Raw genomic sequence first — 72089 nt, forward strand, 5'->3', positions numbered from 1 at the left:
AACCTGTGGCCTGCTTAATAATGTGGAATTTCCTTCTTAAAGGAACAGTGTCATCCCAAATTATTTTTTTATATGTTAAAGATGTTAGTGCTTTATTAAAAACGTTTATATTCATTTGTGTGTTTGTGTTTTACTTTTTCTTATTTTTACACTTTTTCTTCCCTATGGGGGCTGCCATTTTTTGTTCCATTTCTGTCTGTGTCGATTAACGACACATACAGACATGGAATACGGCAGCCACAGTCCCATAGGGACTGCGAACGGCTCCCGTCCCATTGACTTCAGTGTACGGCGTCTGTGTGGGAACTGCGCATGCGCCGCTCCCACACAGTCCAATTCGAAATTGGCGCCGTCCGGCGCCATTTTCCTGTGGACCGGAAGTCGCGGCCGGACAGTAATATTACTACTTCCGGTCGCGGCTTCCGGATTTGTGCACTTGGACCAGCGGCAGCAAACGGAGCGGACGGGCCGGAGGGAGCCGCGGCGGCAGGAGCAGGTAAGAGATTTCAATGTATGTTCGTGTTTGTGTGTGTTTACTACTGTATGTAAACCTACTACACTGTGTGTTAGCTCAAAAAATGGCGACACACAGTGTAGGAGGTTACACCGTTCAAACCCCTCGTTTATCCCGGCACTAGCCAGGATAAAGGAGGGGGGGATGCTGAGAGCTCACTAGAGTGAGGGCTTTTAACCCAATGTTGCAATGCTGCAATTTTGGGAATAGCTCCATCTAGTGACCAAAAATGGGTAGTATTATAAATTTTGAATTAATTTATAATATTTGCTGACTCGTGAAAAAAATAAAAAAAATTTGAACAATGTTTAATCACCCACACACTAAATGTTTAATTTAAAAAAAACAAACATGTTTTTCTGGCAACACATTGCCTTTAAGTAATTTTCCTTTGATTGGGCACACCTGGCAAACTAATTATCACAGGTGTCTGAGATTAATTACAATGATCCAAAGAGCCCTAAGACACAATACCATCCATGAGTTTAATTGAAAAACTAATAATTAAATGTTTATGACACTTAAATCCAATGTGCATAATAATTTGGAACGCGGTGTACAAGCACAAAGACAAATTCACATACATACCCATATATACACATTGCAGATAATGTAGTAGATGTTACCTGTAGTCCTATGAAATACCACAGATATAACTCTCTGAGTACAGATAATGTAGTAGATGTTACATGCAGTCCTATGTAACATCAGCGATAACACACAGTGATAACTCTCTGAGTACAGATAATGTAGTAGATGTTACCTGCAGTCCTATGTAGCGCCACAGATAATACACAGTGATAACTCTTTGAGTACAGATAATGCAGTAGATTTTACCTGCAGTCCTATGTAACACTACAGATAAAACACAGTGATAACTCTCTGAGTACAGATAATGTAGTAGATGTTACCTGCAGTCCTATGTAACATAACAGATAACACAGTGATAACTTTCTGAGTACAGATAATGTAGTAGATGTTACCTGCAGTCCTATGTAGCACCACAGATAATACACAGTGATAACTCTCTGAGTACAGATAATGCAGTAGATGTTACCTGCAGTCCTATGTAACACTACAGATAACACAGTGATAACTCTCTGAGTACATATAATGTAGTAGATGTCACCTGTAGTCCTATGTAACACTACAGATAACACACAGTGATAACTCTCTGAGTACAGATAATGGATAACACACAGTGATAAAGGCCCTTTTACACTGGGTGATTATCGGGCAGATAAGCGTTCAAAGAATGCTCGTTCCCGATAATTGCCCTGTGTAAACAGGGCAGCGATCAGCAGATAAATGAGCAAATACTCGTTCATCTGCTGATCTTATCGTTTTAAAAAAATGAAATATTATCGTTGTCGGCAGCACATCTCCCTGTGTAAACAGGGAGACGCTCTGCCGACTTGATAATAAGGTATGGGGACAAGCGATCGGCGTAACGACCGCTTGTCCTCATACATAGCTCCGTGTGACAGGAGCAAATGAGTGCGATCAACGATGTATCGTTGATCGGCGCTCGCTGCACCGGCCGAATATCGGCAGGTGTAAAAGGCCCTTAAAGAGGCTCTGTCACCAGATTATCAAATCTCTATCTCCTATTGCATGTGATCGGCGCTGCAATGTAGATAACAGTAACATTTTTTTTTTTGCAAAACGATCATTTTTGGCCAAGTTATGAGCAATTTTATATTTATGCAAATGAGCCTTTCTAATGGACAACTGGTCGTGTTTTCTCTTATTTCCAACTGGGCGTGTTTTCTCTTATTTCCAACTGGGCGTGTATTGTGTTTGTAACATCTGGGCGTGTTTACTTGTTTTACTAGCTGGGCGTTGTGAATAGAAGTGTTTGTCAGCATCATGTCAGCATCATACACTTCTATTCACAACGCCCAGCTAGTAAAACAAGTAAACACGCCCAGATGTTACAAACACAATACACGCCCAGTTGGAAATAAGAGAAAACACGCCCAGTTGGAAATAAGAGAAAACATGCCCAGCTGTCCATTAGAAAGGCTCATTTGCATAAATATAAAATTGCTCATAACTTGGCCAAAAATGATCGTTTTAAAAAAAAAAATATTTTTTACTGTTATCTACATTGCAGCGCCGATCACATGAAATAGGAGATAGGGATTTGATAACCGGGTGACAGAGCTTCTTTAAAGAGGCTCTGTCACCAGATTTTGCAACCCCTATCTGCTATTGCAGCAGATAGGCGCTGCAATGTAGATTACAGTAACGTTTTTATTTTTAAAAAACGAGCATTTTTGGCCAAGTTATGACCATTTTTGTATTTATGCAAATGAGGCTTGCAAAAGTACAACTGGGCGTGTTTACAGTTACATACATAGTTACATAGTTACATAGTTTGTACGGTTGAAAAAAGACACATGTCCATCAAGTTCAACCAAGGGATGGGAAAGGGGAAGTGGGATGGGAAAGGGGAAGTAAAAAATTTCTACACATAGCAGTTAATATTTTTTTGTTCTAGGAAATTATCTAAGCCTTTTTTAAAGCCATCTACTGTCCCTGCTGCGACCAGCTCCTGCGGTAGGCTATTCCATAGATTCACAGTTCTCACAGTAAAGAAGGCTTGTCGCCTCTGCAGGTTGAACCTTTTTTTCTCCAGACGGAGGGAGTGCCCCCTTGTTTTTTGAGGGGGTTTTACATGGAACAGGATTTCACCATATTTTTTGTATGCGCCATTCATATATTTATATAAGTTAATCATGTCCCCCCTTAGTCGTCTTTTCTCAAGGCTAAATAGGTTTAGTTCTTTTAATCTTTCCTCATAACTTAGATTCTCCATGCCCCTTATTAGCTTCGTTGCTCTTCTTTGTATTTTTTCCAACTCCAGGGCATCCTTTCTATGAACTGGAGCCCAGAACTGGACTGCATATTCTAGATGAGGCCTCACTAATGCTTTGTAAAGTGGTAATATTACATCCCTGTCCCGCGAGTCCATGCCTCTTTTGATACACGACAAGATTTTGCTGGCCTTTGAAGCAGCTGATTGACACTGCATGCTGAAATTTAGTTTATGATTTACAAGTACACCCAGATCCTTCTCAACAATTGACTCCCCCAGTGTAGCTCCCCATAGGACATATGATGCTTGCAGGTTTTTCGTTCCCAGATGCATAACTTTACATTTATCTACATTAAACTTCATTTGCCAAGTGGACGCCCAAACACTTAGTTTGTTTAAATCTGCCTGCCTATTCACAAACATCTTCCATAGTCTGAACTATATTGCATAGCTTGGTGTCATCTGCAAAAATAGAAATAGTGCTATTAATCCCCTCCTCTATATCATTAACCCCTTCACGCTCCTTGACGTACTATTACGTCATGGCAGCTCTATCGTTCGCGCTCCATGCCGTAATAGTACGTCTTGCAGTTAGAACAGCGGTGCGCGCGCCCGGCGCGTTCATGCGCTGTGATAGCTGCTGTTTCTGACAGCAGGCTATCACGGCATAATGGGACGGGACCATTTACTATGGTCCCGCCTCGCCGATCGCCGCTATTGGCTAGTCAGTGAGTAACTAGCCAATAGCAGCGATCGGTCTCATTCAGCACAGCAGTGCTCGAGCCCGGCGTTCCTGAGCTGTGATAGCTGCTGTTTCTGACAGCATGCTATCACAGCATAATGGGCCGGGACCATTTACTATGGTCCCGCCTCGCCGATCGCCGCTATTGGCTAGTCAGTGAGTAACTAGCCAATAGCAGCGATCATTCTCGTCACTTCCTCTCTCTGACCTCACATCCTGCTGCAACCGCCCTGAACGCCCTGTTGGAGTTAGCGAGGCGTTGAGATCGGTTGTGAGCAGAGAGTCAGAGAGAAAAGAAGTGAAAAAAAGTGAAAAAAAGTTTCTAAAACAACGTTTTTTTTGCTTCCCACCACCCCATCCACTACCCACTCCTGTTCCCTTCCTCTTTGAGTTCTACCCACGTTTTTTGGTCAGTGATCTCCTATCACTGACCACTTTTCAGTCTTCAGGACCACATTTCTTGGTCCCTGGGGATTTTTTTTTCATTTTTTTCTATATAAAACATAAAACAAAAAAAAAAATATAAAAAGAAAAAAAAGAAACAAAAAAAAATAGTTAGTTTAGCCAATTTTGAAAATTTAACTGGTTAGTTTAGTATTAGCCCCTTCCCGCTCCTTGACGTACTATTACGTCATGGCAGCTCTATCGTTCGCGCTCCATGCCGTAATAGTACGTCTTGCAGTTAGAACAGCGGTGCGCGCGCCCGGCGCGTTCATGCGCTGTGATAGCTGCTGTTTCTGACAGCAGGCTATCACGGCATAATGGGACGGGACCATTTACTATGGTCCCGCCTCGCCGATCGCCGCTATTGGCTAGTCAGTGAGTAACTAGCCAATAGCAGCGATCGGTCTCATTCAGCACAGCAGTGCTCGAGCCCGGCGTTCCTGAGCTGTGATAGCTGCTGTTTCTGACAGCATGCTATCACAGCATAATGGGCCGGGACCATTTACTATGGTCCCGCCTCGCCGATCGCCGCTATTGGCTAGTCAGTGAGTAACTAGCCAATAGCAGCGATCATTCTCGTCACTTCCTCTCTCTGACCTCACATCCTGCTGCAACCGCCCTGAACGCCCTGTTGGAGTTAGCGAGGCGTTGAGATCGGTTGTGAGCAGAGAGTCAGAGAGAAAAGAAGTGAAAAAAAGTGAAAAAAAGTTTCTAAAACAACGTTTTTTTTGCTTCCCACCACCCCATCCACTACCCACTCCTGTTCCCTTCCTCTTTGAGTTCTACCCACGTTTTTTGGTCAGTGATCTCCTATCACTGACCACTTTTCAGTCTTCAGGACCACATTTCTTGGTCCCTGGGGATTTTTTTTTCATTTTTTTCTATATAAAACATAAAACAAAAAAAAAAATATAAAAAGAAAAAAAAGAAACAAAAAAAAATAGTTAGTTTAGCCAATTTTGAAAATTTAACTGGTTAGTTTAGTATTAGCCCCTTCCCGCTCCTTGACGTACTATTACGTCATGGCAGCTCTATCGTTCGCGCTCCATGCCGTAATAGTACGTCTTGCAGTTAGAACAGCGGTGCGCGCGCCCGGCGCGTTCATGCGCTGTGATAGCTGCTGTTTCTGACAGCAGGCTATCACGGCATAATGGGACGGGACCATTTACTATGGTCCCGCCTCGCCGATCGCCGCTATTGGCTAGTCAGTGAGTAACTAGCCAATAGCAGCGATCGGTCTCATTCAGCACAGCAGTGCTCGAGCCCGGCGTTCCTGAGCTGTGATAGCTGCTGTTTCTGACAGCATGCTATCACAGCATAATGGGCCGGGACCATTTACTATGGTCCCGCCTCGCCGATCGCCGCTATTGGCTAGTCAGTGAGTAACTAGCCAATAGCAGCGATCATTCTCGTCACTTCCTCTCTCTGACCTCACATCCTGCTGCAACCGCCCTGAACGCCCTGTTGGAGTTAGCGAGGCGTTGAGATCGGTTGTGAGCAGAGAGTCAGAGAGAAAAGAAGTGAAAAAAAGTGAAAAAAAGTTTCTAAAACAACGTTTTTTTTGCTTCCCACCACCCCATCCACTACCCACTCCTGTTCCCTTCCTCTTTGAGTTCTACCCACGTTTTTTGGTCAGTGATCTCCTATCACTGACCACTTTTCAGTCTTCAGGACCACATTTCTTGGTCCCTGGGGATTTTTTTTTCATTTTTTTCTATATAAAACATAAAACAAAAAAAAAAATATAAAAAGAAAAAAAAGAAACAAAAAAAAATAGTTAGTTTAGCCAATTTTGAAAATTTAACTGGTTAGTTTAGTATTAGGGTTAGTTAGTGTCAGGGAACCGTCAAAAAGCGTAGTTAGGTATAGTGTCAGGGAATTTAGCGTCAGGAATCGGTCACCGTAGATAGGCTTAGCGTTAGGGATCCATCACCGTAGTTAGGTTTAGCGTCAGGGAAGCTCGGAATAATTAGATAGGTTTAGTGTCAGGCACCCGTCACCGTAGTTAGGTTTAGTGTCAGGGAAGCTTGAAATAATCTAGATAGGTTTAGTGTCAGGGAATCGTCGCCGTAGTTAGGTTTAGCGTTAGGGAAGTCCACATAAAATTTAGTTAGGTTTAGTGTTAGGAACCCTCGCCCTAGTTAGCTTTAGTGTCAGGGAAGTCCACTTGCTCTCTAAAAACAAAACACACATTTGTGCTAGTTGTGCTATCCTATTGCTCCCAGTTAGGGATTTATTTTTTTGCAGTATATAAATTTTGTCTTCGCACAACAAGCATGTCCCAACGGACATTTACTGCTGAAGAGGCGTATGCATTTCTGGCCTCCGACACAGACTCGTCGGATGGCGATACACTATTTTATTTGTCTACCTCCTCATCCAGCGATGAAGAGGAGGGACCCCCTAGGAGACGCCCCAGGACCACCACCATAGTAGAAATCCCTGAGAGAAGTGACCCCACAACAAGTGATACCCCTGAGCGAAGTGACCCCATTTGGACGCCCACACCAGACCATTATGAACCCCAAATCCCTGAGTACACGGGCAGCCCAGGCATCAAATTTAACACGGCAGGGTTCAGTGAGATGGACTTTTTCAAGTTCTTCTTCACTGATAACTTTATAGAGCTAATGGTCACCCAGACTAATTTATATGCCCAACAGTATATCACCAAGAACCCCAACTCATTTTATGCCCAATCCCAGAGGTGGACTCCTGTAAACGCAGCAGAGTTGGGCAAGTTCTGGGGACTGCTCTTGAACATGGGGCTTCTAAAAAAGCCATCCATTAGGACCTACTGGAGCACGGACATCCTATACCACATCCCGATGTACCGTATGGCCATGTCCAGGATGCGTTATGAGGCAATACTTCGCTTCCTACATTATGCCGATAATGAGCAGTGCCCACCCCGAGATGACCCCAGTTTTGACCGTTTATATAAACTGAGACCCCTATTAGACCATTTCAGTGCCCGGTTTGCCCAAGCATACACCCCCGAGAAGTGTATTTCCATTGATGAGTCCCTGGTACATTTTAAAGGGAGGCTTCAATTCCGCCAATACCTGCCAAGTAAGAGGGCAAGGTATGGCGTGAAGTTGTATAAGCTGTGCGAGAGTGCATCAGGGTATACATATAAATTCAGGATATATGAAGGGAAGGACAGCAGTATTCAGCCCCCAGAATGCCCCCCCTTACTGGGAATTAACGCAAAAATTGTGTGGGATTTGGTGCACCCACTGCTGGACCAGGGTTACCACCTCTACCTGGATAATTTTTATACCAGCGTCCCGCTCTTCAAGTGCCTCGCTTCCAGAAGGACTGCGGCATGCGGCACTGCTAGAAAAAATCTTAGAGGCCTCCCTAAAACACTGCTTGGGCAAACACTCAGAAGGGGTGAGAGCAGGGCACATTCTAGTAGCAACATATTGTGTGTCAAGTACAAGGACAAGAGAGATGTCCTTGTATTGACAACAATACATGGCCACACCAGTACCCATGTACCTGTACGAGGTACCAGTACAGAGACCCCCAAACCAGATTGCATCCTGGACTACAATAGGTACATGGGAGGGGTGGACTTGTCAGATCAAGTCCTGAAGCCCTACAGCGCTACGCGGAAATCGAGGGTGTGGTATAAGAAGCTGGCCGTGCACATCATACAGATGGCATTGTACAATGCGTACGTGCTACGTCGATGTGCAGGCCAGAGGGGAACTTTCCTGGAATTTCAAGAGGTGGTTATAAAGAACCTAATTTTTGGCGACCAGGAAGGAGGGGCACCCAGTACTTCTGGAAGCGAGGCCACACGCATCGTACCAGGGCAACACTTTCCAGGAGAAGTTCCCCAAACTGGCAAGAAGGGAAAAAGTCAAAAGAGGTGCAAAGTGTGCTATAAGAGGGGGATAAGGAAGGACACAACATACCAATGCGACACGTGTCCCGAAAAACCAGGGCTCTGTATGAAAGATTGTTTTAAAATTTACCATACATCCCTTGATTTTTAATTTACCCTGATGCACTCCGCACAGCTTATCCCCCTCATCTTTCCCTTTTGAGCCCTGCCATGTGCCCAAGCAGCAAATAACAGCCACATGTAGGGTATTGCCGTACCCGGGAGAACCCACATTACAATTTATGGGGTGTATGTCTCCGGTGGCACATGCTGGGCACAATATATCGGACACTGAAATGGCATATATGTATAGGAAATTGCAAATCTCACTTTGCACCATCTACTGCGCATTACCTTTTACACAATAACTGTTGGGTCAAAATGCTCACTACACTCTAGATGAATGTCTTAAGGGGTGTAGTTTTTAAAATGGGTTCACTTCTCGGGGGTTTCAACTGTACTGGTACCTCAGGGGTTCTGCCTACATGACTTAGCACCAGAAAAGCTCCAGTAGGCTAAATGGTGGTCCTTCCCTTCTGAGCCCTGTCGTGTGCCCAGGCAGCTAATAACAGCCACATGTAGGGTATTGCCGTACCCGGGAGAACCCACATTACAATTTATGGGGTGTATGTCTCCAGTGGCACATGCTGGGCACAATATATCAGACACTGAAATGGCATATATGCATAGGAAATTGCAAATCTCACTTTGCACCATCTGCTGCGCATTACCTTTTACACAATAACTGTGGGGTCAAAATGCTCACTACACCACTAGATGAATGTCTTAAGGGGTGTAGTTTTTAAAATGGGGTCACTTCTCGGGGGTTTCAACTGTACTGGTACCTCAGGGGTTCTGCCTACATGACTTAGCACCAGAAAAGCTCCAGTAGGCTAAATGGTGGTCCTTCCCTTCTGAGCCCTGTCGTGTGCCCAGGCAGCTAATAACAGCCACATGTAGGGTATTGCCGTACCCGGGAGAACCCACATTACAATTTATGGGGTGTATGTCTCCAGTGGCACATGCTGGGCACAATATATCAGACACTGAAATGGCATATATGCATAGGAAATTGCAAATCTCACTTTGCACCATCTGCTGCGCATTACCTTTTACACAATAACTGTGGGGTCAAAATGCTCACTACACCACTAGATGAATGTCTTAAGGGGTGTAGTTTTTAAAATGGGGTCACTTCTCGGGGGTTTCAACTGTACTGGTACCTCAGGGGTTCTGCCTACATGACTTAGCACCAGAAAAGCTCCAGTAGGCTAAATGGTGGTCCTTCCCTTCTGAGCCCTGTCGTGTGCCCAGGCAGCTAATAACAGCCACATGTAGGGTATTGCCGTACCCGGGAGAACCCACATTACAATTTATGGGGTGTATGTCTCCAGTGGCACATGCTGGGCACAATATATCAGACACTGAAATGGCATATATGCATAGGAAATTGCAAATCTCACTTTGCACCATCTGCTGCGCATTACCTTTTACACAATAACTGTGGGGTCAAAATGCTCACTACACCACTAGATGAATGTCTTAAGGGGTGTAGTTTTTAAAATGGGGTCACTTCTCGGGGGTTTCAACTGTACTGGTACCTCAGGGGTTCTGCCTACATGACTTAGCACCAGAAAAGCTCCAGTAGGCTAAATGGTGGTCCTTCCCTTCTGAGCCCTGTCGTGTGCCCAGTCAGCTAATAACAGCCACATGTAGGGTATTGCCGTACCCGGGAGAACCCACATTACAATTTATGGGGTGTATGTCTCCAGTGGCACATGCTGGGCACAATATATCAGACACTGAAATGGCATATATGCATAGGAAATTGCAAATCTCACTTTGCACCATCTGCTGCGCATTACCTTTTACACAATAACTGTGGGGTCAAAATGCTCACTACACCACTAGATGAATGTCTTAAGGGGTGTAGTTTTTAAAATGGGGTCACTTCTCGGGGGTTTTAACTGTACTGGTACCTCAGGGGCTTCTGCCTACATGACTTAGCACAAGAAAAGCTCCAGTAGGCCAAATGGTGGTCCTTTCCTTCTGAGTCCTGCCATGGGCCCAAACATCAGTTTATCACCACAAATGGGGTATTGCCGCACTCAGGACAAATTGGGCAACAAAATGGGGTGTTTTATTCCTTGTGAAAATAAGAAATTTTGAACAAAAATTACATCTTAATGGAAAAAAATATCATTTTTTTAATTCACAGCCCAATTCAAATAGGTGCTGTGAAAAAACGGTGTGGTCAAAATGATAACAACAACCATAAATGAATTCCTTGAGGGGTCTAGTTTCCAAAATGGGGTCACTTCTGGTGGGTTTCCATTGCTTTCATACCTCTGGGGCTCTGCAAATGCGACATGGAACCCGAAAACCAATCCAGCAAAATCTGGACTCCAACAAACACATAGCGCTCCTTTCCTTCTGAGTCCTCCCATGGGCCCAAACGGCAGTTTATCACCACAAATGGGGTATTGCCGCACTAAGGACAAATTGGGCAACAAAATGGGGTGTTTTATTCCTTGTGAAAATAAGAAATTTTGAACAAAAATTACATCTTAATGGAAAAAATATCATTTTTTTAATTTCACAGCCCAATTCAAATAGGTGCTGTGAAAAAACGGTGTGGTCAAAATGATAACAACAACCATAAATGAATTCCTTGAGGGGTCTAGTTTCCAAAATGGGGTCACTTCTGGTGGGTTTCCATTGCTTTCATACCTCAACACCTCTTCAAACCTGGCATGCTGCCTAAAATATATTCTAATAAAAAAGAGGCCTCAAAATGCACTAGGTGCTCCTTTGTTTCTGAGGCTTGTGTTTTATTCCACGAGCGCACTAGAGCCACATGTGGGACATTTCTAAAAACTGCAGAATCTGGACAATACATATTTAGTAGTATTTCTCTGGTAAAATCTTCTGTGTTACAGAAAAAAATGGAATAATATTGAAATTCAGCAAGAAAAATGAAATTTGCAAATTTCACCTCCACATTGCTTTAATTCCTGTGAAATGCCTGAAGGGTTAAAAAACTTTCTAAATGCTGTTTTGAATACTTTGAGGGGTCTAGTTTTTAAAATGGGGTGTTTTATGGGGGTTTCTAATACATAGGCCCCTCAAAGCCACTTCAGAACTCAAGAGGTACCTTAAAAAAAAGGCTTTTGAAATTTTCTTAAAAATATGAGAAATTGCTGTTTATGTTCTAAGCCTTGTAACGTCCAAGAAAAATAAAAGAATGTTAAAAAAACGATGCCAATCTAAAGTAGACATATGGGAAATGTGAACTAGTAACTATTTTGGGTGGTATAACCGTCTGTTTTACAAGCAGATGCATTTAAATTCTGAAAAATGCAATTTTTTCAAAATTTTCTCTAAATTTTGCAATTTTTCACCAATAAACACTGAATATATCGACCAAATTTTACCACGAACATGAAGCCCAAAGTGTCACGAGAAAACAATCTCAGAATCGCTTGGATAGGTTTAAGCATTCCGACGTTATTACCACATAAAGTGAAATATGTCAGATTTGAAAAATGGGCTCTGAGCCTTAAGGCCCAAACTAGGCTGCGTCCTTAAGGGGTTAATAAATAAGTTGAATAATAGTGGTCCCAGCATTGAACCCTGGGGTACACCACTTATAACTGGGGACCATTCAGAGTAGGAATCATTGACCACAACTCTCTGGATACGGTCCTTGAGCCAATTCTCAATCCAATTACAAACTATACTTTCTAAACCTATAGTCCTTAATTTACCCATTAGATGTCTATGAGGGACAGTGTCAAATGCCTTTGCAAAGTCCAAAAACACTATATCCACAGCGGCCCCTCTGTCTAGGCTTCTGCTTACCTCTTCATAAAAACAAATCAGGTTGGTTTGACAGCTTCTGTCCTTTGTAAAACCATGCTGGCTGTCACTTATAATACTATTTATTGTCACATAATTCTGTATATAGTCCCTCAATAGCCCCTCAAACATTTTCCCCACAATTGATGTTAAGCTTACTGGTCTATAATTACCCGGCGAAGACCTAGAGCCCTTTTTGAAAATAAGCACCACATTTGCCCTGCGCCAGTCCCTTGGCACTATACCACTCATGAGAGACTCTCTAAATATTATGAAGAGGGGGACAGAAATAACTGAACTAAGCTCTTTAAGAACTCTAGGGTGTAACCCATCTGGTCCCGGGGCCTTGTGTACATTTATTTTATTTAATTTAGCTTGGACCATATCTACATTCATCCAATTCAGTATATCAACTGATATATTAACAGCACCGGCAGCGGCTACATCAGCTGCTCCTTCTTCTGTTGTATATACAGAGCGGAAGAACCCATTTAGTAACTCTGCCTTCTCTTGATCCCCTGTGACCAACTCCCCATTACCACTATCTAAGGGTCCTACATGTTCAGACCTGGGCTTTTTTGCATTTATATGCTTGAAGAATTTTTTAGGATTTGTTTTACTATCCTTGGCCACCTGCCTTTCATTTTGTATTTTTGCTGATTTTATTACATTTTTACAGATTTTATTAAGCTCTTTATATTTTACAAAGGCTGCAGATGTACCCTCAGATTTGTATTTTTTAAATGCCCTTTTTTTGTCATGTATTGCCCCTTTCACAGAAGGTGTAAGCCATGTGGGGTTTAATTTTAGTCGTTTATACTTGTTACCTGTAGGAATACATTTTGCACTATAATTACCCAAAGTAGATTTGAAAATCTCCCATTTATCATTTGTCCCATTATTTGACATTAGTTCTTCCCAGTCTATATCCTGAATTGCCGCCCTCATCCTGGGGAAATTGGCTTTCTTAAAATTAAATGTTTTTGCCCTCCCAGCCTGCGTTTGTTTTTTACAGTATATGTAAAATATAACTATATTATGATCACTGTTACCAAGGTTTTCACGAACATTGACATTCCCAACAAGCTCTGCATTATTAGAAATGACCAGATCCAACAGAGCTTCACCTCTAGTCGGGTCTTCCACAAATTGGCACATAAAATTTTCCTGCAACAGGTTGAGGAAATGTCTCCCCTTTGCAGTTGAAGCCGAACCATGACACCAATTAATATCCCGATAATTAAAATCTCCCATTATCACAACAGTACCCGCCTGTGCAGCCCGCTCCATTTGTTTATATATTTGACCTTCTATCTCTTCAGTTATATTGGGGGGTCTATAGATTACACCAAAAGTAATTTTTTCAGTGTTTACTTTCCTTTGTAATTCCACCCACAAGGTTTCAACCTCTTCACAGTCTTCACCCTCTAATGTCTCATTTACACTCACCTTCATATCGCTTCTCACATACAGACATACACCACCACCTTTCCTATTCGCCCTGTCTTTCCGAAAAAGTGTAAAACCCTGTAGATTTACAGCCCAGTCATGTGAAGAGTCCAGCCATGTTTCAGCAACACCAACTATATCTATATCTTCTTCCAGTATTAAGGCCTCCAGCTCCCCCATTTTGCTTGCTAGACTTCTTGCATTTGTGAACATACACTTTAACTTGCCTTTAAATGTTTCACTTTCACTATCAGAAATGTGATTATTTGACATTTGGGCCTTTTTATTTTCACTGCTGTTTTGTAACGAAAGGAGCTCCTTATCTTGTTGCCTAGTCCTCTCCCCACCGTCTGTTTCTCCCCCCACCAATATAGTCTGACCCCTCTCTAACCTAACTACCCCTTTATTTCCTACATTGGCCTCCCTCCTCAGCCCTAGTTTAAACACTCCGCCACCCCAGCTAGAATTCTCTCCCCCAGCACAGCGGACCCCCTTCCATTTAGGTGCAAATCATCTGCAGAATACAGTTTGTACCCCTATGAAAAGTCAGCCCAGTGCTCTAGGAACCCAAATCATTCTCCTCTACACCAAGACTTAAGCCATGCATTTAACTCCCTGAGCTCCCACTGTCTTTCCTGTGATGCGCATGGCACAGGCAGTATTCCTGAGAATACAACCTTGGAGGTCCTTCCCTTCAGCTTGTAGCCTAGTTCTTTAAAATTATTCTTAAGGCTCCTCCACCTACCATTTATTCTGTCGTTGGTACCGACATGGACCACAACAGCTGGATCATCACAAGCCCCTCCCAGCAATTTGTCCACCCGTTCCACCACATGCCGAACCCTGGCACCAGGGAGACAGCAAACCATTCGGTTGAGGCGGTCTTGGCGACAAATTATTCTATCCGTCTTCCTGATTATAGAATCCCCTACAACTATCAATTGTCTTGGCTTACCTGCATTACCATCCCGCTGACTACTAGCTGGGCTGTTCTCCCGGCTGTTAGGGAGATCAGTATCCACTAGGGCTGCCTTTTCTGAGACTGACACCCTCGCATCATCACCCAACCTGGCAATTTTGCTTGGAATGCCAGAAACCGGATCGGCCTTCCTTGTCTTTGACCCCTTTCTACTGCCCCTAACTACATTAACCCAGCTACTTACCTGATCCTGCTCACCCTCCAGTTCTAACCCACTAACTGCATGCTCCGTGAGCAGCAAGCTCAGCTCAAGATTGTCTATCCTCCTCAGTGTTGCATTCTGCTCCTCCAGATCTCTAATACGAGCTTCCAGGTGACCAACATGCTCACATCTGCCACAGGGATATTCACTCTGGAACTCCGGCTCCAGTCGTGTATACATATGGCAAACTGTGCACTGAAGAAAACCTCCAATCTTGCTATCCATTATCCAAGATACACCAAAACAGCGAACAATTGTCAAAGTAAAAGAAAAGAAGAGTACTTACTGGGGCTTCAACTCCGGTTTTAGAACTCCACTTAGTTCACAAGCCACTTAAACCACCAAGCTCAGAAAGAGCAAGCTCAAAATGAGGTCTGCTAACTAATTTATACCACCTGTGTCCAGTTAACCCCTTCCTCCTAGACAGCTGCTCAGCTGGAACGAATCTGCAAGGGAAAAAAAAAAATGATCAAATGTTTTTTTTTTTTTGTTTTTTTTTACAGTAAAAGTACAACTGGGCGTGTATTATGTGTGTTACATCTGGGCGTGTTTACTTCTTTTACTAGCTGGGCGTTAGGAATGGGAGTGTATGATGCAGCTTCTGGCTGTCTGCAGACACACAGCGTGTTCTCGAGAGATCACGCTGTGACGTCACTCACTTCCTGCCCCAGGTCCTGCATCGTGTCGGCCACATCGGCACCAGAGGCTACAGTTGATTCTGCAGCAGCATCAGCGTTTGCAGGTAAGTAGCTACATCGACTTACCTGCAAACGCCGATGCTGCTGCAGAATCAACTGTAGCCTCTGGTGCCGATGTGTCCTCGCTCGTCCGACACGATGCAGGACCTGGGGCAGGAAGTGACGTCACAGCGTGATCTCTCGAGAACACGCTGTGTGTCTGTGCACTGCCAGAAGCTGGGTGTTCTGAAGAGAAGTGGATGATACTTCTCGTCAGAACGCCCAGCTAGTAAAAGAAGTAAAAACGCCCCGATGTAACACACATAATACACGCCCAGTTGGACTTTTACTTTAAACACGCCCAGTTGGACTTTAGCAAGCCTCATTTACATAAATACAAAAATGGTCATAACTTGGCCAAAAATGCTCGTTTTTAAAAAATAAAAACATTACTGTAATCTACATTGCAGCGCCTATCTGCTGCAATAGCAGATAGGGGTTGCAAAATCTGGTGACAGAGCCTCTTTAAGGGCGGGTTCACACATGGCGGAATTTCACTTAAATTCCGCTGCGGACACTCCGCAGCGTTAATCCGCAGCGGAGCCGTTTCTCCATTGACTTTCACTTTAATTTAGCAGTGTTCGTTTACACGATGCGTACAATTCCGCTGCGGAGCATAGGCTGCGGAGCGGAATTTGGTGTCCGCAGCATGCTCTGTCTGTTGCGGAGCAGTGGCGGACTCATGGCGGAATTTCTCCATTGACTTCAATGGAGATTCAAAGTTCCGCAATGAAGTCCGCAGCTGTCATGCACATGTCATGTGTGCTGCGGATGCGTCTTGCTTTTTTAACTTGACATTTCTTCATTCTGGCTGGACCTATGTATTTCTAGGTCTACAGCCAGACTGAGGAAGTCAATGGGGCTCCCGTAATGACGGGAGCGTTGCTAGGAGACGTCAGTAAATAGTCACTGTCCAGGGTGCTGAAAGAGTTAAGCGATCGGCAGTAACTGTTTCTGCACCCGGGACAGTGACTACCGATCTCAATATACATGTATCTGTAAAAAAATATATAAGTTCATACTTACCGAGAACTCCCTGGGTCTGTCTCCAGTCCGGCCTCCCAGGATGACGATTCAGTGTAAGTGACGGCTGCAGCCAATCACAGGCCAAGCACAGGCTGCAGCGGTCACATGGACTGGCGCGTCATCCAGGGAGGTCGGGCTGGATGCCGAAAGAGGGACGCGTCACCAAGACAACGGCCGGTAAGTATGAAAGTCGTTTACTTTCACTAGGGAAAGTGCTGTCCCTTCTCTCTATCCTGCACTGATAGGGAGAAGGGAAGCACTTTTCCCGCAGTCCGCAGCAGCTAGTCCGCATCAATGTACTGCACATTTTGTGCAGATCCGCAGCAGAATCTGCAACGCAGATTCTGTGCGGCATGGATGCGGACAGTTGCGGAGGAATTCCGCCATGTGTGGTCATGCCCTTACTCTCTGAGTACAGATAATGTAGAAGTCACCTACAGTCCTATGTAGCGCCACAGATAACACACAGTAAAAACTCTCTGAGTATAGATAATGTGGTAGATGTTACCTGCAGTCCTATATAACACCACAGATAACACAGTGATAACTCTCTGAGTACAGATAATGTAGTTATGTTACCTGCAGTCCTATGTAACACCACAGATAACACACAGTGATAACTCTCTGAGTACAGATAATTTAGAGTGTGTGCTGCCCTAGGCACTTTTAGACATGTGCTAATTGTTGCATGTTTTACCTCCCCATTGAATTCAATAGGGAAAACCTGCAACAGAAAACCAGCGATTCCACAACATAAATTGACATGCTGCGGATTAAAAAAACGCACCGCAAGTCAATTTATGATTTTTTCAGTGGGTTATTTACGCAGTGTGTGGATGAGATTTGTTCAAATAGCATCCACTCTACTTCTACTGTATTATGCTGCGGATTTTTCGCTACGTGTGGACAAACCCTAAAAAAAATGCTCAGTGCTACGCCATTAACATTCCCTCCCCTGTCCCCCACATGAACACTGAGGCCCATTTCCCCTATTATTGATCAAGTCACAGTTTATTATTTTTTAGAATAAAAAAACAGTACAGCAGCAGTCCCCCTTTCCCGACTGGAGTCAAAATCACCCTGCCAGTTACCTCAGTACATCGTCCTACTTTTAAAAGTACGGACGGAGGTAACCTGGGACCATGTGATGTAAACTAATCAATCACAGCTTAGAGCTGTTACTACTTAGTTTACTTCCACACACCCAGGAAGGTAAGTATAATAATCGTTTTGCTTTTTTAGTTATTAGTGTTAATAATGTGTGTGTTTTTTGTGTGTTTTTTTACAGGTTCGGTTGTTGGACTACGTCGGATTCAAGGACTACTTTGATGACAGCGTTTTTGGAGCAGTTTTTCTATAGAGTCAATGAAAAACGTCTCAAAAAACATCTTAAGAAGTGACATGCACTACTTTTTTGCGGCCGTTTTTTTACGTAGCCGTTTTGAAAAACGGCCGCGTAAAAAACGCCCCGTCTGAACAGACCGCTGTATTTCCCAATTAAATCAATGGGCAGATTTTGGAGGCGTTATGCTTCTGATTTTTCAGCCGTTTTTCGGGACGTTTTACGGCCTGAAAAACGGCTGAAAACACTACGTGTGCACATACCCTTACACAAACCTAAAAACATAGGGGCATATTTATTAATACTGTCTTAAATTTAGACAGCTAAGTTCACACTAGCGTTGTCTCCCGTTTAGGTCTCTTCAGTCAAATCAAGAGATGACCGAAAATCCAAACAGAAAATATGGCTTCCTTTTGAAATACCATTTATGTCAATGGTAATTCTTTTGTTTCAGTTGGATTCTGTTTCCCTCCGTTCCACTAGGTTTCCGTTTTGTTCACAGAATCAAAAGCGCTGCAGACTGCACTTTTGCTTCCGAGAACAAAAACGGAACCCTAATGGAATGGAGGCAAACGGAATCCAACTGAAACAAAAGAATTGAAATCAATAGTAATTCAAACGGAAGCGATGCTTTCCGTTTGGATTTTCGGTCATCTCTTCCTCTAACGGAAGAGACCTAAATGGGAGACAACGCTAGTGTGAACTTAGCCTTAACACTAGACCAGGCAGTAGATGTGCCATATTTATCACAGTGGTGTGTGCTATATGATAAAATTGGCGCATCTTGCTAGATATTTTAGACTATTTTCTCTTCCTGCCTTCCTTCCTCCGCCTTTAGGGCATGTTCACACGTGGCGGAATTGCTGTCGAATTCTGCTGCGGACAGTCTGCACTGGAAATCCGCAGCAGACAGTCTGTCCATTGGTTTACACACCTTTTTAGTTATCTTCGTGCAGACGTTGCGGACAACTCCGCTGCGGACAACTCTACTGCGGACAACTACGCTGTGGACCATAGGCTGCGGTGCAGAATTTGGTGTCCGCAGCATACATTGGCTGTTGCGGACTTGATGCGTACTTGTGGCGGAATTTCTCCATTGACTTCAATAGAGTTGCAAAATTGCGCAATGAAATCCACAGATGTTATGTGTGTTGCGTTGCGGATTGCTTTCACGAACAGGATATTTCATCATTCTGGCTGGACCTATGTGTTTCGAGGTCTATAGACAGACTGAGATGGAATGTTTTAATAGAGAGCAGGATGTACTCTTCACCTGAATCCGCAACGACTAATCCGCAGCAATTTACTTCACATTTTAGGCAAAGGCGCAACGGAATCTGCAACGCAGAATATGTGTGGCATTGATGCGAACAGTGTCTGCAGAATTCTGCCACGTCTGAACATGCCCTAATGGTTGGCTTACTTTAAACCAATATTTTTTTACATATAACCTATATGACTGATTTGTACAATTCTTTGTCCTAAGTCAACGAGTTCTTGGACCACAAATGGATATCCTGCTCAAGCCTTATACAGAATGTGTTAGGCCAGGACAACACACAGACTTTTGATGCAGTTTTGATGCCGTTTTTGGCTCAGTTTTTTGAGCAAAACACAGGAGTGGACACCAAAGAATGGAGATGCATCAGTCCTGTCTATGCACCTTTACTTCCCTTTAGATCCACTTCTAACTGCATCAAAACTCTGTGTGTGATTTTACCCTTATATAGTAATTATTCCATAACTTTTTAAAACTACTAGATGTCACTTCACATTTGTATAGGTGTGGTAAATACTGCTTTAGATATAGTTTACTTCTTCATCCCAAGTATATGTTTCTATGGATAGCAAATCCTGTTACATGGAATGCTAATGGGACAAATCAATAGGATTGGTCCTATCATGTGAATATGCAGCCAACCAAAGACCTTTCCATATATACCAACCATTGGTCCATCTGTGACCTGATACTCCTCGGATAACGCCAGGGGATTGGGGATTTTCACGCTTTGTATGTTGGTGTAATTAACAGCCTCCCTCCCCCTCAAAGCACACACACTCTCCCGCATACACATTCACAGGTTTTATCTCATCACTTTCACTGATGGGCAGTCATGCACATCTTTACATAGTAACCAGTTCCAGAATATAAACAGTTAGTGACATACTGCATGATCGCTTAATTGTAATGGTATTAAACTTTAAATGGAAAAAGTGTATTATGGCACTTAATACATCATTTTATTCCTGGATACATAGCCCATAGCCCAGATTACAGAATCTGTGGTTCCCTAGCAGTAGTAGGCTAGGGTGTTGAAACTAAGCTTTGCTTCGCCAGGGGGAAATATTCAGTTCGCTGCCCTAGCCTTGTATCTAAATACCCTGGGCAATGCAGAATGGCTTGTCAGCGCCCTCACTGGCGCTCAGCACCTGGGCCACATGCCCCAACAGCACCCTCTATCGCTACGTAGCCTGAGCTTCCATAGTTCACATGGCTCCTGGTGAGCACAAAGGAACTGCAGAAATTGTTGTATCAACCAGACTTTAGTATTTGACATTTTAGCTTGCTAAAAAAACAATTCTGCCCCTTAAATTTGAACTAATGCTTGAAAATAGTCAGAACATTAATAAAACAACGTTTCCAAATAGATAAAAGGCCCTATTACACGGGCCAATGATTGGGCAAATGAGTGTTCATATGAACGGTTGTTCCCGATCATTGCCCTGTGTAAACAGTACAACGATCAACCGATGAACAAGCAAACCCTCGTTCATCGCCTGATCTGCTCTTTTATGCAGCATTAAAAATCATTGTTGTCGGCCTCGTATCTGACATGATGAAGCAATAATTTTTCTTTGTGAAAGGAGCAAATGAGTGCCAATGAACAAGCTGTCTCGTTGATCGGCGCCCCATTTCTGTCAATGTACTAGGACCCTTATTTGTAAATGGACAGTATGGTTGTGCAACGTTAACAAGAATATAGCAACTTCATCCTTCAAGTTCAATTTCATAATGTACTATCTTGTGTTTCTCAATTGGGAAGGTCAAAAGATAAAATTGTAACCAGCAATATTGTAATGACCTGTAAACTGGAAAATAGTTGATATGCATTTCAAGCTGAATAGATAGTGTGTTAAATATCTATTCAGCTTGAAATGAATATCAAATATTGATATTGATATATTGTCAAAAATTATACACTGTTCTTCTAATCAACCTCACAAAAAATAAATACTAGAAATGTAAGGCTATGTTCACACGGGGTATTTTGCCGAGTTTTTTGACGCGGAAACCGCGTCGCAAAACTCGGCAGAAACGGCCCGAGAACGCCTCCCATTGATTTCAATGGGAGGCGTCGGCGTCTTTTTCCCGCGAGCAGTAAAAAGAAGCGACATGCCCTATCTTCGGGCGCTTCCGCCTCCGACCTCCCATTGACTTCAATGGGAGGCAGGAGAAAGCGTATATCTCGCTGTTTTATGCCCGCGGCGCTCAATGGCCGCGGGCGAAAAACGGCGCGATAATTGCCGCGAAAATCGGCGTGCAGGGAGAGGAATATCTGCCTCAAAGTTCCAAACGGAATTTTGAGGCAGATATTCCTCCCCCAAAATACTCCGTGTGAACATAGCCAAATGGCTGGGTTCACACAGAGTTTTTTGCAGGAGGAAAATATGCCTCAAAATTCTGTTTGGAATTTTGAGGCAGATTTTGCTCTGCCTGCACGCTGATTTTCGCTGTGTTTTTCGCTGCGTTTTTTGCCCGCGACCATTGAGCGCCGCGAGCATAAAACGCCACAAAATAAGCTTTTTCTGCCTCCCGTTGATGTAAATGGGAGGTCAGAAGCGTAAACGCCCGAAGAGAGGGCATGGGAAAAAAACGCCTCCGCCTCCCATTGAAATCTATGGGAGGCATTTTCGGACGGTTTTTGGTGCACTTTGCGGCGAGGTTTCCGCGTCAAAAAACGTGCCCAAAAACTCAGTGTGAACTAGTCCTTAAAAACAGTCTAAGGTAATATAGTAAAAAGGACTGAAGACAAGATACAGTCACCTCGAGTTTGGATTTACTAACAAATGAATCTGACATTTCTATGAAGAAATTATCTTGGTAAAGTAAAGATTGGCTATGACTATAATGAAAATAGTCTACCACATCTACACAGTGTGGTAACATAATAATAATAATAATAATAATAATAATAATAATAATAATAATAATAATAATAATAATAATAATATTAATAATAATAATAATAATAAAGGGCTGTTCTAAAATACAGTCAGGATTGTATTTGTGTCCTTTGCATATAACTGAAAGACATATATACAAGAACTAGTCAGCAATTTTCCACCTACTTTATCCAAAAATAACTTTTTATCTTAATTCTGCCTGAGACATTCTATATGGGGTTCTTGGGACTTAAACATTGATGCCCTATCCCGGCCGGGGCACTCCTGCAAAACTAGTTCTACTCAAAACATTAAATATTTTTGTATTTAATAACTGTACTGAATGAACTTAGTAATGAAATAAAAAAAAAGAAAAGGGTAATTGCACCTTCTGATATGTCATTGAAACATGTGGATGATATCCATGACCCAATTGCTATAACAAACGGACCACAGCACTCAAACAAGTTTTATGCTCTTATTTCCTATCTGTATCAATCAGAGATTTCCATTAGGGAAGTTGAGGGGGCTACAGTCCCATTGTTTTGAATGAGATTGCAGTATCTCAGAATGAACCAACCAGAGACCCAAAGCGCAGCCTTTCATTCTAGGGTCCTTTTACACTGGCCAATTTAGGCTGTAATAGCGAGTGCCGATCAACGAGACAGTTTGTTGATTGCCACTTGTTTGTTCCTTTCACAAAGTGCTATGGTCAGTAATATTTGGGGACAAGCCATCATTACTACGATCACTCGTCCCCATGCATTTCTGTCATGTCAGCAGCACATCTTCCTGTTTATACAGGGAGATGTGCTGCTGACAACGATAAAATGTTCTGCTGCATAAACGATGCAATGCGATAATTGGCCCTTGTAAAAGGGCCTTAAGGTTCAGCAGTGGTTTGGACTCATAGATCCAGCGCTGCTAACTACCGAGCAGTCTCTAATCTTCCCTTCATCTCCAAACTCCTGGAACGCTTGGTCTACTCTCGCCTTATCCGCGATCTCTCTGCTAACTCCATTCTAGACCCCTTACAATCTGGTTTCCGCACTCTACAGATACTGCCCTTACTAAAGTCTCAATTGATCCCTTGGCAGCTAAATCGGAGGGTAAATCCTCTCTCCTGATTCTTCTGGATCTCTCTGCAGCCTTTGACACTGTAGACCACAAACTCCTACTTAACATGCTCCACTCTATTGGCCTCAAGGACGCGGCTCTCTCTTGATTTTCCTCCTATCTCTCTGACCGCTCGTTCAGCGTGTCATTTGCTGGTTCTACTTCTTCTCCTCTTCCCCTTGCTATCGGGGTTCCTCAGGGATCAGTCCTAGGTCCGCTCCTCTTTTCTCTCTACACAGCCCCTATTTGACAAACTATCAGCAGATTTGGCTTCCAGTACCATCTCTACGCTGATGACACCCAATTATATGCCTCTTCCCATGACATCATCCCTGCTCTAATACAAAACACCAGTGATTGTCTGTCCGCTGTCTATAACATCATGTCCTCTCTCTATCTGAAAACTGAATCTTTCTAAAACTGAGCTCCTTGTGTTCCCACCATCTACTAACCTCCCTAAACCTGATGTCTCCATCTCAGTGTGTGGCACTATCATAACTCCTAAGCAGCACGCCCGCTGTCTCTGGGTTATTTTTGACTCAGATCTTACTTTTACTCCTCACATTCAATCACTTTCACGCTCCTGTCATTTTCACCTCAAAAACATCTCCAGAATCCGCCATTTTCTTACTGAGGAACCAGCCAAAACTCTCATTGTTGCTCTGATTCACTCTCGTCTTGACTACTGTAACTCATTACTAGTCGGTCTTCCCCTCACCAAACTCTCCCCTCTCCAATCTATCCTCAATGCAGCAGCCAGGCTCATCTTTATGACCAACCGCTACACCAACGCCTCTACCCTGTGCCAGTCACTGCACTGGCTGCCCATCCCCTTCAGAGTAAAATTAAAACTTATTACTCTCACCCACAAAGCTCTCCACAGTGCTGCACCTCCTTACATCTCCTCCCTCATGTCTGTCCACCACCCTACTCGGGCTCTACGTTCTGCCAACGACCTTAGATTAAAATCCGCCATAATCCGAACCTCCCACTCCCGTCTCCAAGATTTTTCTAGTGCTGCACCCGTCCTCTGGAATGTACTACCGCAGACAATCAGATTAATTCCCAATATCCACAGTTTTAAACATGCCCTGAAAACACATCTATTTAGACAGGCCTATAACAATCCCTAATCTAACTCCTTTCCTTGGCCCCATTAGTCATTAGAATAAGATTCCCTCACACTCCTTGCACCCTAACGCACTTCATGTCCGTCATACACGGATACTGGCTGGTGTCCGGCTCATGCAACTTTGTGTACCACCCCATATGTATAAAAATTGCTGGACCATTATACTGAACAAACACTGTTACACTTTGTGTCTCCCTTATTTCCTCATAAATTGTAAGCTCTTGCGAGCAGGGTCCTCACTCCTCCTGTCTGAATTGTAAATTAACTTTGTGACTATGTAATTTCTGATATTGTCTGTTTATGTTCTCTCTAAATTGGAAAGATTTTTCCTGCCTGCAAAATACTCTGTGTGAACTAGGCCTTACGTCTTGTTACAGATAGATCAGAAGTCAGCACACAGCATAATGTTTTCCTACAGAGTCCTGTAAAACGTAAACTTCTTCTGTCACTTTCTTCTCAGCTGCACACAGGAAAGGTTAGAGATTTCACACAAGTGACAAAGGAACTGGTGGACTATGATTGCTTGGAACCGTCCAGGTCACACAAAGGGCAGGAACCTTGTTGCCTGTTTTTTGTCAACTACCTTGTCCCGTTCACTTGTGAAATATACAGTGGTTTTCGGAGGTGTAACATCATACCCCTTCATTTTGTCAAAGATAACATCCTAATTGAAAGCACAAAACACTGGTTTGTGTCAAAAACAATCATGACATATATATATGGCAAAAGCATGGAACACATCAATAGATAGCAGATGGACTAATGCAGTAGCTTTATTTAGTACATACATTGTACACCCACAAAGGAAAGATACGTTTATTACAACACAAATAATAGTGCAATACAAATTGTGCAAAGCTATAACTATATGCGGCTATATTAAATTAAATATAAAGTTCATTAATAAATATTTCATTAATAGACATAATTCTTCCATAGGAAGAGCAAATAATATATCCCTAAGTATAAAGGTCGCTATATAAAGTTGGGTTATGTGCCCTATCTCGCCATTTACAAGCTACTGTTATAGAGATAATGGTCATTAGACATTTTTATGCATTGGATAGCTCAGGATTAGAACCAAAGAAGCATTGCCAAGTTTTGCTCTGATAGAAGATTCTCTGGTGGATCTTAATGAGAATGGTGGAATGTAATCCAAGCCTAAGCAGATGATGAGTCTATATGTTCATATAAGTCAAATGTTTTTTGTTTGTTTTTTTGTTATCACTGGCAAAATCCAAAGTAGCTTCCAATTAACAGAGGGAATAAAATAAATGTCAATGGATGTAACATTGTTCCGCATGATTCTAGCCCGATGTCATCACTCATAGGGTCTGTGAAGAGAAAAATAAATAAATTCATTCATTAATTAATACAGACGCATCTACATATCGGGGGCTTCTTTTTATTTTATTTTTTTATTACAATCAATGAGATTTATTAACAGGTCAGTACTTACTTAATTTAAAAACAAAAACATAAAAAAACACTAAAACATATAGGGCGTTGATAAAGTAAGTCATATTGACTCCAGTTAGACATTGATTAAAGTTAGTCAATGGTCTATATGTATGAGGCTGTTTGTTTTTTGTTTTTTTAGCCATTTAATTTGCTCTTCACTTGAGAAAAGCGCTGCTGTAGATTTTCAGCTGCTATCGCCATCTCTCCTCAATAGGAGTTTCAGGCACATTTGGCGAAGCCAAAGACATATTTTTATTGGTGGGATTAAGGGTGGTTACTGTGGGCCAAACAAACTAATAATCTAATGTATATGACCTGCTTTAGTAACTGACTCAAGGCCCTTTTACACGGGTAAATTATCGGGCAAACGAGCATTTATATAAATGCTTGTTCTCGATCATTGCCCTGTGTAAACCGGGCAACGATCAGTCGACGAACGAGCAAGCACTCATTGATCGGTTGTTCGTATAGTTTATGCAGAATTAAATATTATCGATGATGACAGGGTGATGTGCTGACAAAATATTATGGAAATGTATGGGGACGATCAATCGTAGTAACAATCGTTCGTTCCCATACATAACCAAGCATTGCTCCTTGTGAAAGGAGCAAACGAGCGCTGATCAACAAGCTGTCTCAATTGGCGCTCGTTTTCACGGCCCATATCGGGCCATGTAAAAGGACCTTCAGTCACACCAAATCTCTTCTTTTGATACTGGGAAAAGATAACAAGTAGAAGAAACTAATGATGGACCAGTGGCGTAGCTATAGGGGTCGCAGCGGTCGCAGTTGCGACCGGGCCCGTAAGCCAGGGGGGCCCGCAGGGCCCCCTCGCCACACTAACGCTGACTGCAGGGCCGGGCTGCCTATCTGGCAAATGCCAGATGCCGGTGTATGTAGTGGGCTGCTGCTACCCGCCCACCTCTTTATCCGCAGCGGCGGGCCCTGCTCTGTAGTCTGACACATTTCCCCGCACTGAGCAGCGCACAGCCCACTTGCTGGACGCAGCCTGCTGCAGTCCAGCCAATTAGTGTGGGTCATACTGATTGGCTGGGCTGCACTAGTCTGTGTACTACAGCAGCCAGCATGTAGACTGTGCACTGCATAGGGGGGAATTGTCGTGGTCCTAGCAGCAGGAGGTGCCTCATGAGTCGTGGTGGACTTAACTTTTCAACCCCCCCTCCCCCGGCCCCATCATATTACATCTTGTACCTGCTCTGCATAAGTAGGTATGTCCATCCACCCGCCCACATTCATCCTCGGGGGACAGAGTGCCGGCTACATCACGGCTCACAGAGCTGAGCAGAGAAATAGTCAGACTCAAAGGTAAGAGCCAGGCAGCACTGCAGCAGCTTATGAGAAAAAAGTGTCCCCAGTACTTTGCAAAGAAACTGTCTGTTATGCCCTTCCCCTGCATGGGGAACTATAACTCCAAGCATGCCATGATACCTGTAGGTTTTCAGGACCTGTTGTGAGTTGTAGTTCTCCTCACCAATTGTATTCAACAAGTATTTTATTACTTTCTTAAAGAGGTATTCCTATTTACAGTATATGCCATAAGTACCACCTATGGGATCCTCACCCATCAGCAGACCCCTGTCCGCCAATTCCTGCCCTCTGTAATCTCCATATACTTCAGTGGAGATATGGCTGCACACAAGCGCAACCACCTCCCTATTGAAGTGTATGAAGAATTCTGCTGATAGGTGACGATCACATAGGTGAGACCAGCACTTTTTAGGCATTTATGGCATATATCCTATGCGTATTCCATAAATGCCCAAGATAAGAATACCCCTTTAACCCCTTAACGATGAACAATATCCGTCACAAGCAGGTGCTAGTTCCCGCATCGTGACTGATATATTAGTCTCTCGGATCTCGTGGGTACTGCCAGTGTACCTACAAGACTAGACACAGCCTGGCTCCTGCCGAAATTGTAGAGCACAATTCTGGCAGTTTAACCCCTTAAAGTGTGAAAAAAAATACACATAAAGTATCGCCATGATCATAACTCGAACAATAAAGTTAACACATTAATTAAACCGCCAGGTGAATGGCAGACAAAAACACTTAAAAAAAAAAACAACAGCAAAAATGCTTTTTCTTTTTATTTCCCCCCCAATAGAATAAAATAAAAGTTGATCAATAAGTTCCACATGCCGCAAAATAGTACCAATGCAAACTACACTTTGTCGTGCAAAAAAACAAGACCACATATGGCTATATAGGCGGAAAAATAAAAAAGGTTAGGGCTCTTGGAATGTGGCGATGCAAAAACAAAATTTAAAAAAAAAAAAAAAAAAAAGGTATTATTGTTGTGCAAACGTAGGGAAAATTAAGAAACTATACTTATTTGGTATTGCCGCTTTCGTACTGAAAAATCCGCAGGATAATACAGTAATAGCAGAGTGGATGAGATATAATCACATCTCCTCCACACGCACCGTAAATGACGAGCGGAAAATCTGCTCAGAAATTTACCTGCGGTACGATTTTTAATCCGCAACATGGCAATTGAATTATTTTTTTTTACGGGTTTTCTCCATTGAAATCAATGGGAATGTAAAACCCGCAACAAATAGCAGGTGTTTTTTTGTGGTGGAAAAGCAGCGATTCAACTCTGAAAAAACCCCAAAACGTACACTTATCCAGAATTCTGTGTTTCTTCATCCAGGCCGGCCTCCTGGGATATCCAATGTGACCGTTACAGCCAATCAGAGGCTGCATCGGTCATATGGGATAAAACGTCATTCCAGGTGACCAGCATGCAGGACAGCAGAGGGATGCGTCGCCATGGCTATGTAAAAGTATCACATTTTTATGTTTCATTTTCCGCAGCGGACTTTCCGGCTGAAAAAACTGCACCACAATTTGCTGCGGTTTTTCGTCCAGAATTCCCTGCGCCACAGCGTTTCCGCCCTGTGTGAACATAGCCTAACGCTGTAGAAGCACTGCGGGTAGCTACAGAATAGGAAGTGTGTGCGCAAAAACGAGTCATGACTGGAACTTGGAAGAAGTCGAGAAGAGAAGTCACATGTAAGTCATTGGATGTAACTGTACTATACTCACTATTCACTGTGTAGAACTGGTATTTGGCACTTATTGGGAGCTGCATTATTTAGGGGTATGGGGGGTGGGCGGTACAAAGTATATGTCTTTGTGCCCATGACCTTTTCTGACCGTTGCAATGCCTCTGGCTGCTAATGCTGCATCAATAGTTCACTTAAGAAACCCAGCGATGCAGCTGTAAGTTATAGGTGGGCCACAGACATCGGCCATAAAGTGAAGTTGCGGGGGGGGGGGGGGCCCAAGCTGGATTTTTGCACCAGGGCCCATGAGCCTTTAGCTACGCCCCTGTGATGGACATTACATTCAAAAGCTTCTTTCCCATATTCTAGATACAATAGTGTAGATACATTTACTTTACATACTTTATTGAAGCCCAAAGTTATGTTGCAAATATATATAAATGTAAGGCTTCGTTCACATATCCGTTAGGGCTCTATTCTGACGTTCCGTCTGAGCTTTCCGTCAGAATTGAGCCCTGACTGACACAAACGGAAACCATAGGTGACGGATCCGGTGCCAATGGTTTCCGTTTGTCTCCGTTGTGCAAGGGTTCCGTCGTTTTGACAGAAACAAAACCGTAGTTGGTTACGGTATTGATTCCATCAAAATGACGGAACCCTTGCATAACGGAGACAAACGGAAACCATTTGCACCGGATCCGTCACCATTGAAATTAATGGTGATGGGAACCTATGGTTTCCGTTTGTGTCAGTCAGAGCTACTTTCCGACAGAAAGCTCAGTCGGAACCGAGCCCTGACGCATATGTGAACGCAGCCTTAGAATGATGCAAATATAGGGTAATGAAAAATCCAGAATTATCTAAGCAAATTTGAAACAAGCAATGAGAATCTGTTACAAAGGCAGAACTCTTTACATACAAACATGTATGTAAAGGTTGGGGTTTGAATTCTGCCAAGAATGTTTCTGTAGGCCCCTTTTTTAATCCAAAACCATGAGTCGGTCATAAAGGTGAGACATCAAAAACTGGGTCAAATCAGGCCTTTACAGATATAGCAGTGTTTAACTTGATTTTTAACGCATTAAATACACAGTGGCAAGAAACAAGTTAGCAGAGTCAAAAAAAGGACTGCTACATCTGTAGTTCAGATTTGGGCAACAACACTGATTATCTAAAATTCGAACTCTGGTCAAAACCAGAAAATTATGATGTGACTACAATATCCCATTTTCTGTGGGGTACACTCACTGAGGTACAAGAGGATAATTCTCTTTCTACAAAATAGTGGCTTTGCATACTTAGAGCAACTCTCATCTCTCTTGAAATGTTTGTTTTAGTAAATACTTGTATTTCCTATGAAATAACAATGCTAAAACATCCTTCTTTTAAACTGTGCTTTGTGCCATTCCTCTGTTATTCCACCTGGAAATCTGTGAATAAATGACAACAGTGCATTAGCATTCCCCTTGTCATTCGTGTATATCCTTACATAGTGATTCCATCAGCACTGTTTGGACAATTTCAGAATGTGTAGGGACACAACCTATTGACAAGGAGAATAGTAACACCCAGTTGTCGAGCGAGGACACATCGGCACCAGGCGACAGAGGCTACAGTTGATTCTGCAGCAGCATCGGCGTTTGCAGGTAAGTCGATGTAGCCTCTGTCGCCTGGTGCCGATGTGTCCTCGCTCGTCCGACACGATGCAGAGCCTGGGGCAGGAAGTGACGTCACAGCGTGATCTCTCGAGAACACGCTGTGTGTCTGTGCACTGCCAGAAGCTGGGTGTTAACGAAGAGAAGTGGATGATGCTGATTCGTCAGCATCATACACTTCTATTCACAACGCCCAGCTAGTTAAACAAGTAAAAACGCCCAGATGTACACACACAATACACGCCCACTTGTATATAACTTTAAACACGCCCAGTTGTACTTAAGAAAGGCTCATTTGCATAAATATAAAAATAGTCATAACTTGGCCAAAAATGCTCGTTTTTGAAAAAAAAAAAACGTTACTGTAATCTACATTGCAGCGCCGATCTGCTGCAATACGAGATAGGGTTTGAAAATCTGGTGACAGAGCCTCTTTAAAAAAGGCTTAGATAATTTCCTAAAACAAAAAAATATTAGCTCCTATGTGTAGAAATTTTTTACTTCCCCTTTCCCATCCCACTTCCCCTTTCCCATCCCTTGGTTGAACTTGATGGACATGTGTCTTTTTTCAACCGTACAAACTATGTAACACTTTCCTTCCTATTCACCCTAATTCTGCCCTGCCGGAAATTCTAAATTTCCATCTGTGTCTTTTTTTCTCTCGATACAGGCTCATGCACGAGAGTTAGAATACACACAGTCCTGTGTCGATACCTCACTGACCTACATAACGACACAGGGCTGTTCTTTATTAATTATTCCGCCCCCTCTGTGTCTATTGGCCCTCCCCACTAGTTCTCCCTTCCCCTTTAGTTTATCCCGCCCACCTGCTTTATCTGAGGTGCGGTCACAGAATCCTGCGACCGCAACCTTAGATATCTAATGTGATCCCCATCATCCCTAAATATATGTACCCCCTCATAACTATATATAAAATAGTGCTGTTATTGAAGTACAAGCAAAGAATGAACGGGAATGAATGGACATTGCCTCCAGCCAGAAGGATGCTCCGGTGAAGGAACTGTGAGAGTCAGTGACGGCACAGCGTGATCTCGCGAGATCACGCTATGCTGTGACTAAGGCATCATTTACACGAGCGTAATATACGCGCGTGCGACGCGCGTGCTTTTCACGCGTGTCGTACGCACCTATATTAGTCTATGGGGCAGTGCAGACAGTGCGTAAATTTTGCGCAGCGCGAGTGCGTTGCGTAAAACTCACGACATGTCCTATCTTTGTGCGCTGTTCGCGCATCACGCACCCATTGAAGTCAATGGGTGCGTGAAAACCACGCATGCCGCACGGAAGCACTTCCGTGCGAACTGCGTGATTCGCACAACAGCTGTCAAACTCTGAATGTAAACAGAAAAGCACCACGTGATTTTCTGTTTATAAACATCCAAAGCGAGTGTCATAATGATGGCGGCTGCGAGAAAATCTCGCAGCCACGCAGCATACACTGATGACACACGGAGCTGTTAAGTGCCTTTTTCCGCACGCAAAACGCTGCGTTTTTTGGTGCGCAAAATGCACACGCTCATGTAAATAAGGCCTAAAGCTGGACATGAATAAAGAGAAGTATATGACGCTGATTGGTCAGCGTCATACACTTTTCTTTACAACGCCCACTTGGTTAAAGTAAAAAAAACGCCCAGTTGGGCTTTTACAAAAAATTGGCATAAATGTTAAAATGCTGAGAACTTTGTCACTAATAAACGTTTTAAAAAACAAACAAAAAAAAAACACAGTAGTTATCCACAACACAGCGTCTATTAGATTAGGTAGGAGATAGGGAAGTATGAAACTGGCGACAGATCCTCTTTAAGGATAACTGCAGTCTGAATGTTTGGGTTCATTATATCCAGTATTCTTTCAAATAACTCAATAATGCAATGTCTTAATATCTATGCTATTTTTTTTATAAATTAAATCCATCTCACCACAATTCGCTTGTAATCCTCCTGCCAAGCAGTAAAGTAATCCATATGCACAGCGACACAGCCTGCAGCCACGCAGCACCCAGTCTCCATGTTTGATATTGGCAGCGCAATTCCTAAATGCAATAAAATTATTTAGAGACAGTGACGTTAAAATCTTTTCCGAAGCATTTATCTCCAGATTTACACAAACTGTCCAGCTAAAGAATATCACATCATTCAAAATAACTGTAAAATCACTAACGCTGTGAGAAATATCCGTTACAGCTACAGTAGGTTGTGTAGTGTGAGCAGTGTCTCCAAGGAGTTGTAGTACTAATTTGCTGTTTCAGAATGGTAGTAAGATAGACCATGAATGACATGGGAGGAAAATAAAAAAATCATACTTCTCAACACTTCACTATGAGCAGAGGGAGAGAAAATAGAATTGTAACTGACCTCCAGAAAGGACTGAAATTAGCATAAAGCAAACAAAATCTATAAGTAAAATTATATGTATGTTTAGAAAAAATTTAAACTATGTCATTTATATATTTGAATGGGTATAAATAAACATAAAATGTACCGCCAAAAAAAATACCAGAAAATGTAAGTTCTTGAGTGTTTACCTACTGTAAATGATTGAAAATTTTATTCTGTGGCATGACAACTAATATAGTCCTGAATTTCAATTCTGCCTAGTTATACAATGACCCCCTCCCCATTTCCAGTATCACTTCGTAACTAGATAGATTTATAATCCAAGAGTCAGGGAATAATGTGTGACAATCTCTTAGGGCATGACCACACGTAGCGGAATTGCTCTGGAATTCCGCTGCGGACAGTCCGCTGCGGAAATCCGCAGCGTACACGTTTCTCCATTGCTTTTCACAGCTTTTTAGTGAGGTTCGTTTACACGTTGCGGAAAACTCCGCTGGGACCATAGGCTGCGGCGTGGAATTTGGTGTCCGCAGCATACAATGGTTGTTGCGGACGTGTAGCGGACTTGTTGCGGACTCATTGCGGAATTTCTCCATTGACTTCAATGGAGAGTCAAAATTCCGCAATGAAGTCCGCAGATGTTATGTGTGCTGCGTAGCGTATTTGTTTTACGAACATGACATTTATTCATTCTGGCTGGACCTATGTATTTCTAGGTCTACAGCCAGACTGAAGCCCCATGCACACTAACGTAAAAACGCCCGTAATCACGGGCCGTTATTTACGGCACGGGCAGGCCCATAGAAGTCAATGGGGCTCCCGTAATTACGGGTGACTACGTGTGTGCACCCGTAATTACGGGAGCGTTGCTAGGCAACGTCAGTAAATAGTCACTGTCCAGGGTGCTGAAAGAGTTAAGCGATTGGCAGTAACTGTTTCTGCACCCTGGACAGTGACTTCCGATCACAAGATACATCAACCTGTAAAAAAAATAGAAGTTCCTACTTACCGAGAAATCCCTGCTTCTTCCTCCAGTCCGGCCTCCCGGGATGACGTTTCAGTCCAAGTGACGGCTGCAGCCAATCACAGGCGAATCACAGGCTGCAGCGGTCACATGGACTGCCGCGTCATCCAGGGAGGTCGGGCTGGATGTCAAGAGAGGGACGCGTCACCAAGGCAACGACCGGGTAAGTATGAATTTCTTTTACTTTCACTAGGGAAAGTGCTATCCCTTCTCTCTATCCTGCACTGATAGAGAGAAGGGAAGTACTTTCACCTCAATACGCAACGGCTAGTCAGCATCAATTTAATGCCCATTTTAGGCAGAGCAGCAACAGAATCTGCAATGCAGATTATGTGCAGCATTGATGCGGACAGTGGCGGAAGAAATATGCCACGTCTTGTCATGCCCTAAAACCACAAAGAAGAACAACTCAAGAACTGATATTTATTGGTGATTTTTTTTTTTATTGATGAAAAACCTCCCAGTCCCGAGTATTACTTTTTTCGTTCATCATATTCACAGTATCTTCCGATAAAATGCTTTGGACAGGCACAAAAACTTCCTAAGACGCACGTTCCTCCATTCAAGCAGCAATTTTTGCTCAGTTTACTGCCTAAAGAGAGAAGGAAATTGTTAGGCAGACACACTTAGCATCTCTGCCCATAGATAAATCTTATGTTGTCTCTAGCCACCAAAGAATCTTTAAAGGTTTACTTTTATTGTCTTGTAAAGCTATAAAATTAGCTGCCTGTTAGAAGTGTTTGTTCAGTTAAGACAGTTTTGTTTATACAAGGATTAAAGGACAACTACTAAAGATTAGTACTTCTCATGTGGACACTCAAGGACTCCAGCCTGGGGGTATTACAGGGTCTTGTCCAATTATTTATGTTACGTACCGATTTATGAGTGGACGTGTGGAGCCATACGGCCTATAAAGGGAAGAGGATTTCATAGTGAAGTGAATCAGGGAAGGATCAATGTGCCTGACAACAGTGATTAGGACATAGAGTGCATTTGCCATACTGTACTTGCCTAAAACTAGAACCCACTAAAGACGGAAATATCTTATTTTCCTTTAAATCTGAATATTTTTTTTATTTGTATAGTGAAAAAATATTTCCATTACATTCACAACAGAGAACTTTAAAACTAACCATGGACATGCTGTGGAATATGTTGGCGGTATGTAGCAATGATAATAAATAGATATTACTGGCGGACCCTGCTGAGATCATTCATTCTCAGAATGAAGAAAAAAAAGATTTGTCCTGGATATTTCTAAATGGCTATCCTCTTTCTCTCCTTCATGGAAATAACATGTAGATTTTACGAGGCAGAATCGGACCTGATAACTGTTAGTGGAAGCATGGTTTAGATGATAGGTTTGCTTAACGGTATGTTTACACACATGTGCAGATTTGTTGCAGAAATTGATGTAAATGAAAATTTGTTCTATACATCTGTATGGGGTTGTTTCTGCATCATGGGCATGGATTTATGCAAACACCATTTAGATGTATGGAACTGTCAATTTCTAAACATATCAGTAGTGATTGGTGGGGGTCCGGGCGGTCAGACTCCTACTAAACACTACTGTAGTATGAAGGGGCTGCATACACTGTTATTTCCAAAATGTAGCTGTCCAATGAGATCTTTAGAGGCTTAGTGCTTAGCAAAGCACTGTAGTCTCTTCATTTTAGTGATCGTACAAGGTCTCAGCACCCGGACCCCTGCCGCTCACTACTTTTGACATGACTATAAAATGTCAGACGTAAGGTGAATTGACGTAGACCCTTTAAAGAGGCTCCGTCACCACATTATAAGTGCCCTATATTGTACATGATGTGATCGGCGCTGTAATGTAGATTACAGCAGTGGTTTTTTATTTAGAAAATTTTTTGACTAAGTTATGACTTATATTAGCTTTATGCTAATGAGTTTCTCAATGGACAACTGAGCGTGTTTTACTTTTTGGCCAAGTGGGCGTTGTTCAGAGGAGTGTATGACAGTGACCAATCAGTGACCAATCAGCGTCATACACTTCTCTCCATTCATTCACACAGCAGATAGCGATATAGCTATATCACTATGTGCAGCCACATAAACACACTATAACGTTACTGCAGTGTCCTGACAATGAACAGTGGCGTAACTACCGCTATAGCAGCCGTAGTGGCTGCTACGGGGCCCGCAGCATGAGGGGGCCCGTGCCACCCGCCGGCATGGCCCCCCCCCATGGCCTGAGGCTCCGCTAGCAGCCGCTACGGCTGCTACAGCGCGACGCCACTGAAGGGGTTGTTCCTACATGCACTGGATACATGTGGATAGGGGATGCATCCACTGGATAGGGGATACATGTGGGATCGCTGGGACGCCCAGCGATAAGGAGAACAGGGGACCGAAAGTCCCTCGAAGTTCTCAATGACAGACCTTGGACTTCCGGGGTCTGCCTGCAGCTCCATAGAAATGACTTGTGCATCGGTCGCGCTTGTGCGCATGCGTGACCAGCGCACCTTTCATTTTTATTGAACTGCGCAGACCATGGAAGTCCGAGGTTTGTCATGGAGAACTTCGGGGGACTTTCGGTCCCCCGTTCTCCTTATCGCTGGGCGTCCCAGCGATCACACATGTATCCCCTATCCTGTGCATAATAACATTACTACAATCCACATCTTAGAGTACGTCACACGTTGCGTATTTGCCTTGTATTTTCCAAGCGTAAAAAAAATCAGCTTATGAGTAAAATATTCCTCAACGCAAGAAAGTGAGACATATTTTTCCCATTGTACAGTTGTGCTGTGGAAATACAAGACAAATATGCCACGTGATACTACACCCTTATTCCAGAGGGGTCTGTATGGTGTAATCTACAGGGGGGGCTGTTTGGTGTTACCTACAGGGGGGCTGTATGGCATTATCTACAGGGGGCTGTATGGCGATATCTACAGGGGTGTCTGTATGGTGTAATCTACAGCGGGGGCTGCTTAGTGTTATCTACAGGGGGGCTGTATAGCGTTATCTACAGGGGGCTGTATGGCGTTATCTACAGGGGGCTGTATGGCATTATCTACAGGGGGCTGTATGGCGTTTTCTACAGGGGGCTGTATGGAGTTATCTACAGGGGGGCTGTATGGCGTTATCTACAGGGGGAGGGCTGTATGGTGTTATCTACAGGGGGAGGGCTGTATGGCGTTATCTACAGGGGGAGGGCTGTATGACGTTATCTACAAGGGAAGGGCTGTATGGCGTTATCTACAGGGGAAGGGCTGTATGGCGTTATCTACAGGGGAGGGCTGTATGGCGTTATCTACAAGGGAGGGCTGTATGGCGTTATCTACAGGGGAAGGGCTGTATGGCGTTATCTACAGGGCAAGGGCTGTATGGCGTTATCTACAGGGGGCTGTATGGCGTTATCTAAAGGGGGCTGTATGGCATTATCTACAGGGGGAGGGCTGCATGGCGTTATCTACAGGGGAGGGCTGTATGGCGTTATCTACAGGGGAGGGCTGTATGGCGTTATCTACAGGGGGCTGTATGGCGTTATCTACAGGGGGAGGGCTGTATGGCGTTATCTACAGGGGAGGGCTGTATGGCGTTATCTACAGGGGAGGGCTGTATGGCGTTATCTACAGAGGAGGGCTGAATGGCATTATCTACAGGGGAAGGGCTATATGACGTTATTTACAGGGGAAGGGCTTTATGGCGTTATCTACAGGGGAAGGGCTGTATGGCGTTATCTACAGGGGAGGGCTGTATGGCATTATCTACATGGGAGGGCTGTATGGCGTTGTCTACAAGGGAGGGCTGTATGGCGTTATCTATAGGGAGGCGCTTTGTGGTGGAATCTATAGAGAGGCACTATCTACCAGTGGGGCTGGGTTGTGTGATACCCAGCGGAGGGGGGCCCCAGTCAAAAGTTTGCTATGGGGCCCAGTCTTTCCTAGTTATGCCCCTGACAATGAATATACATTACCTCCAGCCAGGACGTGATGTCTATTCAGAATCCTGACCACTTCTTGATATAAGTAACAACTAATAAATGCAAAATAAAAAAGGAACCGAAGTCTATTCACAAGTATCAGGAGATTAGGAAAGAAGGATATTAGGCATCGTTCACATCTGTGCTAGGGTCCCGTTCCGACTTTCCATCGGAACGGGACCCTGACTGACACAAATGCAAACCAAAGGTTTTCGTTTCCATCACCATTGATTTCAGTCAGGGTCCCGGAAAGCTCAGACAGAACGTCGGAACGGGACACTAAGCCTTATCTGTATGCAAGAAGCCTTATCTGTATGCATTATTCCTATTACATTTAATGACCTAAAAGATATAACCTAATTTTCTGACAGAAATCTAATTGTAATTGTGGACACCTCAACAGTTAGGATGGAACCACCATCACAATATTTGCTAAGAATCAATAACACCTAATGAAACGCCCACAATATTAGTGGGATACTCACTGTCAGTAAGGCCAGTGAAAGGTATAAGTGCTGCTTGCGGCTTTCTGACTCCAGTGCTCCCATTGATTTCTATCAATGTATCCATGGCCATGCTATCAGTTACAAGAACAGGCTTAGATGTTGTATGTAAGCTGATTCTGGTTAGGGTATTAAATTGTTCTTTTGCACTTCCTAAAAAATAATATTAATAATAATAATAAATTATTGGTTCAAGTAACATTGACAGTCCAAAGAAATAAATATTTGTAGTGCCCACTTCTGTTGGGCTTGGCCCTAGAATATAACGTTCTAAACATGACTCTGATGATGCAACGTTTTGGCAAGCAAGTCAAATACCGGAATAATACATATATATTTATATTTATTTTAACCCAGTGTGACATCATCAAACATGTCCAACAGTCAAAGTCATAGGTTACTGTAAAGCAACTATTTAACATATGAAAGTAATACTCCTATATTCAAAGTATTGGCGAGAAGTTGCAATGGTAAACTTCATACATTGGTGATAACCATAAGAAAAGAGAATATAGCGCTAATAAACTTGGTTCACTGAAAAATTGTGGCATGTTCCATCGAATGGTACATTACTTCTTGGAGAGCATATGACTGTAATATGGTGCCATATAATGTAGCACACTGAGTAGTATGGAGCCATAGGGTAAGAGGTCTGAAAAACATAGTTGACCCAAAGGAGATGTTTTACACAGGTATCTGCATGAGTAGGCTCAGCCAGATTAATGAACTGTATGCTGGCTTTTATACATTTATTGAAATATCTTCAGAATCTGGGAATGTTCGAGGAAATCAGTGACAGTAAGAAACAACTTAAAGAATAATGAGTATGTCTTACCTTTTTTAAAATGGAAAGCCAACAGTGTAAATGTTATTACAATGAGCCTGATAAACAAAGAGAAAACAAGATGTGTCAGTGTAAGTGTCATGACCCTCTATATCAACAAACTGGAAGACCTTCCCAAAAAGACTGAAGCTGTGGGTCTACAGGAGAGATGCTAGATCCTGCATAATAAGTGCTCAACCAATAAGTGCCAGCAGTTTTGTCATAGTATCATTGTGCTTTTAAAGTAGTTTGCAAGTGCTTCCTTTATAGCAATGATTGCAGTGTATTATTGGGAGACCTGTGTTTTTTATGCCCCCGTTTTGGGCATAGAGTTTAGGTATATTTTATAAAAAAAAAAAATTGCATTCAACTGCATACAAATGAAGTTGGATACCTATATAATTGACGTATGGCATAGCGTATACATTCTCTGCAGATTTAATAGTATGGCAGGCTATGCTTTTTAAAAATAGTGAGAAAAAAACCTAAAAAAAACCTGTATCCAGATGTACAGTCTTTCGCCATATGTTTGGCTTATATAAACCAATGGGTAATTCACAGTATCTGTTTGGATACCTTTTTTTGCTATTTGAATATATACAGTGACATAGTGAATAAACATGGTGTGAATAGGACCATGCTGAAAATCGTCTGAAAAAGACAAAATCATAGTCTCACCCTGACGGTCAAACATTTGCAGTGCCATAGTGTATTGAAGCTTAGTTGTTCTCTAAAATAATGATGTCTATGAAGATGTTTTTGTACTTGACACAAGTTGCAGCACCCAAGAAGTCCACTGCCACATAAAAGAACAGTAGTGCTACATGTAGATGATAATATTAACGCTACATGGAGCTTTCTCATTATACATAAGACTACTTATAAAGGTGTTTATAGATCCCAAATATTGTAATATCATCACATATGGTGGAACTCAATGTCAACGCTGCTTAGGTGGAAGACTCAGAAACTGCAATTACCGGGAGCCCACGAGCTTCATGCTACGCTTCTGTGTATCATAGACACACTTATCCTTTAATTCCATATGGCATACAGTATATTATTACAGTCGGTTACATCTCTGGAATGCACTACATATAATAATCCCACAAAAGCAAGAGTTCCTAAAATTGTTGTGCTGTTACTGCATAGAATACTCCGAGGGGGGTGGGGGGGGGGGGTGTAGACACCTACATTTCCCATCTCTAACCCCAGAAAACACAAATGTTAGTTAATATAAAGAGCTCAAGAGCTTTCTATAAAGGTTCAAGTTGAAAGATTTCTCAAATAAAAATAGATAAATATTCCATATATAATGTATGTTACTCTTCCCCATGCCCTGCTTACAGGATTAATCTGCCCAGCAACATCTGCTCTCCTGAAATTTTTCCTAAATTCTCCATTCATCTAACTTATTCTGCAGTGAATGCTCAATAAATAATTGTAGTAATTGATGATCACAGTGGGATGACATGTGGAGCTCTGTATACATAGCAAGATGGATCGTGTTGGATTACCACCTATAGGCCCAGCGGTGGATTCCTTTTTGAAGCTGTCAATGGGGCACATTACTTTATGCTCCACAGACACCATTTGACAGAAAATCAATTGGCTCAAATCAATTGACTATATTTTCGGTTACGTTTTTCATGCCATTTATTTTAAGTGTTTCTTTAGTGGTCAAAAACGCTGCTGCCAACATGCTCAAAGTATAGTATCTATTCTACATAGCCTACACTATAGAGCTTCAAAAATGCTAGGAAATATGCAAGTAAGAAACACCATAGAAGCGTGTGTGTGTGTGTGTGTGTGTGTGTGTGTGTGTGTGTGTGTGTGTGTGTGTGTCTGTGTGTGTGTGTGTTTGTAGGCCTAAGGCATGTCATTGCTGCCTGTGGGCTCATAAATCTGTCTGCTCCTGGTTGGCGGTATGTTGCATTAATGTGATCAAATTCATCTCCATTAAGTTTATATGTTCTCCTCACGTTTATGTGCACTCCAGTACATGACATACAGTGAAAAGTTATCTGGGTTTCCATGTGGTGCTATGTACTTGATAAGTATAGGCCCTTGTTAAGCATATTAATATGACTACAATCCACATCTTAGAGTACAGTCACACGTTGCGTATTTGCCTTGTATTTTCCAAGCGTAAAAAAATCAGCTCATGAGTAAAATATTCCTCAACGCAAGAAATTGAGACATATTTTTCCCATTGTACAATTGTGCTGTGGAAATACAAGACAAATATGCCACGCGATACTGCACCCTTATTCCAGGATCACACACAGTTTTGGTCATGTTTGGTGTTTTTTGGTTCAGTTGTTGGATCAGTTTTTTAAGCCAAAGCCAGAAGTGAATCCAACAGGAAGGAAAGTTAGGGCATGTTCAGACGTGGCAGAGTTTTTCCGCTGCAAATGTTGGTGCAGATTCGGGGCAATTACATAACGAATCTGCAGCAACATTTGCATATTTGACAGGTAATTCAGACGTTGCAGAAAACACAGCGGACTTGCCACAGATTTCAGTTTTTGCATTGCAAAGGCTGAAATCCGCAGTGAAATTCCGCTGCTTCTCTGCAACATAATGAGCATGCTGCGGAGGGAAAATTCTGCACCGCAGCCTAATTTCTGCAAAGTTATTTTCTGCAACGTCTGAACTAACTTTCCTAAAAATGTATAGAAAGAAATGAAAAAAAAACGGCCGCTGAAGAATTCCACAGCAATTCCGTCACGTCTGAACGTGCCCTAATGAAGAAAAGACTGACACATCGCCTTTCTGTGTGTCCACTCCTGTGTTTGTCTCAAAACACTGAGCCAAAAACGGCACCAAAAACAGCATCAAAAGTTTGTGTGTGAACCTGTCCTTGTAGTCAGAACACTTAGGGCTTATTCAGACAAACGTATAATACGTCCGTGCAACACGCGTGATTTTCACGCACCTCGCACGGACCTATGTTAGTCAATGGGGCCATTCAGACAGTCCGTGATTTTCACGCAGTGTGTGTCTGCTGCGTAAAACTCACGACATGTCCTATATTTGTGCGTTTTTTGTGCATCACGCACCCATTGAAGTCAATGGGTGCGTGAAAATCACGCGCAGCACACGGAAGCACTTCCGTGGGACGCGCGGGATTCGCTCAACAGCAGTAAAAACTATGAATGAAAACAGAAAAGCACCACGTGCTTCTCTGTCTACAAACATCCAAACGGAGTGTCATAATGATGGCGGCTGAACGAAAATCATGCAGTCACGCATCATACACTGATGACACACGGAGCTGTTATGGACCTTTTGCAAAACGCACACGCTCGTGTGAATCCGGCCTTATAATGTATATTTACTGCTGGTTTTTTTTTCTGCTTGTATTTTCCAAACTGTCTAGCAAATAATATTTTACGGAAGTTAATGCTTTTTCCATTTCTAGAAAACGATGCTCATAATCAAATGCAAGAAAACCCAGAATCATTCAGGCAACTGACTGTAAGCTTTATTTCATCATATAAAATATATGGAAACACAACATTAGTCCCATTCCCTTCTCCCCAAGGCAAAAAACGTCAGTAATAAAATACAGTAGCCACTCCAGAGCTATGGTAATCATTTATAATTAGATATCCCAAATATCAAGCCCTATAATGCCAACCTGCTAGAGCATTGGCAATGAAACATTTAATCAGGTTGACAAAGGAACATGAAATAGAAAAGCAGCAAAAGGCAAGTCAGACACCTGAAGTGGAGAGGTATATAATGAAAAGGAAGGAGAGTGGTGCGCAGCTTCTTGCTAGTGCAGTCATGTGTGAAAATGAAAATCTTAAAAAGCCCAGGGCTATATTTACAGGTCATTGCAAAACTCTATAAGAAAGCGTGGCTCTTAACACACTGTTCTAGGAAAACTCTGAAACAATTAGTATTAGCATGAGAGCACACCACAGTTGATTTGGCAGAAAAGTTAATTGTTTTTATCCACCCGCTTAACGGAGTAATTTTGTCTCAGCAAACATCAATACCAAATCATTCCCCGCTTCTTCCTGGCCGCTTTCTAGGCTCCGCTCAGGCCTCTATCTGTGTGCCGCACTGAGAGCTCTCCTAATTGGAAATTGACATTTTCAATGTAGCAATTGACATCCAAATCTGTAGATTCCCACAGTGTTTAAAAAACATTTCTGAGCCGCTCAAAATGTTACATTGCCTCACTGTGTTCTAACAGATAAAATATACTTCATGAAATTACGATTGTGCCCAGAGAGGCTCTGTAGTCTGCTATGCTGGAAAAATATTTGGAAACGGTAACGGAGACAGTTGAAACTTTTTATGTACTTAAGAAGTAATGAACAGCTCCAAGTATAGTCAAGCAGTGATGTCACCGCGGCATGGATGTGGGATCCTTATATATTGATTTTATGCCCCTTTTATAGCGCCAACATATATGCAGAGATTGCCATCACTCGCATTAGTCTGTGTCCCTAATGGGACTTATAACTGTTTTTTTCAATCAAAAACAAGCCAGTTTCATAGTAAGTCATTTAACCCCAGTATGTTTTTGGAGCAAAGGAGGAAAGCCACGCAAATATGGGGAGAACACACCAACGTCATGCGCGATTGCATCCTTCGTTGAATTTGAACTCAGGTCCCCACGGCTGCAAGGCAACAGTAGCTACCACTAAGCCACAATAATGCTTATATCGAAGAGTATTTATGTCAACTAATATCATACATAAATCTACATAAAACAAAATAAAAACTGTAAAGAATACTTGAATTAATACTCTTTAATTGGACACTTTTAGGATTTTTTTTTTTTTAAAGCAATTCCATAACATATTACAACTAGAATTCCTCTCCAATAAATAATTCTGATAGTAACATTATTGCATGATTGACAATTTTCTAATACAAATTTTCAAAATGGCTTCAATTTTTTTTTTTACCGTATTATATCAATGTATGCCAATGTGACAATTGTTTCCACATTACTAATGGTATAAAACTCACATTGAATATATACAGTATTTAGTCATTACCTTGGGTCAAAGTTCACAGTAAATTCTTACCTCACGTGGTCCCTCCAGAACATTTTCCTGGGAAGCAAATGTTGATGTGAAATTCCTCCTGCCTCTCACAGTGCCGCTTGTGAATCAATGCAAATACCCAGAGATAAAAGTTTTTGTATTTGTTTTTTTCTCTGCTTACTCCAATGTGTACGATGATAGATCTAATCCATGTTCATATTAGACCTTGGAAAGAAGGGCTCTTGAATCCTGGTTAATAATAATAATAAGCATAATTTGTCTTTCTCCATAGCAAACAGGCACAAGTATTACAAGAAAGCTTTCCATAAATCTTCTCTCTAGTCCCTGGTCAAGGATAAGACAACCAACATGTAGTCCCCAATGAATGCTCCTCCCTACATATCATTAACAAAAGGTGGAGCAGGCCACACAGGGGTTGACTTGTGTAAACTATGTAAATAGATTACCCCTGTCCTGCTCATTGATAATGCTGTACTATGTGTATATATATATATATATATATATATATATATATATATACTGTATATAAATATATATATATATATACATATATAGTCATTATTGTAGTCAAAGTTTTTCCACCATGTCTTCATGTTTATTGATATTGGTTTACTTTAGAGAATGACCACAATAAAAAAAACTTACGATAGACAAGACATTTTTGTCTTTGGACTTAAACGGGGGAAAGGTTATGTAATTGCAGTTCTCTAGAAAGAATTTTTTTTTTCTTTCGACTACCTTTTTTTTGGGGGGGAGTTAAAAAAAGACATCAATAAAAATATTAAAAAACACACGTTAGTTCCAGTTTTTGGTGCAGTTTTTGTTAAAGTTGAGGTTAGGGGCGTAGGTATAGAAGATGCAGAGGTAGCGGTCGCACCCGGGTTCTGGTACCTGAGGGGGCCATTTGGCACATATATAGATTCCATTACTATAAATGAGACATGGTAGGTGGGGGGCCCTTTTACAGATATTGCAGTGGGGCTCAGAAGCTTCAAGTTACGCCTCAAAAACAACACACCTAGAACATGCTGCATTTTGGGCATAGAGGGGGGGGGGTCGCCCATTTAAAGACATTACAAACAGATAATCATTTGTTACTGTGCATAATACAATATTGTGACTTTAGTGGTTTGGTATTTCAGGGTCACTAATTCTCTGTTTTTGTGTCGCTGGTTAACAAATATTTTAGCAATGACAAAGAAAAGTTATTAAGCCCTTTTCAAGGCATTTTTGCTTTCAAGAATATTTTAAACAACATTTTTCAGCACTCTCAAAGACAAAATATGGTTAATGTTCCTGATTCATTCCCTTTAGGATACAAAAAGGGAATATTGAGAGCAGCTATTAGCTTGTACATTATATGGTACAGTATTGATATTTCATTTTCAAGTGTTCATCTAAAATCCATAGCAGAATGGATTCTGACAGGTAGCTTTATATCAATGTGTAATGCTTTCAGAAAATCTAAACTACCATCTGTTATTTTATTTATAGATAGCTAGATCCGAGTGATAGCGCTAAGATGAACTTGCTGCCTAGTAAACAAGTATAAAGCGTTGATAAAATGTTGATTTTTGCAATTCAGATTTATCATGTGCTTTTAATATGTGGCACAAACGTACTGCTACTAAGCATTTTCATATTAGGGCTCATTCAGACGAGTGTATATGTAGTCCGTGTGACAGCCGTTAAAACACCGGCCGTCACACAGACACAGGTACTTCAATGGGGCCGTTCACACGACCGTTGTTTCAACGGAGCGTGTGAAGGGTCCATAAAAAATAGGACATGTCCTATTTTTTTGCGCTTCACGCATCCCCCTATAGACTCTAGTCTATGGGGGATGCGTGATAACGCATCCTGCAGGGGTGCAGCACGGGTGCACCTCGGACATAAAAAAAACTGTAGTTTTTCACGTCCGAGGTTGGCTACGTTCGTCTGAATGTAGACTTAGGGTATGTGCACACGATGAGAGGCTTTTACGTCTGAAAAGACAGACTGTTTTCAGGAGAAAACAGCTGCGTCGTTTCAGACGTAAATGCTGCTCCTCGTATTATGCGAGGCGTCTTTGACGCCTGTAATCTTGAGCTGCTCTTCATTGACTTCAATAAAGAACGGCTCAAATTACGTTGCAAAGAAGTGTCCTGCACTTCTTTGCCGAGGCAGGCAATTTATGCGTCGTCGTTTGACAGCTGTCAAACGACGACGCGTAAATTACAGGTCGTCTGCACAGTACGTCGGCAAACCCATTCAAATGAATGGGCAGATGTTTGCCAACGTATTGTAGTCCTATTTTCAGACGTAAAACGAGGCATAATACGCCTGAAAATAGGTCGTGTGAACACAGCCTAAGGAGCATGCTCAACATTTTCACATAGATGTGAAGGCGATCCATAGAACAATATGAGTTGGGTAAAATAGCTTTACATTACCAATATTAGTTTTGCTACCCAATACCGGATTTTAGGGAAGGCAAAAGGGGCAATTACATAGGGGCCTTCCCTACCCAGGTCCCTTTAGCCGTTCCCAGACTTTCAGCAGCTAGACATGTGAGTTGAGAAATATATTTAAATTGTACCTTTTGTTAATATTTATTATTACAGGACAGAGCTCCGTTTTACTTTTATGGAGCTACAACACCCCATCTGTCTGATCTACTAACTAGAAGATATCCGGGGGCATGTTTATTGCTATAGGAAGATAAGTAACTGTCAGACAAGGAACAGTGCATGTTAGTAAGGCTTCTGCGTCAGGGTCCCATTCTGACGTTCTGTCAGAGTTTTCCGTCAGAATGAGACCCTGACTGAAGCAAACGGAAACCATAGGTTTCCGTTTGCATCACCATTGATTTCAATGGTGACGGATGCGGTGCCAATGGTTTCCGTTTGTCTCAGTTGTGCAAGGGTTCCGTCGTTTTGATGGAAGCAATACCATAGTCGACTACGCTATTAATTTCGTCAAAACGACGGAACCCTTGCACAACGGAGACAAACGGAAACCATTGGCACTGGATCCGTAACCATTGAAATAAATGGTGATGGAAACAGAAACCTATGGTTTCTGTATGTGTCAGTCAGGGCTCCATTCTGACGGAAGGCTCAGACGGAACGTCGGAACGGAGCCCTGACGCGGGTGGGAACGTAGCCTAAAATCCAACATATTAAACCTTGTTTTCTCAGACATCAGATGGCATTGGAGCCACACTCATTCAGATGATTAGATTGTGAATTGATCCTATGTTTTACATTACCTTTGCGGCATAGGTTTCCGTTTGCATCACCATTGATTTCAATGGTGACGGATGCGGTGCCAATGGTTTCCGTTTGTCTCAGTTGTGCAAGGGTTCCGTCGTTTTGATGGAAGCAATACCATAGTCGACTACGCTATTAATTTCGTCAAAACGACGGAACCCTTGCACAACGGAGACAAACGCAAACCATTGGCACCGGATCCGTAACCATTGAAATAAATGGTGATGGAAACAGAAACCTATGGTTTCTGTATGTGTCAGTCAGGGCTCCATTCTGACGGAAGGCTCAGACGGAACGTCGGAACGGAGCCCTGACGCGGGTGGGAACGTAGCCTAAAATCCAACATATTAAACCTTGTTTTCTCAGACATCAGATGGCATTGGAGCCACACTCATTCAGATGATTAGATTGTGAATTGATCCTATGTTTTACATTACCTTTGCGGCATATTACTCTGCAACTATGGAGCAGGCTCCCACATTTTTTCAACCTATATATATATGTCACTAACTAAACAAATTGTGTATCAACAAAATTAACAATTAATATCACTGTTTCCCTGTCATGAAAGTACAGATGATAGCTAGAAACACATGTAATCACATCACCAGCATAAAAAATGTAAATAAACAAAATCACTACCTAATATCACAAACTATATGCATTGCAACTGTATTGCAGAATTTATGATAATGATAACATGTGATAAGGTACATAAGCAAGTAAATCCTTAAGGTGCCCATACACATTAGATGAATGTTGGCCGAACCCACCAGCAGACTATGTAATAGAGGTGTATAGAAGTTTCACGACTCTCCCTGATGGTAGAATCGGGGAAAGAGTAATCGGGCATGTTGGATTTCAGTATGCTTGTTCCTTTCTTCCTGCTGTAGATACACTGCTACCAGGAGAGACTTTCAGCTGCTTATTCCCCTCTCTCCATTGCAAATAAATGCACACTGGGACGAGCGGAGCGTGCGTGAAACCACGTCTGAAGCTGCCCACACACTTTAGACAGCTGTCAGCTGAACGCTCATTTGGCTATCATTTGGAGTCGGTAGGAATAGCTGTTAGCCAAATGAGCATTCAGCCAACAGATGACTAAACAGACGTGGTTTCTGGTACCCATTATTTAAACGGATTACAGGATTTGCAATAAATAAAGAGTACTGTATGTATACCTATGCAACCATATTGTTTATTGCTTTATAGCATCTGAAATAAAAAAATGAAGCAGCATTTAAAAGTATCCTACCATTTTGTGTATACATCTCCTATATTGAGCTACGGTCTGGGCATTTAAGGTTATAGACAAGAAAAAGATCTATAAATATAAATCTAACAATATATACCAAAAGAACACGCTTTTGGCATATATATTTATCTGGATGCCTCTTTTGACAGTACTTAAAAAACATAGACTGCTATACTTTTCAGAACAACAACAAAAAACAAAAGGACATAAAGATTAAAGGAGTTGTGCAGCGCCTTCCTCTTCTGCTCAATCTGACTTGGGCGTGGAGAGACGATGATGCATGCCGGGCCGTACAGTTGTCAAGGCCACCATCCAACACCTGAAGGTTTAGTGCCCACGTCCTATAAGAATAAAATGCATGTGCGATTCCTGCCAGGCGTCCGGTGGAAAAGTACTTCACAACCCCTCGAAGGTATTATTTTTTTAGAATGGAAGTTAGTGTCAGATGAATATAACAGTATAGTCTTAAAGTTTATTTTGTTTGCATCATTTTGATAGTTTATGTATTTTGTTTTTTGCTTTCTTAAAAGAAAAACGTATCTGTTAAGGCCTGTTCACATCAGCGTTGTCTTTCCGTTGAGGGGTTCCGTCGGAGGTTTCAGTCGGGTGAACCCCTCAACGGAATGGCAAATGGAAACCATAGCTTCCATTTGCATCACCATTAATCTCAATGGTGACAGATACTTTTCTAATGGTTTCCGTTTATCACCGTTGTAAAAGTGTTCCGTTTATTTTTTTACGGAATCAATAGCGCAGTCGACGGCTCCGACGGAACCCTTTACGGAAAGACAAAACTGATGTGAACAGGCCCTTAACGGCATGACCAAATGTAGTATGAACTTAGTCTCATACATTATATGGGTTTGAGGAGATGCTAAACCTAGAAATGAAGCTGTAGAAAAACAACCTAAAGAATTAGATCTTCCCTTCTTGGTCTCCATTGCAGACAGAAATGTAGGGGAGATAAAGCAAAAAAAGTGACTCAAGCTGACCCAGAGGAAGGAAAAATCAAACCCTTGTTAGGTATTTAGTAAGTGGGGAAAAGACATTCCTGGCAGACAGACAAAAAATCGATCAATCAATTTATTATAGATAATATATAATATGTATTTCAACAATTGCTCCCAAATTAATTTAACAAAGTAACCTTCACAACATACTCGAATAAAGTGTTCCATAGTCTATGAAGATGGTGAAACCTTCTTTGCACTAGATATGGTACATGTCAACTTGTCATGGTAATAGGCCAAGAAATGAAAATAGAATTAGACAAATCTCTGTACTGTCAGTGCATCTGTACTAAGTTATTAGGTCAGACTTAAGCTAAGCAGATAAGTCAAATTTTGGTACTGCAATCCACTTCAGTCATTACTTGTCTATTTTCCTAGAATGTCTAGGAGACTACAACAGGGGTCAAACAAGCTCTTTTTCTGCTTATGGCAAGAGTTTTAGAGTGTGCCCCACTAACCTCAGACCCTAAAGTTCAGCATGATAGCTGTCAGATAGACAGTCATCCGCCTACCCCATCTCCTTTTCTCCTTGCACTGCTTTGCAAGGTGGTGTCACTAAATATCAGGAGCGTAACTAGGAAAGACTGGGCCCCATAGCAAACTTTTGACTGGGGCCCCCCCTCCCCTGGGTGTCACACAACCCCCCCTTGTAGATAGTGCCTTTTTTACAGCCCCCCCTGTAGATAACGCCATACAGCCCCCCTGTAGATAACGCCATACAGCCCCCTGTAGATAACGCCATACAGCCCCCTGTAGATAACGCCATACAGCCCCCCTGTAGATAACGCCATACAGCCCCCATGTAGATAACGCCATACAGACCCCCCTGTAGATAACGCCATACAGCCCCCTCTGTAGATAGCACCATACAGCCCCCTCTGTAGATAGCACCATACAGCCCCCACTGTAGAGAATGCCATACAGCCCCCACTGTAGAGAATGCCATACAGCCCCCCCTGTAGGGAACGCCATACAGCCCCCCCTTTAGGGAACGCCATACAGCGTCCCCAACCCCCCCAAAGAATGTGACATACAGTGTGTCCTACAAAAGACATATATCCCCTATCCACAGGATAGGGGATACATGTGTGATCGCTGGCATTGATAGGGAGAACGGGACTGAAAGTCCCCCGAAGTTCTCCATGACTAACCTCTGACTTCCGGCGTCTGTGCAGCTCAATAAAAATGAAAGGAGCGCTGGTCACGCATGCGCACAAGCTTGAACGGCGCTCCATTCATTTCTACATATCTGCCGACACAGACCCCGGAAGTCCGAGGTTAGTCATGGAGAACTTCAGGGGACTTTCAGTCCCCCGTTCTCCCTATCAATGCCAGCGATCACACAATCTTTTGTTTAATGGCAGAGCGGGGAGATACCTGCTCTGCCGTAGTGTTAAGAGGCGTCGCGCGTTAGCAGCCATAGCGGCAGCTAGCGGAGCCTCCGGCCATGGTGGGGGCCCATGCCGGCGGGCGACACGGGCCCCCTCATGCCGCGGGCCCCGTAGCAGCCGCTACGGCTGCTACGGCGGTAGTTACGCCACTGCTAAATATATACTAGTATATATGGCCCTACTGTGGGTGCAATTCACCATGTGTTGGCAGTCGGCACTACTGACCTAATTTAAGGGGTGTCAGTCAGTCTTGTGCTCACAGACTAAGGGCCCTTTTAGACGGGCCATTTACCGTAATGAAATGAGCGTTCACAACATGGCAATGATCAGCCGATGAATGAGCAAACACTTGTCCATCAGCTGATCATAACGTTTCTGCGGCCTAAAATACTATCGTTATCGGTAGCACATCTTCCTCTGTAAACAGGGAGACGTGCGGCCGCCATTATAGAAATGTATGGGGATGAGCAATGGTAGTAATCTTCCCCATACATAGCTCCTTGTAAAAGGAGAAAACGAGCGCCGATCAACGAGCTGTCTCATTGATCGGCGCTCATTGTTACGGCCAAAATGGACCAGTGTAAAAGGACCCTAAAGGTCCTATTAAACTGCCCGATATGGATCGAGAAAACGAGTAAGGAGCCATGATTGTTTATGTATGGTGACGAGCGATTGTTACTCTGATCATTTGTCCCCATACATTTTCATCATGTCGGCAGCACATCTCCCTATTTACACAAGGAGATGTGCTGCCAACAACGATGATTTTTAATGCTACATAAAAGAGAAGATCAGACGATGAACGAGTGTTACAGGGTAATTATTGGGAACAAGTGTTCATATGAACGCTCATTTGCCCGATTATTGGCCTGTGTAATAGAGCCTTAAGACATGGTATTTTATAATGGGTGCGGCAAATAATTATGAGAACATGGGGAGAGTATGTATGAACTTCCATGCACAGCATTTATTATGCCACTTAAAGTCCCTTCTTAAAAGAATGACATTTTAGTCTCAGATAGTTCACATTCATAGATCAAACAGGTCATTATCTAAATTTGACGACCTACATTTTTATAATTAAAAATATATATTTATTGGACTTTTTAAAAAAAAATAAACAAAAAAAGCATTTTCATCTTCTGCTCTATGTGCCATAGGTGATTCAGTACATACAGTAGATACAAGTTATGTAGGTGACATGAGCTACATGTGAGACCATTTGTTAGAGTAGAAGTCAGCCCTTAGGAGTGAAAGACCTGGGAAGTCGTAAAGCATTTGATGGATGTTATTTACCAGGGTTTTCTGGCTGCTCAGTTCGCCTTGCGTTGATATAAGTAAATACAGTGGTATGAGGTAGATGGTACACATGTGCTGTTGCTAGGTTCCCATGTTTGGCGAGTAGGAATATAAAAGTCAAGGAGATGTAATAAATAAAATTCCCCTCATTACTTTGCAAGGCAAATAAATAGCTGGTTAGGAATATCATCTCACATAGGAATTTCATCTGAAATACATCTGTCTATGTGTTTGAAGCAAAAAAAAACTGGCATCCGTAAATGCCCTTATCGTGAAACTGGTTTTTATTTTCTAATTCTGCATTCACTACTTGCTCATTATATTATTTTTGTTAATATATGAGAGACCACATATCACACATATAGTATGTTAGACCACATTGGTGTACACCACCTAAGTAAGTATGTATAGTTAGAGGGTGCAATTGCACCAATGGCATTTTATCACATTTTGCTCATTTTAACCAAACTAATAAAAGTTATATATTAACAGGACCACATACTTTCCTCTTTCCCTTCCCTCTAACTATTTATATTATTTTCGGCAATATATGGCATTAACTTTTTTTGGGCAGTAACGTAAAATACAAGTAATAGGGTAGAGCAGAAGCATTGCTTTATTCAAGCGCACATAGAGAACTACAGAATTTCACACTACACTTGTAATCCATCTCTTTATAACAACCACAACACAGACATGATACTGCATATGTTATGGTGTGTTAGAGACGCTTGTAACAGATCCGAATTTATTTCAGCCTGGAAAAGTATCTATTTCTTACTAATTATTAGACTTCTGAATCCAGCCTTTCTGAAAATACGATGCCCCACTGAGAATCAAGCCTTCGGTTGACAAAATTCGTATATTTCCTTGTTTACTATTTCATTGTATTATGTTCATCCATATCCTACTGTGAAAGTTGTCATTTGTGTCCAACATTATCTCTGCACATAGGCAGCCTGCAGTTTGGATGTTTTCTGAATTAATTGTTTGGCTGATACTAGATGTCAGAGTCAAAGCACCAGGGCTTCTTGACAGGCCGCAATATTAAATGTTTTTGGAGATACAACACTGATGGCCTGTCCTTAGGATGTGTGATATGATGGGGTCCAATCACTGGGACCCCTACTATTCTGCAGAACGTAGTAGCCATGGTGCTAACTGAAGCACCTTCCATGTGTGTGTGTGTGCCTGTGTCTAGTACTGCAACTCAGCCCCATTCAAGTTCGGATTGAGCTAGGGCTACACTACGTACAGGACCTTAGACATAGACAATGTTTCCCTCTAGGTCTTTACCATAACTGACCAAAGGCAGCTCAGTCCTATTCACTCCAATGGATCTGAGCTGCAATACTAGACAAAACCCATGGACAGGTGAGGCACTGTTTTTTGGTTGAAAGCAGCCATTTTTTCTAATATTGGGCTACTGCTTTAACCCCTTGATGCCACATACCAATAATGAACGGTGCTGGAAGCCTGCCATTGACTACTAGCTCTATAAACAGAAGCTGTGCATCTAAAAAATCTTAGAAGCATAGATTGAAAAAGTTTTTAGCACTTCTGCCCAAAAGTACAGCCGTCTGACAGCTGGCTTTCAACTCATTGCCAGCTTATAGCTTTCCATATGATATATGGGCTATATAGGTATATACAGCCCTGACATCTTCTCCTCAAGAGGATTGTAGTAGCAGCTTTTAGCAGTAGTTATTACAACCAATGTTGCCATGACTTCAGACAACCACTTCCCCACCCTGGCAGTATAGGGAAAATCATAATCTAAAACGCTCTCCACACTGTGATGACACCTGTAATTAGACGTCAGCACAGTGTAAATTAATGAAGGAGCCGGGTATAGCTGATGACATCACTCATGGCGTCTGGCCGTCTGCTTTCTTTAGAAGCGCCGAGTTTTGGTTGAGGGGAAGGGAGGAGAGCTGAGTATTTATTATTATTATTATTATTTATTCAAAATTCTCCAGATATCAATCTGATCAAGCACCTGTAGGATGTGTTGGAAACACAGGTCCGATCCATGGAGGCTCCGTCTTGCAATTTACAGGGCTTAACCCCTTAATGACCAGCCTATTTTAGACGATAATGACCAAGCCATTTTTTACGTTTTCCATCGTCTCATTCAAAGAGCTATAACCTTTTTATTTTTGTGTCAACATAGCCGTATAAGGTCTTGTTTTTTGCGGGACAAGTTGTAATTTTTAATAGCACAATTTTGGGGTACATAGAATGTATTGATAAACTTTTATTAGATTTATTATATTATATTTTATTGTATCGTTTTTGTATGTTTTACTACATTTACACAGTGAAAACACTTTTTTTTCAAAATTATTTGTTTTTGTGTCTCCATATTTGAAGAGTCGTAACGTTTTTATTTTTTCGACGATGCAATTGTAGGAGGGGTTTTTTTTGCGGGACGACTTGTAGTTTTTTTCAGTACCATTTTGGAGTAGATGTGACTTTTTGATCACTTTTTATCAAATTTTTTTTAAGGCTTGATTCAAAGAAAACAGCAATTTTTGCATGTTTTTTATTCACCGTGCGGGTTAAATGATGTAATAAGTTTATAGTTGGGGTCGTTACGGACGCGGCAATACCAAATATGTGTAACTTTTTACTTTATTTTGTTTGTTAATAATAAAGCAGTTTGTAAAGGGAAAAAGTGGGTTTTTCATTTTTTTTTTTTCACTTTTTTTTTCACTTTTTATTAAACTTTTTTTAAAACTTTTTTACTAGTCCCACTAGGGGACTTCACTATGCGATAATCCGATCGCATTTATAATACACTGCAATACTTCTGTATGGCAGTGTATTATGCCTGTCCGTGTAAAACGGACAGGCATCTGCTAGGTCATGCCTCCGGCATGATCTAGCAGGCATTCACCACAGGCAGACCTGGGGGCCTTTATTATGCCCCCAGCTGCCATCGGAGAAACAGACACTCGGCGATCTTATCGCCGGGTGTCAGTTGGATGAGAGGGAGCTCCCTCCCTCTCTCCAAAACCACTCAGATGCGGTGCACGCTATTCAGCACCGCATCTGAGGGGTTAAACGGGTGAGATCGATACTAATATCGATCTCACCCGGCAAAGCAGGGACGCCCCCAGCCCTCAGCTACCTCTGGTAGCTGAGAGCAGGGAGATTTGACAGCTCCTTGCTCTGTTTACTTATTCCGATGCTGCGACGTAAAAAGTCTATGACATCGGAATAAGGCCCGTTAGTGACCGACGTAGAAACACTATGGGCCGGTCACTAACGGGTTAAAGGATTTGCTGCTAACGACTTGGTGCCAGACAACAGAGGACACCTTCAGAGGTCTTCTGGAGTCCATGCCTCGATGGGTCCGGGCTGTTTTAGTAATACGAGTTGGACCTACACAATATTAGGAAGGTGCTTTAAAGTTATGACTAGCATTCCTTTCGAAACATGTAGTATTTTAGTCATAGCCAAAGCCTTAGATGAATATTTTATGGAGAGAAACTAATGAAAAAAAGCAAATCAAGGCTTAAACACAGGTTTTAAAGCATACTGTCAAAGGAGGTTGGCAAAGTGATTCTATTCTGTTATCAAATGTTAGGTTTCTTCCACTCCCATGAAAGGCATTGTGCTATTGTTAGCTGGAGATAAGATGGTGAGTCAGCTCCTAATGTAGGCAGCAGCTAGGAGAGAACTGTATCCTGCTGTGCATGAGCAAGCAAATACTAGATACTGTCATCATTCAGAAATAATGACAGCAATAGCACTTAGAATCAATGCTTTTACTGTTTAGAACTAATTACCACTTGAGGAATACTATTACAAGATTTCCTTTTTTGCTACTGCAACATATTACGTTGATATATTCATCTATCACAAAACCTTAATTATTTCGCTTTAACAGTCTCGTAAATGAGAACAGTAATAAAACTCATAAGAATGAATAGCAAGTGTATATTCTGCAGGATATAGTCCATATTGGAAATATGCAGAACAGAAATAACTACTTCTAACAGCCAGTTTGATAACGTTAATAAGCTGATTTTATGCCAGATCTAAGCCTGCAGTTACCCTGTATCAATTAGCCCAATTATTTGGCCAGTATTCCTACTAGCTTCTTCACAGTTGGGTACTGTATATCAAAATATGTTTTCTAGAGATACTAAGGCTATGCAGGTGATACACTCATATTCAACAGGAAATAAAACTTATAGCCACTGTTATATATTGGAAAACATAGTGCTATTATTTTTATTCTTTTGTGTATACCGTGAAGGAAATAAGTACTTGATCCCTTGCTGATTTTGTAAGTTTTCCCACTGTCAACGACATGAACAGTCTAGAATTTTTAGGAAAGGTTAATATTACCAGTGAGAGATAGATTATATAAAAAAAAAAAAACAGAAAATCACATAGTCAAAATTATATATATTTATTTGCATTGTGCACAGAGAAATAAGTATTTGATCCCTTTGGCAAACAAGACTTAATACTTGGAGGCAAAACCCTTGTTGGCAAGCACAGCAGTCAGACATTTTTTGTAGTTGATGATGAGGTTTGCACACATGTTAGATGGAATTTTGGCCCACTCCTCTTTGCAGATCATCTGTAAATCATTAAGATTTCGAGGCTGTCGCTTGGCAACTCGGATCTTCAGCTCCCTCCATAAGTTTTCGATGGGATTAAGGTCTGGAGACTGGCTAGGCCACTCCATGACCTTAAAGGAACAGTGTCATGGCAAATAATTTTTTTATATGTTAAAGATGTTAGTGCTGTAATAAAAACGTTTATATTCATTTGTGTGTTTGTGTTTTACTGTTTCTTATTTTTACACTTTTTCTTCCCTATGGGGGCTGCCATTTTTTGTTCCATTTCTGTGTGTGTCGATTAACGACACACACAGACATGGAGTACGGCAGCCACAGTCCCATAGGGACTGTGAACGGCTCCCGTCCCATTCACGTCCGTGTACGGCGTCTGTGTGGGAACTGCGCATGCGCCGCTCCCACACAGTCCTATTCGAAATTGGCGCCGTCCAGCGCCATTTTCCTGTGGACCGGAAGTCGCGGCCGGACTGTAATATTACTACTTCCGGTCGCGGCTTCCGGACTTGTGCACATGGAACAGCGGCAGCAAAGGGAGCGGACGGGCCCGAGGGAGCCGCGGCGGCAGGAGCAGGTAAGACATTTCAATGTATGTTAGTGTTTGTGTGTGTTTACTACTGTATGTAAACCTACTACACTGTGGGTTACCTCAAAAAATGGCGACACACAGTGTAGGAGGTTAAACCTTTCAAACCCCTCGTTTATCCCGGCACTAGCCAAGATAAAGGAGGGGGGGATGCTGAGAGCTCACTAGAGCGAGGGCTTTTAACCCAATGTTGCAATGCTGCAACATTGGGAACAGCTCCATCTAGTGACCAAAAATGGGTAGTATTATAAATTAGAAATAATTTATAATATTTCCTGGACTCGTGCAAAAAAAAAAAAAAATTTGAACAATGTTTAATCACCCACACACTAAATGTTTAATTTTTTTAAAAAAAACATGTTTTTAGGGCAACACCATGCCTTTAATGTGCTTCTTTTTGAGCCACTCCTTTGTTGCCTTGGCTGTATGTTTCGGGTCATTGTCGTGCTGGAAGACCCAGCCACGAGCCATTTTGAATGTCCTGGTGGAGGGACGGAGGTTGTCACTCATGATTTGACGGTACATGGCTCCATCCATTCTCCCATTGATGCGGTGAAGTAGTCCTGTGCCCTTAGCAGAGAAACACCCCCAAAACATAATGTTTCCACCTCCATGCTTGACAGTGGGGACGGTGTTCTTTGGGTCATAGGCAGCATTTCTCTCCCTCCAAACACGTCGAGTTGAGTTAATGCCAAAGAGCTCAATTTTAGTCTCATCTGACCACAGCACCTTCTCCCAATCACTCTCAGAATCATCCAGATGTTCATTTGCAAACTTCAAACGGGCCTGTACATGTGCCTTCTTGAGCAGGGGGACCTTGCGGTCACTGCAGCATTTTAATCCATTACGGCGTAATGTGTTACCAATGGTTTTCTTGGTGACTGTGGTCCCAGCTGCCTTGAGATCATTAACAAGTTCCCCCCGTGTAGTTTTCGGCTGAGCTCTCACCTTCCTCAGGATCAAGGATACCCCACAAGGTGAGATTTTGCATGGAGCCCCATATTGATGTCGATTGACAGTCATTTTGTATGTCTTCCATTTTCTTACTATTGCACCAACAGTTGTCTCCTTCTCACCCAGCACCTTACTTATGCTTTTGTAGCCCATTCCAGCCTTGTGCAGGTCTATGATCTTGTCCCTGACATCCTTAGAAAGCTCTTTGGTCTTGCCCATGTTGTAGAGGTTAGAGTCAGACTGATTCATTGAGTCTGTGGACAGGAGTCTTTTATACAGGTGACCATGTAAGACGGCTGTCTTTAATGCAGGCACCAAGTTGATTTGGAGTGTGTAACTGGTCTGGAGGAGGCTGAACTCTTAATGGTTGGTTGGGGATCAAATACTTATTTCTCTGTGCACAATGCAAATAAATATATATCATTTTGACTATGTGATTTTCTGTGTTTTTTTTATATAATCTATCTCTCACTGGTAAAATTAACCTAGCCTAAAAATTCTAGACTGTTCATGTCTTTGACAGTGGGCAAACTTACAAAATCAGCAAATACTTATTTCCTTCACTGTATATATATATATATTTTTTTATTCTATACAACCGGAGCGTAAACTCATATTGAGATAAAGTTTATAGTAGCACTTGATAATTTTTGTTTATTGATGTGCGTAGTCTGTCAGTCTTTTTCATTGTACTTTGTCTTCTGCCTGTTTAAGCCCGTATTGTGATCAGACAAGTCAGTCATGTGACTACGCTCTGACCACCTGGCTACTACATGAGTCACTGCTCAGACCAGAGGTCAGTCCCGTACAACGTGCTTGACATCCGGTGGACTACAGTCTGATGTCACTCACTAGTTTACTTGATCCGCCCCAGTCCTTGTCTCATACTTAAAGAGGCTCTGTCACCAGATTATCAAATCCCTATCTCCTATTGAATGTGATCGGCACTGCAATGTAAATAACAGCAAAGTTTTTTGTTTTTTTTTAAACGATCATTTTTGGCCAAGTTATGAGCAATTTTATATTTATGCAAATGAGCTTTTCAATGGACAACTGGGCGTGTTTTCTCGTTTTACCAACTGGGCGTGTATTGTGTTTTTATCAACTGGGCGTTGTGAATAGAAGTGTATGACGCTGACAAATCAGTGTCATACACTTCTCATCATTCCCACCCAGCTTCGTTCACTGCAGACACACAGCGTGACGTCACCCACAGGTCCTTCAACCTTGGCGTCGGACAGAGAAGATACATGGGCTCCAGCCGTCCGAGCAGGTAATATGCTCGTCTCTAGGGAGTTTACAATGCTTACCTGCACACGGTGATGCTGCTGCAGATTCAACTGTACTCTCTGACGCCTGGAGCCGATGTGTCTTCTCTCTTCCGATGCCAAGGTTGAAGGACCTGTGGGTGACGTCACGCGGTGTGTCTGCAGTGACAGAAGCTGGGTGGGAACGATGAGGTCACCCACAGGTCCTTCAACCTTGGCGTCGGAAGAGAGAAGACACATCGGCTCCAGGCGTCAGAGAGTACAGTTGAATCTGCAGCAGCATCACCGTGTGCAGGTAAGCATAGTAAACTCCCTAGAGACGAGCATATTATCCTCTCGGACACCTGGAGCCAATGTATCTTCCCTGTCTGACGCCAAGGTTGAAGGACCTGTGGGTGACGTCACACTGTGTGTCTGCAGTGAAAGAAGCTGAGTGGGAACGATGAGAAGTGTATGACGCTGATTTGTTAGCGTCATACACTTCTATTCACAACGCCCAGTTGGTAAAAACACAATACACGCCCAGTTGGTAAAAACACAATACACGCCCAGTTGGTAAAACGAGAAAACACGCCCAGTTGTCCATTGAAAAGCTAATTTGCATAAATCTAAAATTGCTCATAACTTGGGCAAAAATGATCTCTTTTCAAAAAATACAAAACTTTGCTGTTATCTACATTGCAGCGCTGATCACATTCAATAGGAGATAGGGATTTGATAATCTGGTGACAGAGCCTCTTTAAAGAGACTCTGTCACCACATTATAAGTGCCCTATCTCCTACATAAGGAGATTTGTGCTATAATGTAGGTGACAGCAGTGCTTTTTATTTAAAAAAAAAACTATCTATTTTCACCACTTTATTAGCGATTTTAGATTTATGCTAATGAGTTTCTCAATCGACAACTGGGCGTGTTTTACTATTGACCAAGTGGGCGTTGTACAGAGGAGTGTATGACGCTGACCAATCAGTGACCAATCAGTGTCATGCACTTCTCTCCATTCATTTAGTCAGCGCATAGGGATCCTTTTAGATCAGTATGTGCTGTCTTATACTAACACATTAACGATACTGAAGTGTTTAGACAGTGAATAGAAATTCCACGGGATGTCTATTCACAATCCCTGCACTTCGTTAACGTTTCTGTGGTACTTACAGCAGAGCAAGCGTAATATAGCGAGATTACGCTGTAGATGACAGGTTACAACAAGATTACGCTTGCTCTGGTGTAAATACCACAGAAACAGTAACGAAGTGCAGGGATTGTGACAGTTTACAAACTGTTGGCAGCTACATATACTATTATGTACCAATGCATTCAAGGACTTAGGTGACGGTCACGTATCTGGCGATCACTTACTGCTTGTCACCAGGGTTATGTTAACATCACTGGAATTTGGCTCTAGGGTCAGCACAGTACTCTAACACTCATAGCACATTGCATCTAAGGCTTCGTTCACATCTGCGCTAGGGCTCCGTTCCGACGTTCCGTCCTCGCTTATCCGTCGGAACGGATCCCTGACTGACACAAACGGAAACCATAGGTTTCCATCACCATTGATTTCAATGGAGACGGATCCAGTTCCAATGGTTTCCGTTAGTCTCCATTGTGCAAGGGTTCAGTAGTTTTGATGGAATGAATAGCGTATGCACAAAGGAGACAAACAGAAACCATTGGCACCGGATTCGTCACCATTGAAATCAATGGTCATGGAAACTGAAACCTGTGGTTTCTGTTTGTGTCTGTCAGGGCTCCGTTCCAATTAAAATCTCTGACGGAACGTCGCCCTTACGCAGATGTGAACGAAGCCTTAGGTTCTCATTCATGGTATAGCTGACATTCAAGTATGTGATGGCATCAATGAAATCTGACAACAGTGTCAGAATCCTATTACTGTTTTTTGGCTCATATAACACAAGATCATATAACAGAACTTTGACACTACAGTCAACACTGAAGAATTGGACAGGGCCTCTGCACTATAGTGCTACCACTTGGCTTTTATTTTTACACTGAAATCATCTTTTTGGTTTGTCCATTTGCTCTTTATAGAAATTAATTGTAAATTGCTACAAGATTATCATATATTATATATATTTTTGGTTTAGTATTTTTAAGGCAAGGGCTCCACGACAACACAACATTGCCTGCAAGTCACAACAAATATTGTGGGTCTTGACTTTAATACCTCCTCATGGGAAAAAGTCATAAGTGACTTTATGAACATTACAAAAAACATCCGACCATGTCATTGTTTCACCATGAAGCTTTGGCCTTAATGCTATCTGAAGGTTAACAATATCTCTACCTGCTATTTTTGAAAATGACTTAAAATGACTAAAAGTATTGGACCCTACGATATAAACAATTAGTGTCTGATAAAAATGTCTCCAGTGTTACATTTAGATGAATATCTGGTATGTTCATTTTTGTCTTTGTCTTGACAAGCACTTGGGCGTCCAGCTGCTCACACAAACCTGTTTATTTTACACGTAGGGTTAGGCAGATTAGCACGAAACATGAATGCGTGAAAACAGATGAGAAACCACATTCATCCTGGATTTCTCCTGTTCTTCCTTTAAAGAGAACAAAATGTGTACTGAGTGTAAAGTGATCGATGTGATCTCCGCCAGTGGTCAGTGAAAGGAGGGGGACATCGGTAAGGCAGACACATCCTTACAAGTTAAGATGTCCCATAATGCTAAAACCTTTGTGGGGAATGATCCTTTTTTTCTCTTTATTTACAGGAGTATCACATAAAGAGGCTTATAGAATGATACCAGACTTGTTTTAATTATTTGCTTGTATGGATTAGTCAAACCCTGCTAGCTTCAAATTACATTAAGCTCAGATGGCTACAAGGAATGCATGCTTTGAAAAAGCACGTATAAAAGATGCTTTAAATCCCTCTTAGACAGCTCTCTGTACTCATTGATAGCGGGGCCTTCGTTTGCATCCGGCACATGTTAATCTATGATATGCATGTTTGAACCACAACAACTAGGGTATCAAAGTCATTATTATGCTTGTGCATTTATTATTGAATTATGCAGAACAGACAAAATTACAGAAAAAATCACGAAGCACTCTGGGAACAGACCTTTACTTCTCCTAGCTAAACTAGATGCTGCCAAAATGTATCACTGCTACTTGCTCGGGAAGTGTCTCGTAAATGGAAATTTATGAAAAGTGGCTGGTAATATTTTGAAGGCAGGAGACTGTCTAATAAAATTGAATAAAGAAATAATTTATAAGTATAATATTCAGTCCTTCTGTAAAATGGAGACATTAATGATATTTTTCTTGTCATTAGGTTTATGTTATTGCAGTTGTGCTTATTATTATTCTACAGTGAGCACAGAATGTTATTACATTTCACAGTAGTAAAAGTGGAAATGCACTACTACATTGACTGTAAAAGTCAGAAGTCTGGCAGGCTTGTGCTATGTAAGCTAAGAACTTTAACTTGGATACTTATTAAAGAGGGGATACTTATTAATCAAATCAATAATTACCTTTGTAGGAGTTGGCGAATGGTAAAAAGTATCTCCACTTTAAAAGTTGTGCATTGTCTCAGGCTACAACAAACTGCTTAAAAGGCCCTTTTACACGGGCCAATGATCAGGCAAACGAGTGTTTATATGAAATGCTCGTTCATTGGCTGATCATATAGTTTATGCAGCACAAAATAATATTGTTGTCGGCAGCGCATCTGACATGATGGAAATGTATGGGGACGAGCAATGGGAGTATCGAGCTTGTCCCCATAGATTACTGATCATAGCTCCTTTCCCAGGGTGGAAGCTTATGGAATTGCTAGGTGAGCGATTCCCCAAAGGCTACTGGAGACTGTCAGGAATGAGCGTGCAAATAAATCTGCAACCCCAAATCTGTCACAATTCTGATCAACAGAATCTATGGCTACTCTATGGTTTTCGCCAGAGCCCACCGCAAGGCAGGTTGGACTTTGCAGCATAGAACCAAGGTTGTTTTAACAAAGTTCGGTGTTGGATAAGAGGAGCAATGCAGATAATACTGGAGCAGATAACAAGACAGAAAAGAGTAAACAGAAAGTCCAAATCACAAAGCTAGTGGATATCAGGGATTGCAGAGGTCAAAACCGGGAGCAGAAAGTCCTAATCAGTAAACAAAGGGTAATCCAGAGACAAGCCGATGTTCAGTTCCAAAAAGTGCAAATAGTCAACGGTACAGGATATACAGCAGCTTGATCAAACACATGGAAACAAGGAAAATCACAAGCAAAGAAAACAGAACCAACCCAATTAAAATACTCCACCCTTCAATCTGATAGGAAGAAAGACTGAGAAGTGGAATAGGCTCAACAACTAAAACCAGAACCGCCCAGAAGCTAGGCTAGTAGTAATGGTAATCTTAAATGGATGTATGTTTTCTAACAACAGGTACCAGAGGACTTAGGATGTGCAAAGAAAACATTCCCCACACCATTACTGCACCTCCACCAGCCAGAACTATTGACACCTGATAGGAAGGGTTCATCGATTTATGCTGCTTGCGCCAAATTTTGACCCTCCCATCATAATGGAGCAACAGAAATCTGGATTCATCTGACAGGCAATTTTTTTTTTCACTGTTCAGTGATACAATTTTTGTGCTCTTTTGCCCACTGGAGTCTCCCTTAGACAGAAATGGCACTCAAACTGGTCATCTGCTGTTATAGCCCGCCGTGCTAAGGAACGAGTTGTGCGTTTGGATACCTTAGATTGAGCACCAGCAGTGTATTCGACTGAAATTTGCTTGACTGTACACCGCCTGTTCAACAGAATAATTCTCGAAGTCCCCCTCAAACCATTTAATCGACGTGTTGTTTATGACCACAGGATCCCCTTTCGCTGGATGTTTTTGTTTGTTCACATCGTTCTCAGTATACTCTCGACAACACTCCACGTGAAAGCCCCACGAGGTTAGCAGTTTTTTAAATACTGGCCTTGGCCAGCCTAGCAACAATGACTATGCCTCGTTCGGAGTAACTCAGTTTTCTCGATTTTCCCATTCTAATGTAAATTTCAACTAAAACTAATCCACAGAAAACTTGCTCTCTTTCTATCAATACTAACAAAATGGCATTTAGCACCAACGGCATTTAGCACAAAGGGTTATTCCACTCTCACTAGCGGCAGATCAGCATCCACAAGTATTTAACATATGATAGGGATCTATGTCACATTTGCAGGGATCTTTGTTCCAAACTGGTACAAATAATCCTTATGGTAAATCCCATACTAGAATAGCATCCATGAAATTCAATATAATCGGTTATGAATAAACCCTATCATGACAGAATTCATAACCCTTTTATCAGTACACCAAATATAGAAAAACGTCATTTATAATAATAGCTGCTAGGTTGCCATTAGCCCCCAACAGCACCAATGGGATTGGTGATAACACGCATGCGTAATAACATGCTGAACGCCATTTTATTAGTATTGTCAAAGAGACTTATCCCGAAGGGTGAACATCAGACCACTTATTATTATTATGAATGAACTCATTCATAGCACTATATGCCCTTTAACATGGACATTTATATGAATTTTGTATGTAATAACATTTGTATAATGAGAATACACATTTTTTGGATAACACAATATCATACTAATAAAATACTGATTATAGGATGTATTTTTTTTAAGAATGGTATAGTTGAGTGATTATTTATACACTTGATGTAGGAGAATATGTATATGCATGAGTACTGTTTCACTGTTGCTTGGGTGAATACATCAACATTGACCATTTATTGGACTACTGCCTTTCTTATTATAATTGCTTGGCCATAATTGGATGGTGACTAGTAGAGTTTGGTTCCTTATGGCGTTGCTCCCTGAAGTTTAAAATTTCTGTGCTGCTCTATTTTCTTTGTTTGCTGTCTGAAATGATAGTTACTCTTTAAACAGTAATTTGCTAATATAATGTTCCCCTTCGGACTAGTGTCAAATTATGACAGTATGTTGTCTAGAAGCAAGAGCCCCGTCTATGAGCATAGTGTAGGAGCTGCAATGCCGCATTCCCCTTAATTGTTTATATAGGCACAGTGGCTCATCCGAACAAGCTGCTGCAATTGGCACTACAGCGCATCCCATTCATTGACCCCTTCATAGTGCTGATCGGCAGAAGTTAGACCCACGAATCAAACATTGATCTTATGGATATAGTGCCCCCTATTGTTGTTGCTCACCCCCTTTCAGCATGTCCACTATCAGTGCTCCTCACTAGCAGGGATCCCTCTGCCGCCACTGTGAATGCCAACGAGCTGCAAAACCAGGGGTGCTATAACAAAAATAATGTTTTTACAACTAGGAGCAGCAATAGATTTTAATAGGGAGTCAGTTTTAAAAAATATTAATTATTGCATTTTCTGACATCCTGATTAGAAATTGTTTAGTAAGATAATCCCCTACATTACTGGATATTAGTTAAAGTTGGTTCTATTAACATGCACTCGGTTTCTGAGTCTTGATGACATCATTCGAGCTTTATCTTGGAACCACTTCCCACTTGCATTTATAAAGACAGCCTCTTTTACTAACCTTAAAAGCTTTAAATTCACAGACTTCAGAGACAACTCTGTTTATTGGCTCTGACTTATTTATTACAGCAATATCCTGTGTGTAATGTTCTGAACTGTTCTTTTACTTCAACATGTTCTTTTATTGAATTAGGCTTACCCTTAGCATCAAAGACATTTTACATTAGCTCAGTTTATTAAAACAAAAGTATAAAAGTAAAGGAAAAGACAAGCTTTTCAAGGTGTGATTTCCGTTAATGTTTTTCATTTCATCTTGGGAACTTAATTAACTTGTATCTTTTGTTTTAGTTGCATTATTGATGTTTGCACTTATCTACTGTTGTTTTATTGAATATCTAATTTGTTTTGGCCCTAGTATTCCCCAGTATTGAACTTAATATACTGTTTGCTATTGAATATTTAATTTGTCTTCATGTCTTGTAGTATTTGCTTATTTGCTCTTGTTTTATATAACGTTGAATTCATTTGAGCTGAAACTATTTACTTAGCCTTTTATTTGATATTGCTTTTTTATTTGAACAGAACTCTGGTGTAAACAGAATTGGTGCTAGCTTTGGAAGCCGGTGTTTTGCTGAGTATATACAATAGAGATGAGGAGCATTATTTTAGATAAAGCATATAATAACATTTAAATAATGCATATAATTAAACAAATAAAAATATTAAGAATATAAAAGTTCCTACTTAGCAACTTTATATAAAAATGTCTAATGTCATATTATTGGAATTATTAAATCTAGAATTACATATTTTTTAAATATTTTCCATATTTGTTATTTATAATATATGTGATTTCTAATTGATTATATCCTAGCTAATTGATTGTAAGCAGGAATTAGGCCAGGTTCATATTATTTTTATTTTTTAAGGAAAAGTGAGAAGGAGCATGAAACGTCTGATGCGCTCCACGGCTGACACAATACACTGCCAATGTTAATCTGGGGGATGTGAGCGGATCTACAGGTTGTCTACCACATGGTTGTTCTACGGCTAAACGACAGCTGAGTGTGTCTGTGGATAGTATTCATGGTAGGTGGGATTAAGGGAGGCGAGGTGCCAGAGTACTGCTTTCTATAGCCTCCCAAATCTAAAAGAGACTGTATAGCTATCATTCAGTTTCTAGCTGTGGGAGTTTAGCCAGAGTATGCCAGACCTACAAGAATCAAGGATGTAGCGTCAATGACCGGGGGCCATCGGGTCTACTCACATTCTGACGCCCGCAGCCATGGATCTGTGAGCGCTGGTCCCCATCTCCTTCCTAGGAGATGCCAGAGCTCACTTCTGCTCTGGTCCGCTGTGTCCCATAGGGTGCGCACGCACGCTCGTGCCTGCTCATAAAGGACCAGCGTGCGCACATGAAGACAATCATCATCATCAACTCACATGATTTCCTGGACTATAAGAAGGCCCCAGCCCTTCTGATCTTTGCCTGAGCGTTGTCAGTATATCCCAAGTCTGTCTTGCAAATGGTCCCTTAGTGTTTCCCGTTCCAGTTGTTACCAGTGCCCTGTTACCTGTTCCTGTATCCTGTGCTGTGTTCTTGTTCCTGTGCCTACTAGTTGGAGTCGTGTCTACTGCACCTGCTGTTGTTTGCCAGGTCCTGTGTCATACGCCACATCCTGTGCCATCTGCCACGCCCAGTGTGATTCGCCACGTCTGGCGCAACCTGCGGCACCTGCTGTCATCCGCCACGTCTGGCGCTACCTGCTGCTCCCACCTCCATCTGTGGCTGAGCTGCGGCCACTGTCTGGACTATACAGGTACCTTTGTGCAGGACTTTGTATATCTGGGGTTCCCTGTTGTTTGGCCAGCTGCCTCCCCACTACTAAATGGTGTAAGGTGGGTATTTGCATCTGTGTATATTCCTCCATAGAATTTTTCATAATTAATAGAAAAAAATCACAATTTAAAAAAACATTTTGTTAAGTACTGACTAATTATGAGTAATCATATCCTATCTATTCAAGATGCTAGACTACAATTTTATTTTATTTTTTTAATTTTTCATGTACTCCAAACCAATATTTCATTGCTTGCTAGGTTAATAAAAAATATATTTGAAAAGAAAATCATCACAACTATTAGTGGTATGGGATGCTGTCAAGGTTTTTTTTAAGAGGGGTATTGCCGAAAAAAATTGGCATAAGAGGAGAGCAAAATCACAATACAAGGAGTCCGCAAATGGAGTCCAAGGCTCTAAAAATGCAGTAATTCCTAAGTTATAAAAATGAGAAAAGCATTCCAGGAAAGACTCTAGCTAATGATGTAAAAAAATCAACAGTCAAAGAGATTTATAGCCTCTATTAAATGTTTGAGTGGGGAAATTGTGACTGATTCAGATAAAATGATGTTAGAATTTGTATTATATTATGAAAAACTATACTCAAAATGTAAAAAGAACTGTACTCCAGGTGATACAAAAAAACCATACTTGGGCAGTGTTGATTTGCCTTGTTTAAGTACGGAACAAAGAGAGAAGTTGGATGAACCATTATTAATGTAGGAGTTGAGTGGAGCCTTTGCTGCGTCATCTAGTGGTAAAGCAATGGGGTTAGATGCACATGAATTTGTTTGCCATTTTCATAGAAGTATCCTTGCATGGTTGGAAGAGGCTAGATCTGTAGGACAGATTTGTTGCAGAAATTTCTGTGACTGTTCAATTCATCTGTGTGGATTTTGTAGAAATCCGTGCACGTTCTGCAGAAATAACCCTATTTAATATAAATGGAACAGATTTTCAGTTGAGCAATCTGCTGTGTGTGAATCTACCCTTATGGTTCCATTCAAAATAGAGCAATACAGTCCTGTGCGTAAACCCTTATACTGGTATATTTTTCATATAAGCCAATAAATTATTCAGATGTACTATATTTACCACTGTTCTAAGTTCATCACAATAAAAATGATCAAACAACAGAGATCGCATATAATACCCAAGAATTAGAAAATAGTCTATGTCTCCGCTCCTGCTGTTATACAGTATAGAGACTGTCAATTCACTACTTTCCTGGCTCTTCTATCAGCTTCATTGAGTAATTAAAGTGCTGCTAGCCAAATGGAAACACAACGCTCACTGTAGATGTATCTCATGTTAAATATATAATATATACTTCTGTGCTTTCCAAATTACAGGTCTCATTTTGACTTCTTTTTACAATTGGGGGTGATGCGCTTTAAGGACTTCAATTTTCGGATACTACCCTTACTTTGTTAGTAAGCAAAGAAAATTTCCGCTGCAAGTTCCATCGCCCTGGGCCCTGACAGATCATGCATGACCTGTAGTACCTAAAAAAATCATTATGATCAAAAGGAAACATAGAAATTTAAACGATAATTGATCCATGTAAATGAACCATTACATAGACCTCATTGTTGGCATTGTGTAATTCCCCTTTACTTTTAGAAGTTTATGTGTAACTATATTGATGTGCAGTAAAATTGTTGTCCAGTTGTCCATAACATTAATTGTCTTCCCCTAAAAAATGCATTGCCATGCAACGTTAATGGGTTTCTCCAGGATTGCAGTTCTCTGCCGCCCGGTCCCATTCACTTGAATGGGAGCAGAATTGCATTCCAAAGCACTGACGCTATGGAAGTGTATGGCGCTGTGACTGGTAGACTATAAATAGGCTGCAGCATTCGTTACCACGGGCCTATCATACAGCTTATCAGTGGGGATGCCGTGAGTCAGATTTATCCTAAAGGGGATTGTACACTTGGCAATTATCGGGCAAACGATCGTTCATAGGGCAGCGATCAGCAGATGAACGAGCAAATGCCCAATCATCTGCTGATCGTAAAGTTTTGAAAAAGTTAAATATTATCGTTGCCGGCAGCACATCTCCCTGTGTAAACAGGGAGACGCGCTGCCGACATGATAATAATGTATGCAGACGAGCGATCGGAGTAATGACCGCTCGTTCCAATACATAGCTCCATGTGACAGGAGCAAACGAGCGCCGATCAACGAGCAGGCTCGTTGATCGGAGCTCGCTGCACCAGCCAAAATTGGCCAGTGTAATAGGGGCTTAAGGATAGGTTATTAATATAAAAGTCCTGGTGAACCTCTTTAAAGCTTATGCAAGCAACTGGTTCTGATTTATAACTTTTTGAAATGTAAATTTAAAGCTGACTTAATGGCTACTCAGCAAAATATTTGCCTGGTTAGAAGAATCTGCTTCCTTTTCTTGCAGGGTTATTCATATGGAAATGCTACAGACTGTACCTGTGTCCAACACATCTGCAAAGTAATGTCTTGCACCTTTGCAAATAGTACTAATGGTTTCTTACGGATTTAAAGGAACAGAATTTACATGTAAATAACACGGTTTCCATGATGACTGTTTGTCTTGTTTTGAAAGTGAAAGGTTTCAGGAAAGGTATTATATGGGTCTATATAATGTCAATAGTGAGTAAATGCTAATCCCATCTTGTATCATATCTCACCTGTAAACATCCTTCTAACTGCACTGAACTGTATTGGACTATACACAATGCTTTATTCAGTACAGAACAGGTATCCACTAGTAGTCTTTATAACCTACTTTTATGCTCTAAGGCTAGGTTCATACTTCATCCGGTACGGGCACTATTCTGCCAATGTACAGTGTAGGTTTAGCGTGACCATAGAACATCATTAGCTAAATGTATGCAAAAATAGTTGCCTTTTCACATGCATCTAGGGCATACGTTGCGTTTTGGCATGCGTTCAAGACATACTTTGACAGAATGTCTCTAATGATCTCATCAAAGATAGTACCCAAATGCATTGTGAACCTAGCCTAATACTAACCGTTCATAACTACCAAGTGTATAGGCAGTGATGATTTGGCTGATACAAAATCAGTTCTTTATTCTAAAGTGGGCCATTGATGTACAGATTGTGTGAAATATTGAGCCTTTACCTGACCCCACTTGCATTTTTCTTGGACAGTAGCAGTGGCGTAATTACCACTGTAGCAGCTGTAGTGGCTGCTACGAGGCCCGCGGCTTGAGGGGGCCCATGCTGCCCGCCAACATGCCCCCCCATATGCCCGGTGGCGCCGCTAGAAGGCGTTATGGCTGCTACAGCGGTAGTGACGCTACTATGGGGCCCCTGCCACCGAGCCTCTAATATGTATGGGTCAGGCGACACAGGCCCTCTCATGCCCGGGGGCGTCGCTAGCACCGGAGGGGGCCCCGGTGTTAGCGACAGCCACATTGTCTTGCACGCAGGTACAAATACATGCATTAGCGCTGGACAGCCCGACCTTTCAGCACCTTACAATGACACTGATTGGTGGGGCAAAATGACTTGCCCCGCCAATCAGCGCTTTTGAATGACGCTAGCGGCGCGATAACGTAATCGCACTGCTTCCGTGCTTGAAAGGCGCTGATTGATGGGGCAAATCATTCTGCCCTACCAATCAGCGGCTTTGAACGACGCGTCGTTCAGCTCCAGCAGACCTGCTCAAAAGAGAGCAGATCTGCATTGCCACGGGACAGAGCGGGAACGGCATCGTCGTGAGTATGCAATCTTTTCTTCTTTTTCTACTAAACTGAGTGGCGTTATGTACAGTGGGGGCTCTATCTACGGGGGGGTGTCGTCTATATGTCGGGATGTGGGCCACTATATACAGGGGGTCTATATGTGGGGATGTGGGCC

General features: G+C 42.0%; 1 protein-coding gene across 1 annotated transcript; it reads right to left on the reverse strand.

Annotated features, from left to right (window-relative positions):
- Positions 1-25300: 25300 nt before the first annotated feature.
- On the reverse strand, positions 25301-38484 carry LOC142757381 (cryptic protein-like). The gene is made up of 4 exons (XM_075860619.1): positions 38394-38484; positions 34428-34542; positions 32510-32622; positions 25301-25755 (listed from the first exon to the last, which is right to left on the reverse strand). The coding sequence occupies exons 1-4, from the start codon at positions 38482-38484 to the stop codon at positions 25646-25648; spliced, it is 429 nt and encodes a 142-aa protein (XP_075716734.1). The 3' UTR covers positions 25301-25645.
- Between the last annotated feature and the right edge of the window lie 33605 nt (positions 38485-72089).

Source organism: Rhinoderma darwinii, chromosome 1 (assembly GCF_050947455.1).
Source record: "Rhinoderma darwinii isolate aRhiDar2 chromosome 1, aRhiDar2.hap1, whole genome shotgun sequence".
NCBI classification, from domain to species: domain Eukaryota; kingdom Metazoa; phylum Chordata; class Amphibia; order Anura; family Rhinodermatidae; genus Rhinoderma; species Rhinoderma darwinii.

What these genes read in the sequence shown, in the direction of transcription:
- LOC142757381 (XM_075860619.1), bottom strand. Translation starts at nt 38,484, where the DNA reads ATGGCCATGGATACATTGATAGAAATCAATGGGAGCACTGGAGTCAGA. An exon ending in TTTCACTGGCCTTACTGACA is followed by an intron (nt 34,543 to 38,393) that starts GTGAGTATCCCA and finishes TTCTCTCTTTAG; the next exon opens with GCAGTAAACTGAGCAAAAAT. An exon ending in AGGATTACAAGCGAATTGTG is followed by an intron (nt 25,756 to 32,509) that starts GTGAGATGGATT and finishes TTCTCTTCACAG; the next exon opens with ACCCTATGAGTGATGACATC.